The 62666-nt window shown below is 57.5% G+C and overlaps 1 protein-coding gene and 1 long non-coding RNA gene across 2 annotated transcripts; both read right to left on the reverse strand.

The window, feature by feature from the left end:
• Positions 1-9779: 9779 nt before the first annotated feature.
• Positions 9780-12770, reverse strand: LOC306637910. Its single transcript, XR_013757305.1, has 3 exons — positions 12724-12770; positions 10221-10320; positions 9780-10074 (listed from the first exon to the last, which is right to left on the reverse strand). It is a non-coding gene; the product is annotated as an uncharacterized lncRNA (long non-coding RNA).
• A 7497-nt stretch (positions 12771-20267) lies between these two features.
• Positions 20268-36035, reverse strand: COL6A1 (collagen type VI alpha 1 chain). Its single transcript, XM_079100718.1, has 35 exons — positions 35588-36035; positions 34833-34962; positions 33583-33783; positions 33251-33410; positions 32899-33027; positions 32791-32811; positions 32574-32594; positions 32440-32484; positions 31950-32003; positions 31732-31776; positions 31611-31637; positions 31207-31233; positions 31086-31130; positions 30735-30788; positions 30556-30618; positions 29850-29912; positions 29713-29766; positions 29602-29637; positions 29251-29313; positions 28036-28098; positions 26288-26350; positions 26049-26111; positions 25690-25740; positions 25456-25491; positions 25130-25192; positions 24971-25036; positions 24534-24569; positions 24164-24200; positions 23994-24002; positions 23484-23617; positions 23066-23175; positions 22577-22760; positions 22311-22491; positions 21730-21759; positions 20268-21590 (listed from the first exon to the last, which is right to left on the reverse strand). Exons 1-35 carry the CDS (start codon positions 35682-35684, stop codon positions 20968-20970), a joined length of 3084 nt encoding a protein of 1027 aa, XP_078956844.1. The 5' UTR covers positions 35685-36035; the 3' UTR covers positions 20268-20967.
• Between the last annotated feature and the right edge of the window lie 26631 nt (positions 36036-62666).

A 62666-nucleotide genomic window follows, 5' to 3' on the forward strand; every position in this document is an offset into this window, starting at 1 on the left:
TGTTATTTTTCCCTTCCCCCCACCCCTCCCACCCCTCTTTACCCTCTATACAGTCCTTCCTTCCTCCATACTTGCCCCCCTCCCTAACCCTAACTCTAACCCTAACACTAACCCTTCCCTCCCCCCCATTATGTGTCATCCTCCACTTATTAGCGATATCATTCGTCCTTTGGCTTTTTGAGATTGGCTTATCTCACTTAGCATGATATTCTCCCAGGCTATTATTAGATATATGATTTCTAAATATTTTATCTACCTCTTTGAGTTGTGCTTTAACTATTTTGACAGTGTTCTTTGAAGAATGGAATTTTAATTTGTGAGGAAGTCACGCGTATCTTTTTCTTTTGCTGCTTGTGATTTGGTGTCATGATATCCTGCTTAATAATATCATCAAGAATATTTCCTAGTTTTCTTCATGATTTTGTCCTTGATTCCTGTGTTATTGAGATGTGTATTGCTTAATTTCCAAATATGCAGGGGTTTCCCAGATATATATTTGTTATTGATTTCTAATCAATTCTATTGTGGCCAAATAATACATTCTTCTCTCAGCCCTATAAGCTTTATTGACGTGATTTTATGGCTCAGCCTGTAGTTGATTTTGGAATATCTTCAATGTGCACTTGAAAATAATGAGTGTTCTTGAATAAGTTGGTGCTGCGGTTGATGGTGGACTGTGTGGTGCTTCACACCTCAGTTAGGCAGAGTTCAGTAACAGTTTCTCATGCATTACGGAGTCTTGCGAGTATTTTTTTCTGGGAGAAGAGAGTAAAATCTTCGGTGATGTGGTGAGCCTGTCCCCTCTCAGGCGGCGTGTATCCAGACTTGGTATGTTTTGTGGTAAAATGATGCTTTCATCATTTTGAAATGTTCTTTTTCATTAGTAATGACTTCCTGTGTTAAAACACATTTCGTTTCTTTTGAACATGGCTGACATTTCTTTACAAATGTTTTCATGACTCATCTAAAGACTTCCTATTTGTACCCTTGCAACTTCTCTTACAAACAACAGATAATTGACTTTTACTGTTGAAATTCAGTTTGCCTATTTCTGTATTCTGTTTACAGAATTTAGGCTATTTTCATTTATTATAATTATTGATGAAATTAGGTTAAAACTTATTGCTTTTTTTATTTTCTGTTTATTTATTTTTTCCTCATTTCCCACATGAATAAAAAACCTAATCCAGTATATGTTCATATTCCACTCTTCTCCTCTACTGACTTCTAGCTATACTTTTTAGTGGTTGTTTTATGCAATTCACATACACACATGGATCAATCTACTTTGTTTGTTTCCTGTTTCATGGAAACTGAGAATACTATTTTTTTAATTTTTAATCTTAAAATTTTATTTATTCTAATTAGTTGTCTGGGACAGTAGAATGCATTCATGCATTGTGATAGGTCATACATAATGGAGTGTGATCGCTCACTTTTCTGATTGCACATATTGCAGGGTCACATCAGTCATGAGTCGTGCATGCACAGGAGGTGATGATGTCTGTTTCACTCGACTGTCATTCCTTCCCCCACACCCCTTCCCCTCCCTTCGCTCCCCTCTACGTGACGTAAAGTAACTCTGTTCTTCCCTATCCCTCCCTTATTGCGAATCAGCATCTGCAAGTCAGAGAAAACATTCAGACTTTGTTCTTTTGAGTTTGGTTTATTTCACTTAGCATGATATTCTCTAACTCCATCCAATTACCAGCAAATGCCAGAATTTCACCCTTATTTGAAACTGAATAATATTTCTTCATATATCTACATCTATCTATATATAGGTAGGTAGATAGATAGACAGACAGACAGACAGACAGACAGATAGATAGATAGACAGACAGACAGACAGACAGACAGACAGACAGATAGATAGATAGATAGATAGATAGATAGATAGATAGATAGACAGATAGATAGACAGATAGATAGATAGATAGATATGTACCACAGTTTCTTTATCCATTCATCTGTTGAAGGGCACCTAGGTTGCTTACATAGTTTAGCTATTGTGAACTGAGCTGCTATGAGCATTGATGTGGCTGTGTCACTGTAGTATGTTTAAGTCCTTTGGGTATAGACCTAGGAGTGGGATAACTGGATCAAATTCTAAGTTTTCTGAGGAATCTCCATAATGCTTTCCAGAGTGGTTGCACCAATTTGCAGACCCACCAGCAATGTATGAGTGTACTTTTTCCCACACATCCTTGTCAACACTTAATATTGCTTATATTTTTGATAATTTCCATTTTGATTAGAGTGAGATAAAAATCTTAGAGTAGTTGTGATTTGCATTTCTCTAATTGCTAGAGATGTTGGACGTTTTTTCATATATTTGTTGATTATATTTCCTCTTCTGTGAAGTGTCTGCTCAGTTCCTGAGCCCATTTATTGATTGGGTTATTTGTTTTTTTGGTGTTAAGTTTTTTGAGTTCTTTCTATATGCTAGAGATTAGTGTTCTATCTGAGGTGCATGGTGGTAAAGATTTTCTCCCGTTCTGTAGACTCTCTCTGCACATTATTGATTGTTTCTTTTGCTGAGAAGAAACTTTTTAGTTTGAGTTCATCCCATTTATTGATTCTTGATTTAACTTCTTGTACTTTAGGGGTCTTGTTAAGGAAGTCAGGTCCTGAGCTGACATGATGAAGATTTGGGCCTACTTTTTCTACTATTAGGCACAGGGTCTCTGTTCTAGTGCCTAAGTCTTTGATCCACAGTGAGTTGAGTTTCGTGCAGGGTGAGAGATAGGGGTTCAATTTCATTTTGTTACATATGGATTTCCAGTTTTCCCAGCAGCATTGTTGAATAGGCTGTCTTTTTTCCAATGAATGTTTTTGGCACCTTTGTCTAGTATGAGATACCGGTGTTTATGTGGGTTTGACTGTGTCTTCTCTTCCATGCCTTTGGTCTATGTGTCTGTTTTGGTGCCAATACCGTGCTGTTTTTGTTTCTATAGCTCTGTAGTGTAGTTTAAGGTCTGGTATTGTGATAACTCCTGCTTCACTCTTCTTGCTAAGGATTGCTTTGGCTATTCTGAGTCTCTTATTTTTCTAATTGAAGTTCGTGATTGCTTTTTATATTTCTATGAAGAATATCATTGGGATTTTAATAGGAATTGCATTAAATCTGTATAATACTTTTGGTAGTGTGGCCATTCTGACAATATTAATTCTGCCTATCCAGGAGCTTGGGAGGTCTTTCCATCTTCTAAGGTCGTCTTCAATTTGTTTCTTCAGTGTTCTGTAGTTTTCATTGTAGAAGTCTTTCACCACTTTTGTTAGAGTGATTCCCAAGTGTTTTTTTTTTGAGGTGATTGTGAATGGGGTAGTTTCCCTAATTTCTCTTGCAGTGATTTCCTCACTTACGTATCGGAATGTGTTTCATTTAAGGGTATTGATTTTATATTCTGCTATGCTGAATTAATTCATTAGTTCTAGAAGTTCTTTGGTGAAATTTTTCGATCTTCCAAATATAGAATCATATCAGTGGCAAATAGTGATAGTCTGAAACCTTCTTTACCTATTTGTATACCTTTAATTTCTTTCTTCTAATTGCTCTGGCTGGAGTTTCAAAGACAATGTTGAATAAAAGTAGTAAAAGAGGGCATCCCTGTCTTGTTCCAGTTTTTAGAGGTAATGCTTTCAGGTTTTCTCCATTTAGAACGATGTTGGCCGTGGGTTTAGCATACACGACTTTTATGATGTTGAGGTGTGTTCCTACTATCTCTAGTTTTACTGGTGCTTTGAACATGGGGTGCTGTATTTTGTCAAATGCTTTTTCTGCAACTATTGAGATGGCCATATGCTTCTTGTCTTTAAATCTATTGATGTGATGAATTACTTTTATTAATTTCCAAATGTTGAACCAACCCTACATCCCTTGGATGAACCCCACTTGATTGTGGTGCATTATCTTTTTAATATGTTTTTGTACATTAGTTGCCAGAATTTTATTGAGAATGTTTGCATCTGTGTTCATCAGGGATATTGGTCTGAAGTCTTCTTTCCTAATGTGTCTCTGTCTGATTTTGGTATCAGGGAGATAATTCACCTCATAGAATGAGTTTGGGAGGGTTCCCTCCTTTTCTATTTCATGGAATAATTTGAGGAGTATTGGTGTTAGTTCTTCTTTGAAGGTCTTGTAGAACTCGGCTGAGAATCCATCCAGTCCTGGGCTTTCCTTAATTGGTAGGCTTTTAATGGCATTTTCTATTTCATTACTTGAAATGGTTCTGTTTAAGTCATGTATGACCTCTTGATTCAGTTTAGGTCTCTAGAAATTTGTCAATGTCTTCAATAGTTCTCTTTTATTGGAGTATAAATTTTCAAAATAGTTTCTAATTAGCTTCTGCATTTCTGTTGCATCCGGTATGACATTTCCTTTTTCATCATGTATTTTAGTGATTTGGGTTTTCTCTTTGTCAGTGAGGCTAGGGGTTTATCAATTTTATTGATTTTTTTCAAAGAAACAACTTTTTGTTTTGTCAATTTTTTCAATTGTTTCTTTCATTCAATTTCACTGATTTCAACTCTGATTTTGATTATTTTCTGTCTTCTACTATTTTGGGTGTTGGTTTGTTCTTTTTTATAGGGCTTCTAGATGTACTGTTAGGTCATTTATTTGTTGACTTTTTATTCTTTTAATAAATGATTCAATGCAATGAACTTTCCTCTTAGTGCTGCCTTCATAGTATCCCAAAGATTTTGGTATGTTGTATTAATATTCTCATTTACCTCTATGTATTTTCTCATTTCATCCTTGATTTCTTCTACTACTCCATTCACCATTCAATAGTGTATTATTTACTGTCCATGTGTTAGAGTAGCTTCTATTTTTATTTTATCATTGATTTCTAATTTCAGTCCATTACAATCTGATAGAATGCAGGGATTAGCTCCATTTTTTTTAATTCACTAAGAGTTGCTTTCTGGCATAAGATATGGTCTATTTTAGAGAAGGATCCATGTACTGTCAAGAAAAAAGTGCATTTGCTCATTGATGGATGAAATATTCTATATGTGTCTGTTAAGTCTAAATTATTGATTGTATTATTTAGTTCTACACTTTCTTTATTTAGTTTTTGTTTGGAGGATCTGCCCAGCAGTGAGAGAGGTGTGTTCAAGTGACCCAGTATTATTGTGTTGTGGTCTATTCGATTCTTGAAATTGAGGAGGGTTTGTTTGATGTATGTAGATGCTCCATTGTTTGGAGCACAAATGTTTACAATCGCTATGTCTTGCTGCTGTGTAATTCCCTTCGGTAGAATGATGTGGCCTTCTTTGTCCCTTCTGACTAACTTTGGTTTGAAGTCCACTTCGTCTGATATGAGGATGGAAACCCCCGCTTGTTTACGCAGTCCATGTGAGTGACATGTTTCCCCGTCCTTCACCTTCAGTCTGTGCATGTCTTTGCCTGGGAGGTGAGTCTCTTGGAGACAGCTTGTTGTTGGGTCTTGTTTTTCAGTCCAATCTGCAAGTCGATGTCTTTTGATTGTGAATTTAGGCTACTAATATTTAAGTTTATTACTGAGATATGACTTGTATTCCCAGTCATTTTGGTTTATTTCTGGCTTTTAGTTTGATTTACTTTCTCTTTTGACTATTCCTTTAGTGTAGTTTTTCCCTTTACTGGTTTTCACTTTTTTTTTTTTCACTTTGTTCTCATGGAATATTTTGTTGAGAATGTTCTGTAGTGCGGGCTTGCTAATTGTGAATTCTCTTAACGTTTGTTTATCATGGAAGGATTTTATTTCATCTTCAAACCTGAAGCTTAATTGAGCTGGATCTAAGATTCTTGGTTGGCATCCATTTTCTTTCAGAGTTTGAAATATGTTGTTCCATCACCTCTGACTTTGAGGGTCTGGGTTGAGAAATCATTTGAGATCAGAATTGGTTTTCCCCTATAAGTAATTTGCCTTTTTTCTCTTGCAGACTTTAAGATTTTATCCTTATTCTATATTTTAGTCATTTTCATTATGTTTCTTGGTGTGGACCTGCTGTAGTTTTGTACATCTGGGGTCCTGTAAGCCTCCTGTATTTGACTTTCCATTTCATTCTTTAGGTCTGGGGAATTTTCTGATATTATGTCTAAATTGTTCTAATTGTTCTAATTGAAAAGATTGTGCAGTCCTTTGGTTTGTATCTCTGTTCCTTCTTCTATCCTGATAACTCTTAAGTTTAGTCTTTTCATGTTGTCCCATATTTCTTGGAAGTTCTGTCAATGAATTCTTACCATCTTCTCTGCATGATCGACTTTATTTTCAATATTAAATATTTTGTCTGCATTGCCTGAGGGTCTGCCTTCCAAATGGTCTAGTCTGTAAGTGATGCTTTCCATTGAATTAATAATTGGATTTATTGATTCCTTCATTTCAAGGATTTCTGCTTGTGTTTTTTTTTTTCAGAATCTCTTACTCTTTATTGAAGTGATCTTTCATTTCCTGTATTTTCTCTTGATTTCACTATTTATACCACCCTTTACTTCACAGATCAGATTAACTATGAACATTCTAAACTCCTTCTTGGACATTTCTTCTACTGTGTTGTCAGCGGCTTCTCTTATTGGGGCATCCTGTCTGTTTACGGCATTTTGTTCCCTTGTTTTCTCATGCTGCTTGTGTTTTCTCATGTAGTGTATGGATCTGAGGCAACACAGCTTCTACCCTGTGGACCTATATTGTCCCTGAAGATTTCCAGTATCCTCCCTTTAAGAGGGAGACCAATATCAACAACGCCCAGTGCAAACAATATACAGTCTCCCAGCGCAGTTTCCCCTGCCTCTCTATAGACAGCAACGACGAGTTCAATCACTGTCCACAAAAAAGCAGAACATTTGCCAAATGGATTTACAATCTCAAATAGTGGGCAAAGAAAGAGCAGAAACAGTGCAGGACATGGTGTTCATGAGGGAGAAAGAGAGAAGCCAGAAGCAAAAATCCATAGGAAGAGTGGGAGAGGAGCCAACATAGATTAGCTGTTAGGTGGAGAAAAGGTAGGAAGGGAATCCAGGAAGAGAGACAAGAGAGATGAAGAAGACTGTATAAGGAGGGGGAAAAGTAAGACTGTACAGCAGGACGGCAAACAACACGCGTATCACCGTCCTCAACAAACTGATGCACAAAACACACCCGGCCCCAAATATGGCGGACAGATACCAGAGAAGGAAAAAATAAAAATGAAATAAATCTCGGTGGAAATTTGAACAACTGTCCCTGCCGGCGTCCGGAAGCCTCTCCACCCTGTCTCTGACTTCCCACAAGACCGCCTGGCCCAGACAGGCCCCGCAGGCCCCGCGCTATCTCGCCCTCTGGGTCTCAGGTGCCCTGGTTTCAGCCACGTTGCAGCCCAAGATCTCATGGCACTGGAACTTGGAGAGGGCCCACCAGGGAGGAGCAGCCCTGAGAGACGGCAACCAGAGGGCGGTCGCCGCACTCCCAGGAGGCAGACCCCGGGGCAACCAGGCCCACGGCACCCTGACACTGAACCTCCAGGTCCTGGCCGGTGTCCCCAGACAGGGGTGGCCGCGCCCCAAGATGGCAGGGGCAGCAAGCCCACTGGCACCCCAAGCATCTGAAAATGGATGTGGCTGCCTGCAACCAAACTGGATCTCCCTGGCAGCGGGCTGGGCAGGGCGGAAGCAGCAGAGGCAGGAGTCGGCGGCAGCAGGCAGGGGTCAGCAGCAGCTGCAGGCGGAGGACTGCGGCAGCAGAGGTGGCCGCGGCGGTTGCTGCCGCAGTGGCAGCAGAGAGGAGGCCTCTGCGGCCTGCGGGTGTGGCAGCGGCTTTGGCGGCAGCGGGTTTGGCAGCAGCGGTGGCAGTGTAGAGGTCAGTTGTGTGACCGAGGCTCTGGAGGGCGCAGACCCCTGGACAACGGCGACGGCGCCAGCAGCAGCAGCGGCACCCAGAGGAAAGACCTCTGGCACCTGCAGCAGAGTGTCCGGGCAGCTGGGCCCCAGGGAGAGCCTGGCGATGGTGGTGGTGCCCAGGGAAGAGACCCCAGGCGTCCACGGCAGTGGCCCGGGCAGCTGTGCCCGCGCCTCAGAGCAGGCCTCCAGGGGTGGGGTGCCTGCAGTGGTGCATGGCAGCTGGGGTGCCCAGAGAGAGCCTGCACCACCCTCCTGTGAGGCCAGCTCATACCACTGGACCCACGCGATCCTGGCAAGAACGCCCTGTGTCTGCCTGGAACTGAGCTGGCACTGGGGAATGGAGATGTGGGAGGAGGTCCCGGACGTGGATGTGTGCAGGCGTGCAGGCGTGCAAGGGTGCAGGGGTACAGGTGTGCAGGCGTGCAGGCGTGCAGGTGTGCAGTCGCCGCCTGTGGCTCTTCCGTCCCCCTTGGACGCCACCCCCTGGACGCCCCTTGGTCGTCACAACTGGAGGGTGCCCTGGGTGTCTGTGAGCGGAGGCCAGAGGCCCTACAAGACACCACACGATGCAAGGACGACCCACAAAAGACGGGCCTGGTCCAGAGCACCAGCGGCAGCAGGGCGCGCCCGCGGCCCTCCCGAGTCTGCGACTCCACCGCTTCCACTCAGCCTTGAAAGCGGCCTTAGCCCTTCCCACGGTGACGTCCAGTGGCTGCGGAGCTCCACGGTGTCTCTGTGCTCTCCGGAACATCTCCACTTCGCCGTCCTCTTCGATGGGTGACTTTGCTGGCTGCAGACTGGTAGGCCAAGGTCTTCTCTCCCTCAGCATTTTAACCTTCTGCTCCTCTGTCTTCCATCTCCTTCTTCTTTCCAGTGAGAAAGCCGCCATTACCTAAAAAATCATGGTTCCAGCAAAGCGCGTTTCCTGTCTGACGACGGCTTCTACGGTTCTCTCTACAGTCAGCCTTGGGCAGTCTGGTTATATCAGCTCAGCTCTGGCTTTCTTTGTATTTATCTTTTTCAGATTCATTCATGCCTTGGATGTATGGGTCAATCAATCTCCACCAGACTGCGGTACTTTTGGCCATTGATTCTTGGAATGTGGCTTCTTCCATTTCCTCCTGTCTCTTTTCTTATTCTTGGACTCCAAATGCTTATATTTCAGATCACGCGATACGATCTCACGTTCTGTTTACCTCTTGATCTTTTCTCTCATATCCAGCTTGAATGATCTCATTGACCCTTCTTCAAGTTCACTGATCCCCGTCTTCTGCCTCCTGCGCTCTAAGCCCGTTCATGCTTCCCTTACGTGATCTGTTTTTCAGACCCTTTCCTTCTTTTCTTATTCCATGACTGAGTCATCTGATGGCTCCTAAGGGTGGTGATTCCTCTGCACGGTGAGCCGCATCCCCGCTTCCTTGAACGCGTGCGTGTCCGCGTAGCTGGCGCGTGCGTGCAGTCATGACGGAGAGGGTGTCGCCGCTGGTTCTCTCTGCTCGCTAGACATCGACCCCTTTTCTCCAAGCAGTCAGGTGAGGAACCAGTCGCGCAGCTTTCTCCTGCCGTCTGAGACAGAAGCTGCAGCTCGCCGGTTAACTGCTGTCAGCCCAGCCTCACTCCGGAGACCGTCCTTCTGATCTTGCCAGCGTTGGGCTGGTTGCGGTGTCCACTCAGGCAGGACTGGAATCCATTCACGAGAAACCATGGGTATATGGGTTTTTCCCTGTTTGGACACCCTCCTCCAAACTCGTGGGGCAGGAGGAGAGCCAGCGAGGCAGAGGACTCCCTCCTTGCCTTCGTGGCTTTCTAAAACATACCTTTATTTTATTTGTTTGCTTGTTTGTTTGTTTATGGATCAAACCCAGTGCCTCCTGTGCTAGGCAAGCGCTCACCACTGAGCCACCGCCCAGGTCCCACCAAGCGCAGATGGCAGCCTCCGTCCACACAGAACTCTCCTGTGCACTGCGGTCAGCCCTGTCCAGGCCTCCGGGGAAGAGGGTCGCTGTCTCCCAGCTAAGCTGCTTCTCTCTGGAGCTCAGCTCTCGGGCCCTCTGTCTTCTCTTCTTAGAGAAAGCATTCTTATTACCTCGCGTGGGTGTTTCCTGTTCCCACAGGAGCTTGGTCTTCCTCATCTTGATCTGAGGCAGAGCCTCTTGGGGGGGCACTTTGCTGGTTTCTTCCCTCCAGCAGCGTGTCTCGGACACCTTTCCCTGTGAACACAAAGTTCTGTCTTAAAACTCAGCCTTCAACAACTCTACTTGTAAGAAAAAAAGACAAAAGGTTTTCATTATATGCAACTTGGTAAAGTACTAAAAAATACAAAAATAAATAAAAAGTCAGGTGCAGTGGCACACACCTGTAATATCAGTGGCTCTGGAGGCTGAGGCAGGAGGATAATGAGTTCAAAGCCAGTCTCAGCAAAAGCCAGATGATAAGCAACTCAATGACACCTGTTTCTAAATAAAATACAAAATAGGGATGAGGATGTGGCCCAGTGGTCAGGTGCTCCTGCATTCAACCCCCAGTACCCCCTAAAAATAAATAAAAATAAGTACTCAATTGTTAACTTCTCTATCCTTCCTTTTTTATTCAGGAATGCTCTATATAGAAGAAGCCCAACTCTTTTTTTTTTTCTTTCTGTACCAGGGATTGAACCCAGGGGTGCTTAACCACCAAGCCAGATCCCCAGCCTTTTTTATTTTTATTTTGAGTCAGGGTCTCACCAACTTGCTCAAAGCCTCACTAAATTGCTGAGGCTGGCCTTGAACTTACAATCCTCCTGCCTTAGCCTCCTGAGTCACTGGGGTTAAAGGATATGCCATCCCTCCTGGCTCCAACTCTTAATTCTTCAGCTCTGTGACTTTTACACAACTCACATGAAGACATACAGCATTTCCATCAGGATCCTTCCCAATGCTGTCTCACGGGATAGCCATTATTTTGATTTCTAGCACCATGGTTGGCTTTTCTTATTCCTAGATTTCATGTCATTGGAAGCCTTCAATATGTTCTCTACTGTGTCTGGTTTCTTTTGCTCAAATGTGTGTGAGATTCAGCCACACCGTCATGCGTTGGTTGCCTATTCTTTTCCTGGCTGTGTAGTATTCCACTGTAGAATTATACCACAATTTATTTATGCATGACCAAGCTGGCAGACAACCGAGTTGCTCTGTTAGGCTTGTCAGGAAAAGCCATCGTGAACACCTGTTTTCCTGACTCTACTCAGGTGGAGTGGTTGTGTCGACTTTCCAGTAGTGAACGAGGGTCCCGGCCAGCACAGCCTCATGTGTGCCAGGATCGGTCTTCTCTGGTTTCTGCCCTTCCTGGGGTGTGCGGGAGAGCCCACAGAGTTCTTTTTTTTGGACATAATACGCTTACTTACTTATTTTTACGTGGTGCTGGGGATCGAACCCAGTGCCTCACACATGCGAGGCGAGCACTCCACCACGAGCCGCAGCCCGCGCAGCCCTAGCCTGTGCGACCTGGTGCTTTCCCGCGTCGTCGCGTGCTCCAAGGTGAGTCCACCCTGACTCGTGCAGACTCTCCCACCGACAGTCTCCTCCGTCCTTACCCGAGCGGCTCTTTAAAACACGCTTTCCCGCACACCCGAGCTCAGGCCTGTAAGCCCACAGGCCACTTCTGGCGCTGGCCCGGGGACACTGGACAATGAGGCGCGAAGCCGAGTACCGCATGGCAGGCAGAGCCCCTGGCGGCCGCCCAGCAGGACCCTCCTTGTCCCCACAGCCACCCTGAGAGGCGGCCAGGAGACTCCCAGCTGCCAGGGCCACGTGGTCACTGCCCTGCAGGCTCCTCTTTCCTGACATGCCCCTTCCTGGATTCCACTTTCCTTTGACAACAGCGTGGACACGTTGGACTGTCCTGTCTTCCTCTTTTTGCTGCCTCTTAAACAAGGCATTTTTTTAAAAAAACAAGTTCTGCTGCCTGTCATTTCCACAAAGCAGACTGTGGCAACAGAGGCCACCAAGGGCCGAGGACAGCAGAAAGCACTCTGCGGGGCACAGGGCCCTCGGCCCTTGCTGCCGTGTCCCCCCGCCACTGCCCAGCTTGTGCTGCTGAGGTGGGAGTCAGAAGCTTCCCTGGTGGGTTTCCTCTCCTCTGTTCAAATCAGGAAGGTCTTCATTTGGACCTGGGTGGGCGAGGCCCATTATAGCTTTGAGAGAGGCTTCTGGCTGGAGGCAAGGGCATCTGGTTTATTAAGAGGAGAAGCTCGAACTTGGCCCCAAAGAACTGTATCTTGCAAGGGTGGCTTCTCATAGTAGTTTATCAGTTTTCTGAAGGAGTACTTTTTTAGGATCAGGAGAGGTGCAAAAAATAAGGAGTTGGCAAATACTTTTATGAAGCTAGTATAAGCCTGATACCAAAACCAGACAAAGACTTATCAAGGAAAGAAAACTAGAGACCAATACCCTGAGGAACATAGATGCAAAAATCCTAAATGAAGTATTAGCGGTCTGCATTAAAAACGTAGAGAAGATACACTACGGTCGAGTGTGTCTACTGCAGGGGTGCAATGTTGGTTCAACATATGCAAATCAATAAATGCGACTCATCACTTAAAATCAAGAACAAAAATCACACGATCATCTCAATAGATGTAGAAAAGATCTTTGATAAGCCATTCATGTTACAAATGCTGGAGAAGCTAGAAATTGAAACCTATTCAACATCGTAAAGGCCGCTTATGACAAACCAAAGCCAACATCATACTAAATTCAGGAACAAGAGAAGGCCATCCACTCTCACCAGTCCTATGCCATATACTCCTTGAAACAAGAGCCAGAGCAATCGGACAAGATAAGGAAATCAAAGGGATACAAGTAAGAAAAGAAGTGACCTACCTCTGCCAACGATGAGCCTGCATCTAGAAGGCTCCCCAGAAGACCCCCAGAGCTGACAGAAGAATTCAGCAAAGTAGCAGGGTACAGACCCACACCCAAAGTCAATAGCTCTCTCTGTACTCCAACAACGATTCAGCTGAGGAAGGGAAACCATCGCATTCACAATAACCTAGAAAAAAATACGCGGGGCTTAATATAACCAAGGAGGTATGACGAAAATGATAGGACACTGAAGAAAGAAATTGAAAGACCTTAGAGATGGAAAGGCATCCCATGTTCCTGGACAGGCAGGATTAATATTGTCACAATGGCCGCACTACCAAAAGTGCTATGCAGATTCAATGCAATTCCAATTAAAATCCCAATGATATTCTTCATAGAATTAGGGGGAAAAAAAGCCCAATTCTTAAATTCATTTGGAAAAATAAGAGATCCAGAATAGCCAAAGCAACCCTAAGCAAGAAAAGTGGAGCAGAAGGCATCACTATACCTGGTCTGAAATCACACTGCAGAGCTGGACTACAAAACCGCATAGTATCGGCACCAAAATAGATATGACAACCAAGGGAACAGAAGACACAGAGCAAACCCATAAACCTACAGCCATCCAGTATTGGACAAAGGTTTCAAAAACGTATCTTGGAGAAAGAACAGTCTTTTAAACTAATGGTGCCATGAAAACTGGATAGCTATATATAGAAAAATGAAATTAGACCCCTTTCTTTCACTCTGCACAAAACTCAAACCAAAGTGGATCGAAGACTTAGGAATTAGACCAGAAACACTCCATCATATAGGTGCTGGCCCAGGCTTCCTTAAGAAGACGCCCAAAGAACAAGAAATACAACCATCCATACGTGGGGTACCACTGAACTAAAAGGCTCGTGCAGAGCTAAGGACATGAGAGCGTGAAGAGTCTGCCAAGCGGGAGTTTAACCGGGTACTAATATTCAGGTACACAAAGAACTCAGAAAACCTAGTATAAACAAAACCAAACCAAACACAAATAACCCAACCAATAAGTGGGCAAAAGAACTAAACAAACTTCTCAATAGAAGAGACACAAAAGACCAACAAATACATGAGAAAATGTTCAACATCTCTAGTAATCAGGGAACTGCAAATCGAAACTACCCTAAGATTCCATCTCACTCTAGTCGAATTGGCAATGATCAAAAATACGAAAAGTAAGTGCTGGTGAGGTTGAGGGGAGAAAGGAACTCTCGTGTTGATGGAGTGCAGACCAGCACAGTTTAGAGATCCCTCACCAGACCAGGGATGGGCCACCATATGACCCCACTATCCCACTCCTCGGTATGGATCCAAAAGATCTGAAATTGGATCCTAGAGCAACACAGCCCATCAGCGCTTACGGCACACGGTCCAGAGTAGCTGAGCCATGGAATCAACCAGATGCCCATCGAGAGATGAATGAATCAAGAAATTGTGGTGTATATATAAACACAGAGGAGTTCTTCTCCTCGCCATTGAAAAGAATGAAATTACTGCCTTCGCCAGCAAATGAATGGAAATGGAAAACATCACGTTAAGTGAAATTCACCGAACTTAGAAACTCAAAGGTTGAATTTTTTTCTCTTATGCAGAAGTCAGAGAGAAATGAAGGAAAGAAGGGAAGGATGAGATGACAAAAGAACCAAATGCACGTCAACAGGAAAAAAGAAGTCTGGTAGAGAGAGGAGACGGGGAGGACAGAGAGGCCGGAGGCCGGTGGGAAGAGGGACTGGGCCTCATCTCCATGCGCCTGAGTCTAGAGACAACCCAACTGCTGCACATGGCCACAGGGTCTAACAAGAGTGCAGGGCGGGGACCCCAGGGAGCCGCCCTCCTGCTGACCCACCTCCTCAGGTCCACAGCCTGCCTGGTCCCCTGGCTCAACGAGACTCCATGTATTCCTTGTCATCATTTTTATTTTCAAAACTTTTGAACTGGAGAGCAGAATAGTCCAGGGCATTGCTGACCCTCCCCAGCTGACCACTGCTTCTTCTCCAAGCTTGCTTTCATGCCTTCCAGACAATGGCAGTTCAGAGGAGTCACAGGCTCCATGACAAGGAGCACAGCTTGCTTCAGCCGTCTCTCCAGTGCAGGGCGAGGTGCACCCAGCTACCTCACACCTGCCTCAGGCCAGATGCCTGCTCCTGCCCAGGCACACCTGCTGCACACCGCCACAGTCGCTGCTGCAGTTAATCTTCCAACTTCAAGTAAAGTTCAAGAGCCTACAAGTCCTGGTCATGAGTCACCTTCACACAGTGCCTGCCACGAACCAGGCCTGAGCTCCAGGTTCACAGGGTCACAGTTTGCAGGACTGTGGTGACTGTGGAGCAGCACCTGGTCAGGAGCTCGGCCCTTGGGTCATGTCTACAAGAACAGAGTGACTGTGTAAAAGCACCTGGTCAGGAGCTCTGCCCTTCGGTCATGACTGCAGGACCACAGTGACTGTGGAGCAGCACCTGGTCAGGAGCTCTGCCCTTCGGTCATGACTGCAGGACCACAGTGACTGTGGAGCAGCACCTGGTCAGGAGCTCTGCCATTGGGTAATGTCTGCAGGACCACAGTGACTGTGGAGCAGCACCTGGTCAGGAGCTCTGCCCTTGGGTAATGTCTGCAGGACCACAGTGACTGTGGAGCAGCACCAGGTCAGGAGCTCTGCCCTTGGGTCACTGTCTACAGGACCACAGTGACTGTGGAGCAGCACCTGGTCAGGAGCTCTGCCCTTGGGGAATGTCTACAGGACCACAGTGACTGTGGAGCAGCACCTGGTCAGGAGCTCTGCCCTTGGGGAATGTCTACAGGACCACAGTGACTGTGGAGCAGCACCTGGTCAGGAGCTCTGACCTTGGGTCACTGTCTACAGGACCACAGTCACTGTGGAGCAGCACCTGGTCAGGAGCTCTGCCCTTGGGTCATGTCTGCAGGACCACAGTGACTGTGGAGCAACACCTGGTCAGGAGCTCTGCTCTAGGGTCATCTCTGCAGGACCACAGTGACTGTGGAGCAGCACCTGGTCAGGAGCTCTGCCCTTGAGTCACTGTCTACAGGACCACAGTGACTGTGGAGCAGCACCTGGTCAGGAGCTCTGCCCTTGGGGAATGTCTACAGGACCACAGTGACTGTGGAGCAGCACCTGGTCAGGAGCTCTGCCCTTGGGGAATGTCTACAGGACCACAGTGACTGTGGAGCAGCACCTGGTCAGGAACTCTGACCTTGGGTCACTGTCTACAGGACCACAGTGACTGTGGAGCAGCACCTGGTCAGGAGCTCTGTCCTTGAGTCAATGTCTACAGGCCACAGTGACTGTGGAGCAACACCTGGTCAGGAGATCTGCCCTAGGGTCATGTCTGCAGGACCACAGTGACTGTGGAGCAGCACCTGGTCAGGAGCTCTATCTTTGGGTCACTGTCTACAGGAACACAGTGACTGTGGAGCAGCATCTGGTCAGGAGCTCTGCCCTTGGGTCATGTCTGCAGGACCACAGTGACTGTGGAGCAGCATGTGGTCAGGAGCTCTGCCCTTGGGTCACTGTCTACAGGACCACAGTGACTGTGGAGCAGCACCTGGTCAGGAGCTCTGTCTGTAGTCACCGTCTACAGGACCACAGTGACTGTGGAGAAGCACCTGGTCAGGAGCTCTGTCCTTGAGTCAATGTCTACAGGCCACAGTGACTGTGGAGCAACACCTGGTCAGGAGATCTGCCCTAGGGTCATGTCTGCAGGACCACAGTGACTGTGGAGCAGCACCTGGTCAGGAGCTCTATCTTTGGGTCACTGTCTACAGGAACACAGTGACTGTGGAGCAGCATCTGGTCAGGAGCTCTGCCCTTGGGTCATGTCTGCAGGACCACAGTGACTGTGGAGCAGCACCAGGTCAGGAGCTCTGCCCTTGGGTCACTGTCTACAGGACCACAGTGACTGTGGAGCAGCACCTGGTCAAGAGCTCTGCCCTGGCTCACTGTCTACAGGACAACAGTGACTGTGGAGCAGCACCAGGTCAGGAGCTCTGCCCTTGGGTCACTTCTGCAGGACCACAGTCACTGTGGAGCACCACCTGGTCAGGAGCTCTGCCCTTGGGTCATGACTGCAGGACCACAGTGACTGTGGAGCAACACCTGGTCAGGAGATCTGCCCTAGGTTCATCTCTGCAGGACCACAGTGACTGTGGAGCAGCACCTGGTCCGGAGCTCTGCCCTTGGGTCACTGTCTGCAGGACCACAGTGACTGTGGAGCAGCACCTGGTCAGGAGCTCTGTCCATGGGTCACTGTCTACAGGACCACAGTGACTGTGGAGCCGCACCTGGTCAGGAGCTCTGCCCTTGGTTCACTGTCTATAGGACCACAGTCACTGTGGAACAGCACCTGGTCAGGAGCTCTGCCCTTGGGTCATGTCTGCAGGACCACAGTGACTGTGGAGCAGCACCTGGTCAGGAGCTCTGTCCTTGGGTCATGTCTACAGGACCACAGTGACTGTGGAGCAGCACCTGGTCAGGAGATCTGCCCTAGGGTCATGTCTGCAGGACCACAGTGACTGTGGAGCAGCACCTGGTCAGGAACTCTATCTTTGGGTCACTGTCTACAGGACCACAGTGACTGTGGAGCAGCACCTGGTCAGGAGCTCTGTCCATGGGTCACTGTCTACAGGACCACAGTGACTGTGGAGCAGCACCTGGTCAGGAGCTCTGCTCTTGGGTCACTGTCTACAGGACCACAGTGACTGTGGAGCAGCACCTGGTCAGGAGCTCTGCTCTTGGGTCACTGTCTACAGGACCACAGTGACTGTGGAGCAGCACCTGGTCAGGACCTCTGCCCTGGGTCACTGTCTACAGGACCACAGTGACTGTGGAGCAGCACCTGGTCAGGAGCTCTGCCCTTGGGGAATGTCTACAGGACCACAGTGTCTGTGGAGCACCACCTGGTCAGGAGCTCTTCCCTGGGTCACTGTCTACAGGAACAAAGTCACTGTGGAGCAGCACTTGGTCAGGAGCTCTGCCCTTGGGTCATATCTGCAGGACCACAGGGACTGTGGAGCAGCACCTGGTCAGGAGCTCTGCCCTTGGGTCACGTGTACAGGACCACAGTGACTGTGGAGCAGCACCTGGTCAGGAGCTCTGTCCTTGGATCATGTCTGCAGGACCACAGTGACTGTGGAGCACGAACTGGTCAGGAGCTCTGCCCTGGGTCACTGTCTGCAGGACCACAGTGACTGTGGAGCAGCACCTGGTCAGGAGCTCTGCCCTTCGGTCATGTCTACAGGACCACAGTGACTGTGGAGTAGCACCTGGTCAGGAGCTGTGCCCTTGGGTCACTGTCTACAGGACCACAGTGACTGTGGAGCAGCACCTGGTCAGGAGCTCTGCCCTTGGGTCATGTCTGCAGGACCACAGTGACTGTGGAGCAGCACCTGGTCAGGAGCTCTGCCCTTGGGTCATGTCTGCAGGACCACAGTGACTGTGGAGCAGCACCTGGTCAGGAGCTCTGCCCTTGGATCATGTCTGCAGGACTACAGTGACTGTGGAGCAGCACCTGGTCAGGAGATCTGCCCTGGGTCACTGTCTACAGAACCACAGTGACTGTGGAGCAGCACCTGGTCCGGAGCTCTGCCCAGGGTCACTGTCTGCAGGACCACTGGAGTGGCCTGTTTTAGCCCCTCTGCAGTCCGCGGCCTCTCTCACTTTCAGTGTAACTGCTCACACATGAGCTGACTCACAGAGTCCAGGGCTGAGGAGTGCCTGTGGGGACGCGCCGAGTGGCAGGGCTCTGCTCCCTCCGCAGCCTGCTGTGCCCTGCAGACGCTCATGTGCCTGGTGCCACCTGTCTACAGAGGGATTGTGTCTTCTGCTTCTCCAGCTATGGACTCAGCTGGGGATCATCGTGGGTCATCGCTTCTAACAGAACTGTGGTTTCCAGCCGCGTCTCACAGAGAGACGGTCCCCGTCCTCAAGGCTGCGGTTAAACCACGGGCATGCTGCACCCTGCTCTGCTCTGTTGCGGGGCAGACGGAGGGAGGCAGCCTGCTCCTTCTTTAGGCCACTGGCTGTGCCCTTGCTGAGGACTCAGGGTGCAAAGGGGTCTTCCCATCACCCCTAGGAAAATGAGCCACTGGGTCTTGATGAGGGAAAGAGGGAGGAAGAGAGGGAGAGAGGGAGAGGGAGAGGGAGAGGGAGAAGGAGTGGAGAAACAGGAGAGGGGAGAAGGTAAAAGAAAAAAGAGGAGGAAAGAAAATGAATATAACAAAATAATAATACGAGTATAGTACTGTACTACTGTACTTTGGGGGTATTTTTTGAGGTCATATGTGTATAGTCGTGCTTATAGGCACAAGCACATTTGTTTGGCATTTGCCGCTTTAAAATTTCTATGATGATAAATCTATAATGGCTTTTAATTCCAATAAACTGGTCTTTGTAACAAATAAAACAGTCCTATATTCTATGTTCAAAGTGGTATTTGGAATTGACTCAGCACAGATAGAGTAGCGGTATGTGCCTTCTGATGCCAAAACCATGCGAGTGTATTGTTAGTTTGCTTTCAGGGGAACAATGAATAGGAAAAGTTGAACTTCGTCACTTGGAAAGACAGAAAGAAGCTGAATTCCACAACCCGGGCTTGTAGTCAGCAGGGATGGGTGATGCTCTTGAACAGAGGCCACCTATGACATCAGCAGTTATTACTCAAGAAGGACCGGGACCAGTGACTGAATCTTTCCTGTCCAATGTCCCATTTTTCTGAAAGCAGCCTATAAAAGACAGTGATCGATCACGCTTCCTCACTTACACATGGTCATATTCCTTTTTGCATAGAACCACATACATTTTTAATTTGAAAATAAAATTAAACTGAATATATATGATTGAAAGAGATTTTCTTAATCCAGAAGAAATGTTTTATAACAAGACTCAAGTTTGCAATGCCTTTTCTATGACTCTACGCAGTCAAAGCAATTAAGTAATAGCACAATAATCTAAGACAGAGTCAACAAGAAAAATGCAACGGAGATGCTGGAACTTTGTATCCTCTGAAAAAGTAAGTCCTAAGCTCCAGGAAACTCTTTTTGGGTATGATGTGCAAAATCTGTAATGCAGCCACCAACCCAGGAGATCAGAAATCAACTTTATTCCATTTGCTTTCCTCAAGATGTCTTCCTCGGACGCAGGGCCAGGCCTGCCTTGCGTAGCCTCCCTTTGGTGCAGACACCCCAGGGCCGAGGCCAGCTGCTGGCAGCTGTGGCAGCCTGGCCCCACTGGAGGATCCGCCCTGCCTCTTCCCCCGACCCCAGACCCCGATCCCCTTCCAGACTCCTGCCTGCCGTTGGTCCCCCTGGGGTTGGACTGTTGATCTGGTTGCACCCAGCCCATGGAGACCCCGTCTGCTCCTGAGCCTGGTGCCCGGCCTCCCCCCACCTCCGCCTGCAGATGTGGCGAGGACACCGTCTCCCCAGGCATCATGCGCAGTGTCCATGGTGGTGTCCCACCAAGGGCAGCACCTTTGCAGCCCAGAGGCCTGTGAAGCACAGATGGACAGCAGGGAATCAGAGAGGAGTGGAGACCTTTATTAACAGAGATCATGGGCTTGGGCAGGGCTGAGGGCAACAGGGAGAGAGAATAAGGCCAACCTAGGGAGCTCAGGTAGCGTGGGAGCCACCACCGAGGAGGGAGGCTGGGCGGCCCTGGGACACCTCGGCTCAGCCGGGCTCTGCCTCAGCCGGGCCCTTGCGGATAGCACCTTTGTCCTCAGAACACGCACAGGCCAGTCCTCCCTCTGGCTGTCCTGAGCTTCAAGGCCTGAGGGCCAGAACCAAGTCTGCAAGGGTCAGATGGACCCCCAGTTAGGAGCCAACCCTCGAGTCTGTGCTGGAAAATCTCAACCTTGGTTTCCCGGAGAGAAGTCACAGTCCAACATCCCCCAGGAAGGAGGAGCAGGATTCCCTAGACCTGACGTGGGTGTGGCTGAAGGAAGACCTTCTGCAGGACTGGAAGACACCATCTGCCACCCAAAGAGGAAGGAGGCAAGCAGGACCGACAGCCAGGAGGGGAGACATCTGCCCCCGCAAGGCCGAAGGAGGGAGGGAGGGAGTGACCAGAGAGGAGCTCGGTGGAGCTGCGGAGGCCCAGGCGAAGCACTCGGCAGGCATGGTGGGGTCCCCTTCCCTGGTGGGGTGCTCAGGAAAACTCAGTCCTGGCTCTCCCTGCTGGCTCTGGGTGGCGGGCAGGGAGGCCTGCCAAGTGCCTGCGCCCTAGCCCTGCGCCACCTTCCTGGACACCGTCTGGTGGAAGACGCCCCGTAGCAGGGCCTGGTAGCTGGGCACGCGGAACAGGTGGCGCTCGCCAAAGGCCACGTCATACTCGGCAGTCTTGCCGGTGACCAGCACGCGGATGTGGGGCTCATTCACCTGGTGACCCACCACCACGACGAAGATCTCGATGCCCACCCGCTGGGCCTCCTGCACCGCCTTCTCGATGGCTGCCGCCGTGGCCCCCTGTGAGTTACCGTCGGAGAACAGCAGCACCTTCTTCTTGGCGGTTCCCGGCGAGGTCTCCCGGTAGAAGCGCGTGACGTAGCTCAGGGCGTCGTTGACGTCGGTGGCATCGTTGAAGTAGTCCATGTTGTCCACCACGTTGGCCAGCACTGTGTAGTTCTGCAGGAACTGCAGGGCACCCCGCCCAGGCCTCTGCTGGCCAGGGCCGCTGTACTGCACCACGGCCACCCGCACGTCCTGCGAAGGGTCCTCCCTGCCGGCGGACAGGAAGCGCTCGGCCAGTCGCTTGGCGAAGCGCTTGGTGGTGTCGAAGTTGTGGCTGCCCACACTGGCCGAGCCGTCCAACAGGATGGTGATGTCGGCAGCGGAGGAGAACGTGACTGTGGGGCAGAGGCAGGCGGCTGTAAGCACGAGGCCCTGGACACTGCAGTGGGCAGGCCAGGGGGTGCCAGTCTGCAGAGCCCAGGCTCTGCAGGGCCGCTAGGCACCCCACCCTCCCGCACCAGCCCTGACACTCACCTGGACAGGTGTAGTCTGGACACTTCTTGTCTGTAAAGAGAAGACCCCACACACGTGGACCTCCAACCCCACAACACACCCACTCAGGCTCAGCCCCTCCAGCAGGGCTGGACCCTTACTCAGGAGTAGCAGATGGTCCCCAGGCCACTGGTCCTCACATCCACCCACTGAGGGCCAGGGCAGAGCCTCAGCCCCTCCTGAGCATGACAGGAGGCTCAAAGGCCTGCAGTCAGGGGCTCCCTGCCATGCTGCTGACCAGGCACCCATGCAGGCGGGGTGAGTCCGGCGCAGGCGGCTATGTGCTGACCATGGCCTCCGCGGAGCCCCTGGCCTTCACTGTGTCCTGCGCAGCAGGTCTGAGCGGCCCTGCCCGCCTGGTCTGCGCGGCCCTGCCCGCCTGGTCTGCGCGGCCCTGCCCGCCTGGTCTGCGCGGCCCTGCCCGCCTGGTCTGCGCGGCCCTGCCCGCCTGGTCTGCGCGGCCCTGCCCGCCTGGTCTGCGCGGCCCTGCCCGCCTGGTCTGCGCGGCCCTGCCCGCCTGGTCTGCGCGGCCCTGCCCGCCTGGTCTGCGCGGCCCTGCCCACCTATGCATATCTGGGCCGTGATGTTTTTCAGGAAGGCGTCGTCCAGCAGCTCTGCGTAGTTTTCCTTCTCCAGGGAGATGCCCGGCCGCCCGGGGGACGCCAGGCCTTGGCAGGAAATGACGTTGAGCTGGTCGGAGCTCGCGACGAAGCCAAACACGTCCTTGATGCCCACGGAGACCACCTGAGGACAGAACAGCGCGGCACCATTCGGCTGCCTCCCTCCTTCCCAGGCAGAAGCGCGGCCGTGATCCTGGGCGGCTACCCACCTGGATGTCGGGGCCGCAGAGCACACTGAGCGGAGTGGTATCCCTCTGGGTGTCCGAGCGCCCGTCGGTGATGACCAGGGCGATGCGGTTGTTCTGGGTGGGCGGCAGCAGCCGGTCCCGGGTGTACTGGAGGGCCTCGCCTGTGAAGGTGCCGCCCGCCATCCACTGCAGCTTCTTGACCGCTCTACAGGGCGGAGGGCAGGCCCAGGGTCAGGCCCCGCTGGCCCGGCAGGTGGGCGGGGCTGGGTGGGGCCTGGGGACCCAGCCTCAGCTCTGGGTGTGGCTCAGCCCGGTAGGTGGGCGGGGCTGGGTGGGGTGGGGCGGGGCCTGGGGACCCAGCCTCAGCTCTGGGTGTGGCTCAGCCTGGCAGGTGGGCGGAGCGAGGCGGGGCTGGGCAGGGCGGGCCCGGGGCCAGGCCGGGCAGGTGGGCGGGGCCGGAGGGTCTGGCTTGGCCTAGCTCAGCCTGGCAGGGGCGACCCGGCCACTCACTCCTTGAACTCCTGGGCGTTGCGGATGTTGGGGCTGCGCAGGTCCACGTGCTCCTGCATCTGGTTGTGGCTGTACTGCACGACGCCGGCGTGCGACTGCCCGGGCTCGAACTGCGGGGGCGACACCGAAGCTGGACTTGCCCACGTGGCCTGTCCAGCACCCAGGCCCACGAAACCCTCACACAGCCCACACAGCCCTCCCGTAGCCTCCTTTGAGGGTGGGGCCTGGGAGCCCCAGGACTCAGGCCAGGCCCAGTGAGGCCACGTGCTGCTGGCTCCACAGCACCGGGAGGGCGTGATGGCGAGTGGCCTGATCATGGGGAGCCACAGCCTGGACAGGATGCAGCGTGCGCTTCCTGCACAGGGAGACCCGGGGTGCCGGGCCCTCCGCTTGCCGCAGTGGGGGCTCCGGGCCTCACCTTGACCAGCTCGTCCTTGCTCAGCCGGTCTATGACTTTGATAATGAAGTCCTTGGCAATCTCAAAGTTCTGCAGGCCAATGCTCTCCGAGCTGTCCAGCACGAAGAGGATGTCGATGGGGCCGCACTTGCACTCTAAGGGTGGGCAGGGGTCAGCCAGGGCCTTTCTGGAGACCGGGGTCCTGCTGGCCCTTCCTGTGGCTTCTTGGCACGGCCTCCCTCACCAGGCTGTTCCCTGCCTGGGCCCCCCACTCAACCCCAGAAGGCCCCGTGGGAGGATGGGCAGAGCGGCCAGGGGTTTGGTTCCTGACCCCGCCTGCCCAGGGTTGTTCAGGTTGTGTGGACGGCTGCACGCAGGAGGGCGAGGGCTGCCGCGGCCCTCAAAGAGACGGGGGTGGGGGGTGGGGGGTGGCCACAGCTTCGTGGCTGCAGACGCAGCTTGTTGGTCATCAGCAGGAGCCCTTGAGCTGCCCTAGTGAGACCCATCCTGGGGGCACGAGGTGGCACTCACCGCAGCAGGCTGGAAGAGGAGGTGGGGTTACAGGACAGGACACCAACCCCTGCCCAGGGCCCCCTGCCCCTCCAGCCCCTCCCTGGGCCAGAGTCCCTTGGGAGCACAGCAGTGGACACTGGACTGGTGGGAACATGTCCTCATTGGGACAGTCACTCTAAGGCACTCACAGCACATTTTCATGATGATGTCCAAAATCTCGCATTCCTGGGGGGAAGAGGGACAGTGGGCGGTTCTGCACTGGGGCTTCCTGGTCACCCCAAGACCACGGGGTGGGGGGGGACCTGGACTGGACAAGAGTTCTCACATCCCAGTACCTGCTCTGCATACTGGAACCTCACCACAAGGACATGGCACTGGACGTGGTCACCAACACATGACCACCTCACATCCCCCAGGCCATCACGAGTGCCCTGGTCACACTCCCTCATGGCCACCAAGCACCCCAAGCCCATCCGTGCACAGTGATCATAGTCACACAGACAGCCCACAGGGTGCATGCTGGTCAGTTTCAGAGGACAACTACAGCTCCCCACTTACGTCTGGCCCAGGCGGTCCTGTGCTTCCTGGAGGTCCCTGTCAGGGCAAGCAGAGACAGGGGCTGAAGTGGGGGTCCTGCCCGTGACTCCTGTGGGAGCCCGCTGCCCACTGCCACTGCCAGCCCCCACAAGCCCACCCGGGCCAGGCCCCAGCGGGGCTGCTCCTGCCCCAGTCCTGCCTCTCACCGGAGCTGCGGGCAGGGAATGCTTCCTGCAGGTCCAGAATGCACCTGGTCCCCAGCCCAGGTGCCCATGCCACTCTGGACGTGGCCTTCCTGCCCTGGGACGGTACCCTGATCCTGTGACCAGTCCCTCCCAGTGAGCCACTGGCTTGTGGAACTTCCCTGGGATCCTGTCGAGCCCCTGGGGATCCCACTTGCTCCCCAGACCCTGCCTGGCTCCCTGCCCCATTCCCTGCAGACCCCTGCCCTCACCCACCTGCGGGCCCTCTGGGCCTCGGTGCCCCTTTGCCCCTTTGACCCCGCGAGGTGCGATGTCATTGTTCTGGAGGGAGGGGTGTAGTCAGCCGAGGGCCAGCTGCATCCCCAGGGCACTTGGCCCATGGCAGCCGGACCCCCAAGGGCTCACCCCACTTACATCCTCTCCCGGGTCCCCAGCTTCACCCTCGTCCCCCTTGAGGCCTGGGTAGCCTTTTGTGCCCTGCAGGTGACAACACACGGGTCAGCAGGATCTTGGGGAGGGGACAGAGGGCGGGGTGAGCATGGCTGGATGGTGCCCTGGGCCACCACGTGTGCGTGTGGAAGCACACGAGTGCCACATGGGAGTGTCCGGGTGCATGTGGCATGTGAGCATGTGTGCATCATGCTGACTGTGCACACGTGTGGCGCGTGCACACGGCCCTGCAGCCTGTGCACGCGTGTGTGGGGCATGGTCACAGCCCTGCAGTCAGGTGGGGTACTCACATTCAGCCCGGGGGGGCCCCTGCTGCCTGGATAGCCCTGTGGAAAGGAGACCGTCACACTGGGTTCTCACACAGGAGGGAGGCCCGCCAGGTCGTCGCAGGGGGACGGGGACCAGGCCCAGCAGAGCCCAACCCAAACCCCCACCAGTGGGGGTCGAAGCCCAACCCACCAGCCCCAGGGCCAGGGGCTGGGGTGCGGAGCAGTCTGGGGGCTCCGGGGCGGCCTTGCACTTACCGGGAAGCCGGGAAAGCCCTCGGTGCCGTTGCCAGGGGGGCCGTCTTCACCCTGGGTAGAGCACCATCACTGTCCCCTGGCCAGCAGGGAAGCCCAGCAAGCCCAGAGGGCCCCTTCTGCCAGCCTGGGAGAGCCCGCTCCCCAGGAGGTCCATGGCCCTCTCCCAGGACTGGTCCTTGGACAGGAGGGGCCTGGCTGAGGCATCCTCACACTTGGTAGCCGACTGTGGATGCTTCCTGTCCATGAAGGACCCCCAGGGGCAAGCCCCTTCCCCAGAGACCAGCTCAGATGAGCGCTGGGGCTTCCAGGACCCCTGGCGCCTGGGCCACCACCCATGTGGCTGTGCTCCTGACACTCACCCTTTGGCCCATCAGCCCCGGGTCTCCTGGGGGCCCAGCGGGTCCTGGGGCTCCTCTGAGACCCTAAGGAGAGGGAGGGGTGAAGGCCAGGTCACACGCGACACCCGGGCACCACCCTCGGAGGAACCAGGGTTGGCAGGGCGAACCAGGAGAAGGTACTTCCAGCCAGGGTGTCCTCAGCTCCAGGGACTGGCCCTGGGTGGACACTGGGGCTGGGTCCTCTGGGGGGCAGTACTCACCTCGGACCCTGGTGGACCCTCGTCACCTCGGTATCCCTTGGGTCCGATGGGGCCAGCCTCACCCTAAGAGATGGAGACACCTGTGAGACCCCAGGTGTGTGCCCCAGGCCCAGCCCTCCGGCCTTCCCAGGAGAGCTGAGGGTCCAGGAGCATAAGGCGCCGTCCGCACACAGGGATCAGGGTCCAAAGTGCTTCTGTGGACACCCAGACCCTTGGGACCCCTCTGCAAGGGGGATTTTGGTGCTGACAGGGGTGTGGTCAGATCAGGCTGCCCACCAGGGTTTCCCCTGTCTCTGTTTAGTCACCCACATGGCCCTCCTCTGGGGCCCTGTAGGCCAGGGCAGTGGGTGGCTCCCTTGGGCTCTGCTGGCCACACCAGCTGTGCTGACCTGGGAGGGGTCCTGCACCCACTCAAGTTTCCAGCCCCTTGCTCTCGAGACCCAAACACAAGGCTGGGCTCAGCTCGGGCTCAGGCCTGCTGCAGGACCCCACCTGCCAGGTCCCTCATGGGACTTGCCAGCATCCCAAGGCCCCAGCACCAGCCTGGGGCAGGGTCTCCAGCCAGGCCAGAGGAAGCATGGAGCCGCCCGCCAGTCAGAGCCCTCTGCACTGGCCCACGTCAGGTGCCACCAAGGAGGTCATACTGCTCCTCCACCGCCTTTCCCACTAGCTGACCGCTGGCTGTGGAAGGCACTGGCCTTGACCGGTTCCCACCCTGACCATGCACGGCTGGGCTGACCGGCTGCCGTCCCCCGCACGGTGCCAGGGAGGCACTCTCAGCAGACTGCACCTCGCCTCTGGGAGGACCAGCAGCCCTGCAGCCTGGGGCACACAGTGGACAGTGTGGGCCAGAGGCCCTGCCTTGGGATGTGGGAGGGGACAGGCAAGAGGGTGCAGAGGAGGCCAGTGGGCAGCAGAAGGCTTGCTCTGGTGAGTGCCGCTGTCCCCAGGAGAAACGAGACTGTGGCTTCCTGGGAGCGGGTGGCTCACTGGTGGGTGCTTCTGGGGGCACCAGGGGCCCCGCCAGTCCTGGAGGGCAGCCCAGTGGAGCAGGGACCACACAGCATGGGCGGGGTCCAGGCAGGGCAGGCTGGGAGGCCAGGAGAGGTGAGGCTCCGCATCCCTGGCCTCCTCAGTTGCTTTTCTTGGGACATCTCCCCAGCGCCGTCCTCCTCTGGCCACACTCGAGCTCCGCGTTTGGAGCACAGGTGTGACCTCACGATGCCCCTCGCGTCTCCCCAGCCGGGCTCTGCTCTTGCTGGAATGGCCAGCCATCGAAAGAGCTGCCTGTTCAAATCTGACCTCGTTCCCTATGGATGGGGGGCGGGGGGCCCAGTGGGCTGCATGGTTCATCTGTCCATCAAGTGAACTGCAGTGGCCCAGATGCTCAGAGGCATGGCCACCTGGGCTGCCAAGCCACAGTGACCAGTCCTCAGAACTGCAAGAACTGGTCGTTCCTGCCGCTGCCAGGCCCCTGTGCCCCCTCTGCTCTCCTGGGCACCCATCCCACCAGCTTGGAGGTCAGTGCCCTGGGGGTCTTTGCTCAATCTGTGGTGGGCCCTGGGCCACACGCTCAGCCTTGGGGGCCACAGTAGCTGGGTCCCACCCTCGCCATCTGCACCCAGCTGGGCCAGGCTGCCACGCTGGCCCCTGCAGCTGACTGGGGTCAGGAATAGAGGAGGTACCCAGCTAGATCCACCCAGCTGGCGCCTGGGGAGTGTGGCTGGTGCTAACAGCTGGGTCCCTACCGGGTCTCCAGGGACGCCCACGGGGCCTTCTCTTCCTTGGTCGCCCTGGGGTCCAGCTTCGCCCTGGAAAGAATCAAGCCCTTGAGCCCTTGGCTGGGCCCTGTGGCTGCCCCCAGTGGTGGATGGCTGGCCTGCTGCCTGGGGTGAGGTGGTCATCAGGCGAGGGGTCTGGAGGGCTCAGCTGGGCAGCAAGAGCCCATGGTGGGCGTTGGGTTCCACTGTCCTTCTCAACACTGACCCTCCTGGCCTGCCAAGCCTTTGCCCAGAGGCATGGCCCGGGCTGTTGTCCCATTTCCTCTGGAGGCCAGGAGAGGAGGCCAGTGGCTTACCCAGAGCCCCCGGGGCTGCTTCCCCAATTCCCCTCTCCAAGGGCTTTGACACCCAGCCTGGGAGCCCGGAGCTGGCCCCCAGCCCTGCCCAGGCTCTGTTCAGGAGACTCTGTAGCCCGAGTGGCCACTGGGAGAGGGACCTGGGTGTCCTGCACTGGGACAAGGCAAGGGCACAGTGTCCGCAGGGGCAGCTGGGCACTGCCTCTGAGGCTTGGTGCTGTGCCTGACCCCTGGGCTGTCCCCCAGCTTTCCAGACAGATGCACAGGAGGCCCACCCTGCCCACCCTCTGTGTCCAGCAGCTGCCATGATGGCAGGCAGAGAGAGCCCGGCACTGCCTCCAGAGGACATGCTGGCCGTGGAGGCACACAGTGGTGGGCTAGCCCTCCCCAGCAGACCACCTTCAGGCCCGCCCTGTGGGGTCTTGATCCAACGGCCCCCTCGTGAAATTCTAACAGAGAAGCCTCCCAAGATCCCCAGGTCTGCCCACGCTTCCTGGCACGGTGGGGACACAGCCATTGAGAGAGACCCAGGGTGGGGGTGAGGGGCCGGCAGCTGAGCCGCTCGCAGGCCCTCAGTGGCTGCCAGGTGGGGCCCCAGGAGGAGCTGCTTGGTGAAGGCTGCTGAGGACGCCATGGCCAGTCCTGTCAGGAGTGCGTGGACAGGGCCAGAACCGGGGTCCTGGAGACCAACCGTCTAACCTGCCGATGTGGCCAGGAGGGGGCTGGTTCCTGTCAGCCTCCACAGTGACCTTTGCTCTTCTTGCCTCCCCAGGATGCTCAGCTGCCTCCACAGAGGTCTCTGGACCCTGGGGGTGACCAGCGGGGAGGCCTGTGGCCTGTCCTGTGGTCCTGATGCCCACAGAGCAGCCTCTGGACAGGGACTCACCGGGTCTCCTCTTGGTCCCCGCACACCTGGGGTCCCCCGAGGTCCTCTTTCTCCAGGGCCGCCCTGTGTGGAGGAGAAAAGCCGTGGCCAGGGACTTGCTGGGCAGGTGCGGCCCAAGGCTGGCTGGTGGTCTCCACCACGTTATCCCAGAGGCCAGGCCCCACCCCAGCTCCCACCCCCTCCAGAGAGCCCGAGGGACCCGAGGCCCAGAGCACAGTCCACAGGATGAAATCATGGCGGTGGCTTCTCTGTCCTCGCTGAGGCTCCTGGACAGCTCAGCCCCCCGGCTCCCACAGTGCTGTAGACCTGCCGGGCCGGACGGGCCTCTGCTGGCCTGGCAGGGAGACTTACCCTCTCTCCAGGGGGGCCGTCTGGTCCTGCGTTCCCCTGGGGTGGGGGACAGAGAGGTCAGTGTGGGTGCCCGTCTGTGCTCAGCCACGGTGGGGACGGGCTGTGGCTTACCTCATCGCCGGCCTCTCCCTTCTCTCCGGGGGGACCAGGCTCTCCCGGCTGGCCCTGCGGAGGACAAGGGTACATCACCTGCCCGGCTCCTTGGCCCGGGCCTAGCATCCGCCTCACCCTGGGCACACTGGTCTCACCTCGTCTCCGGGTGGTCCTGAGTTCCCAGGTCTCCCAGCTTCCCCATCAGCTCCAGCTGCACCCTGGGGAAGGTCAGAGGGGTCACAGACATTGCTGTGGGGTGCAACCTGAGCAGGCCACATCCGCTGTCCTGGGAGGAGTGGCCCGTGCCCACCCTCCTCACCCAAAGCTCAGGTTGCTCCCATCAAGACTCCCAGGGCCCTCCAGCTCCAGCACAGTTCAGGAAAACCTAGACCATCGTGGCCTTGCCCCTCGGGGTCCAACTCCACACCTGACCTGGCGGGGAAGGCACGCTGGCACGCTGCGGCCTGGGCCGAGAGGGTCCTGTGCAAACTCAAGGACGGGACCCCAGACCTTGTGTCCTGACACCAGGGGCAGAGTCACCCCTCAAACCTCCCAGCGCTCCTGCTTCACGGAGAAACCCCAGAAACCGCGCCACCGAGCTGAGCCCCAGGCCCCTCCACCCTGCTTCCTTCTGCGGGTGCTAGTCTGCACCTGCTCCTGGACTTGGATCTCACCACGAGGAGTGGCTAAGCTGTGGGTCTGCAGGGGCACCCCAGGCCCCGGGAGGGGCGGCTTGAGTGACAGACTGTCCCCATAACCCTGTCACCACCCGGCCTGCCAGCCCACGACCAGGGAGGCCAGAGCCCGGGAGTGGCACAGAACATGCGCCCAGGAGGACCTGGGTGGGCCGCGGTCACTCACCTTCTCTCCCTTCAGGCCGAAGGCGCCAGCATCTCCCTTGGGGCCAGGGGGCCCTTGAGCACCCTGTAACAAGTCAGCACAAGGCAGGTTACGGCCAGCAGAGTCCCCACGGAATCCCGCGCACCACAGGGGCAGCCAGCTCACCGAAGCCATGCAGGAGGATGAGGAGAGAGACTTACATCAAAGCCCGGGGAGCCCTTGCAGCCCGGCAGGCCTGGGTACCCCGTCTCCCCCTGGAAGGAGGGAAAGGGTAAGATGGAGACGGTCAGCTGGCAGCTGGGGCAAATCAACCGTGACAACTCTGGGTCCTGGCCCAACGAGGGCCTCTCAGGAAAGTCTCACCTACAACCCTCTGAGCTTAACTGGGCGGCCTGGGGTCCACTGGGACCTGGTGCTTGACAGGAAATACCCACAGGAAACACCTCCTGGCTTCACCCACCAGGTCTTCTGGGAGCATCAACACCTGAGATCCCCCACCCATCCGGGGGGACACCTGGCTTTGCCACCTAGTCCTCCTGCCCCGAGCTTACCTTCATGCCATCCACCCCGTCAATGCCTCGCTTGCCCTTCTCGCCCTAGGAGACCACAGGAGGGTGAGAGGAGGGCCAGACCACAGGAGGCAGGGACCCCCAGCACCTCCCATCCACTCACCTTGTAGCCCTTGGGTCCCCTGGAGCCCTGTGGGACAGGAAGGGAGGGTGAGAGGCGGGGCCCTGCCTGGGCCTGGCCCCTCGGTCCACCCAGCCATGTGGGTGATGCTGGGGAGCCTGGCAGGAGGCCCCGGCAAAGGCAGTCACCCCACCTGTGGGATCCAGGGACCAGGGGACAGGCAGAGAAGCCCACCGGGGGAGTAAGAGCGTTGGGCGCTGGTTGCTGGCCCTCGCTGGCCCAGGGCCAGGCCAGACCAGGGCCCAGTGCCGGGGTCCCCAGGTGCGTGGGGTGCTGGGGTAGGAAGGGTGTGCCTGCCCACGGCGTCCCCGACAGGACGTGCCCCGAGGCCCACGGTCCAGGAGGCAGGCGGCGCTCCAGGGGGACAGTCCTGAGGCCACACTCACCTTCTCCCCGCGGCTCCCTTTTTCTCCCTGCAGAGGAAGCAGTGGGGGAGGAGGGTCATGACCTTGCGGGCTCAGGCGCGGCTCCTGTCCCACCCAGCCCGGCTCGAGGAGGGGCACGCACCTTCATCCCCTGGTACCCGACTGGCCCGAGGTCACCGGGTCGTCCCTGGAACACAGGAGGGGGTCAGACGTTCCTGCAGGGCGCACGGGCCCCCTGCCCGCCTCACCCCTCACTCCGGCTGGTCCTGTGGCTGGTGCTCAGAAGCCAGCCGTCCTGCAAGTTTCTGCAGCCCACTCCCCAGCCTCCCATGTCCCCAGGCCCGCCAGGCTGGCACTCACGGGGTCTCCGGCTTCTCCCTTCTCTCCGGGTAGGCCTGGCTTGCCTCGTTCCCCCTGCAGGGCAGCGCACAGCAGGTGAGGGGCCGCAGGGGAAGGTCTGCCCAGATCCTGTCCCCACCCAGCGACCGCCGGCCTCAAGGCCCCTTCCCTGAGGCTCAGGCCTGCCCCTCAGGCAAGCCAGTGGTCCAGCAGAGAGGCCCACAGGGCGGGTGCTCCGCCAGGCGGCTAGAGGGCCCAGAGAGAAACCCTAGCCGGGCGTCTCCCCAGGTGTAATCCTGGCAGTGTCTTAGTTCAGGTTCCGCTGTGCAGCCGCACCTGGCTTCCGACCCTCCGACTCACCGGACCCCACCCAGTCCACACCGCGCCCGCGCTCCTCCCTGGACTCGGGCACGCACCAGCTGGGCCAGGGTGCCCAGGAGCGGGCGAGGGGCTGCGGCCGGTCCCCACCCGCCCTCCGCGCAGCAGGGCAGCTGCCGCACTCAGCACTCACCTCGTACCCAGGGTCGCCCCGGGGCCCTGGCGGTCCTCGGGCAGGCTGCAAAAGAGAGGGCCGTGAGCCCGGACCCATAGGGCGCGGGGCGGCGCGGGGCGGCGCGGGGCGGCGCGGGGCGGGGCCGCACTCACCTGGCACTCGAAGGAGCAGCACTGCGGGAAAAGGCACAGCAGACGGTCAGAAGCCGCCCGGCGGCGCAGGAGCCAGGCGCGCCGCGGCACGTGCGGGGAGCCGCGCTCGGGCGCCCGCGTGCACCTGGGCACGGCCGAGGCCGGCGGAGGCGCCGGGAGCGAGCAAGTGCCCGACGGGGTCTCGCGAGGGGCAGGGGCGGGGGCGGGGGGCGCTTACCACTTGCTCCACGTTGTTTTTCTGAAACGGAAATGGGGAAGCGGGTTACCCTGTGCCCAGGGCCCCGGCCGGCGAGGCGGGCGGGCGGGCGGGCGGGCGCGCGCTCACTATCATGTCCACGATGGTGTCGATGGTCTGGCTGATGGCCTCCTCCGCGCCGCGGCTCTGTCCCCAGTCTGCCGCGGTGAAGTTGCGCCGGTACGTGTGGTCCGTGGCGATGATGCTCAGACGCGGCTCCTGGGCAGTGGAGGGCAAGCGTGAGCCGGCCGTGCAGGGGCGCTCAGCGCCTCCGCCGGACCGGGGGTCCGTGGGCAGCGTCCCCACCCCGTGGCCACACCAGGGTCCTGGCAGGTGGACGGCCTTGACAGGGGCACCCCACTCCTGTGCCTGGGCAGGGGCAGGGCGAGGTACCCGTAGGCTGCCGGGTCGGGGTGCTGCACAGGAGAGGGGCGGTGCTCACCAGGTGGTCGGGTGTGATGGCCACGGAGAAGACCTTGATGCCCAGGTGCTTTGCCTCGTTCACGGCGTCCTCCAGGCCCCCGCACGGCTCCTTGTAGCCCTCCAGAGGGTGCCCGTCGGTCACCACGATCAGGTACTTGTTCTCCTTCAGGTGGGAGCCCCTAGGGCGGGCAGGGAGGCCCTTTAGAAGTCCCCAGCTCAGGGACCCTGGAACCGCAGAGGCTCCCAGAAGGCCGCTGCCTCCCAGGCCGGCAGGAGCCTCTCCGAGCGGCTGTGGATCGCTGAGGTGGAGGCGTCCTCTGGAAGCCTGGCTGCGGCCTGGGGGCCACTCACCCGATGAGCAGCTCCTCCAGCCCCTTCTTGATGGCGCAGTCGGTGTAGGTGCCCTTGCCGAAGTACTTGACGGCGTCCACGCTGGCCTTGAGCTCGTCGCGCCCGCTGGGCATGCGCGTGAGCCCGCGGATGATCTCCACCTCGTCGCTGTAGTGCAGGGCGCCCGCGTTCCACACCAGGTTGCGGTCACACCGGTAGTACCTGCAGACCACAGGCACCAGTCTCGGGCAAGCCCTGCCCTGGGAGGGCAGGCCGGTTCCAAAGGGCACCCAGAGTCCCCACGTGGATGAGAGGCCTTCTCCCCGCAACAGAGCGGTGCCAGGGGCTTCCAGGGGGTGGTTGGGGTCTAGGCTGACCCTGATGCCCTTTCACAGGTGGGGAAACTGAGGCAGGGGAGCCTGAGCAAAGGGTCCGAGGACACCCCAAGGGGGGGCCACTGAGCCACATGGCCACTGCAGCAGCCACTCCCCAGGGAGGGTCCACACCAGCCCTCCTTCCTCCACCTGCACATTGGCAGTTTCACTGTCCCCAAGGCTTCTGGTCCCACAGGCCTGGGGCTGGACAGCCATGGGGATGGACCTCTCTGGCCTGCAGACGCCCAAGCGGTGGCCCCTTCTGCTGAGCAGGAGGCTCTGGGCTCTGGTCAGCCGGGTTGGGTGGGGCCAGGGCGGAGGCCAGTGCTGGAGGAGCCGTGTGACCCCCACCAGGGCGCCCTGTTGCAGGTGGGTGGAGCTTTGCTCTTGGTCCCTCCCCAGGCCACACTTCTGTCCCCAGTGGGTCCATCGGTAGGGGAGGACAGCAGGGGATGGGTGTGCCCTACCCACACCCAGAGCCCCGCGGGGAACCCAGAGGCGGTGGTGGTGGGTGGCAGGAGCTGGGGACACAGGACCTCCAGCCCAGGCCCTGGGCAGGGGGTCTGCTGGCTCACATGGGCCAAGCAGTGGGTGGGCCCAGCTGGTTAAGGGGGCCTCTAGGAAGAAGGCAGAGCTCACACTAGGGCTGAGTCCGAGTCCCTAAACCCACTTGGTTTGCTCAAGGGTACTGCAGTTCCTCCTGGGTTTGGGGCTTGGGAACCCCACATCTCAGCCCGGTCCCCGCAGCCCCCCTGATGGCCAGGGCCGCCCAGGGCCGGCACTATCTCACCCTCAGGCTCCTGCCACCTTCTGGACCAGGACCCTGGGAGGGCTCAGCAGCCTCTCAGATGGAGTCTGGGGCCATAGACACCTGAACAGGCGCTGGTGCACCCATACCTGTCTCTCAGGTTGTCGATGAAGCGCTTGGTGAAGGCCTTCACCTTGTCCACCAGGGCCCCATAGGGCTTCAGCCGCAGGGCCACGCTCTCAGAGGTGTCCAGCACAAAGAACAGGTCCACAGGGCAGTCTGGGCCAGGAGGGGTCCATGAGCCAGGCCCATGCCCACTGCGACCAGGGCCAATGGCTCTGCCGCCCAGCGGGCAGGTGGGTTGGGCCTCGGCCCCCAGCCGCAATGAGGGAGAGGCCACACCCGCAAGGCGAGTGAGCAGAGACCAGGCCTCCCCTCCCGCCTGGGCCCAGGCTGAACAGGCGGATTCCTGCTAAGTTTTCAGGTTGGATTTGAAGCCACCGGCATGACTTCAAGCAAAGTTGATGCCCACAGGGGGCCTGTCCTTGGGCTGGCTGTCGGGTGGGTGGCCAAAGGGACCCCTAGCATTTGGCCCACCAAGACAGCCCTCCATGGGGCACAGAATGTTGTCGTGAAGCCATGGCCAGCGGCTCCTCTGGAGCGGGCCCCTCCTGAGTGTCCCAGCTGCGTGTTCCCCTGAGAATGCGCCGTGCCTAGAGCCCAGGGCCTTGCTGGGGGGCAGCAGGACACCCCAGCTGCCTGGAGCGGGGAGTGGGGCCTGGACCCTCAGGCCCCTGACAGGCCCGACGCTGCAGCTCTTGGCTCTCTCTCCGTCTGGACCCCATGTCCCTCCCGTCCTTCCAGATGCTGTAAGCTGGAGCCAGCATTGCAGCCGGACACTAACCTTGGAAGGCGATGGCCCTCGAGGCCTCCGGAACGTCCTGGGCGGCCACCCGGCAGGCCTGCAGCAGCAGGGTCAGCAGGGCGCCGGCCAACCTCATGTCTGCACCGGCCTGGGGCACCACTGAGCGAGGGCCACGATCAGCGTGGGCCTGGATGGTCAGCAGAGGAGGGCCGTCTCCCTCAGCAGCGGCAGGACCAGGACCGGGAGGGAGGAGGGAGGGGCGGGGGCGGGGCGGCCGTCTGAGTCATGGCTCCGCCTGGCTCCAGAGCCTGGGAAGGCGGCTGCCCAGCTGTGGGATTCCCGTCCCACCAGCTGTGGCCTTGCTTTCCTGCACAGTGGACCCTAGTCCAGGTCCAGTAGGACACAACAGGTTGCCTGAAGAGGGACACAAGACCCAGAGTGAATCTCCCCGAGGGCGTGGGCCGGGGCCGGGTTCCCTCGGCCTCCGACCTCTTCTTCCTGGTGCCCTCACCGCACACGCAGGCAGAGCATGTTCTGGGCCTCACCTCAGGAGGCGCAGCTGGGAGGTGGGAGGGGCTCCGGAAGAAGCAGGCCCTGCGGCCCAGAGAAGGTTCCAGAATGCTGGAGCTCTTGACCCTGGCCGAGGTCAGCCAGCGTTTGATAATGAAAGCACATGGAGGAGAGGCCTGAGACAACATCGCAGTTCCTGCTGAAGAAGCTTGAGAGGACAGCCTGAGGACCCAGGCTCAGTCCCGACTCCCACTCGCTCGCCCGGCCCACCACCCGGCGGCCTCAGATGCCGCCTCGCAGGCCACAGCCCCACCCTGACCCGCCTGACCTCAGTGCGCGTGGCCGCGGGCCTGGGTGCCCAGCCGCAGCCTGCGTTCCAGTTTGCGTGTGGGCACTCAGCGCTGCATCTGCAGCTCTCCTGTGCATGGGCTCGGGAAGGGTGGGGCCTGGCATGTAACCCAGGACGTGGAGTCCCCTGCCCATGGCCCACCAGACCCGACGGCCTGCCGAGCTGGTGCGCACTGCGGGGCGGGCTGGGCGGTGGAGAGTCAGCTGGAGCTGCCCTTGTCAGGGGACAGAGCGCTCTGGCCCACCGCCTGCCTGCCCTGCTGAAGAACATGCGGCCACAGCCCACAGAGGAGCGGGCAGTGGGGCTGGGGGTCCCCTCAGCCCACCCTGCCTCCCCTGCCTGGCCCTGGCAGCCTGCGGTCACCCCAGGAGGCCTCTGGGGAGGGAAGCCCGAGGAGGCAGGCCCAGGTGGGTGCCCACCGTCCCTTCAGGTCGTCTCTAGTGATGGCAGCAGCCACACAGCCCTGTGGGGACCCAGGCCCCTGGGAGGAGCCCAGCTGCACGCAGCCCAGTCCCTGCCGCCCTCTCTGCCTCCACACGTCCTCCATCCCTCGCCTCTGCCCCTCCCTGCCTGCCTCCCTCTCTGTCTCTCCCTCTCTGTCTCTCCCTCTCTGTCCCCCTCTCTCTCTGCCTCCCTCTCTGTCTCTCCCTCTCTGTCCCCCTCTCTCTCTGCCTTTCTCTCTGTCCCTCTGTCCCCCTCTCTGTCCCTCTGCCTCCCTCTCTGTCCCTCTGTCTCCCTCTCTGTCTCTCTCTCTCTCTGCCTCCCTCTCTGCCTCCCTTTTCTCTCTCTGTCTCCCTCTCTGTCCCCCCCCCTCTGTCTCCCATTTGCCCGGGGTGGTCCCCTGCCAAGTCCCCGCTGTCCTGGGCATCCTGGGCCTGGGTGCAGAGAGGCGCTGCCCCCAGAGTGGCCACCAGAGAACCCGAGGGGAGCGGCTGGTGAGTGGAGGCCCAGCAGCCCACCCGTGTGTGTGTGTGTCTGAGGGTAGAGGGGCGCAAGCCGCAGCCGACTACTGGCTTCTGTGGGCAGGGACTTGGGCCCAGGCAGGCTCTGGCCCCAGCTCCTGAGCCACCCTGGGGTCTTATCCCACTCTGCTTCTCGGCCCAGCACTGCCCACTGGGCCTGTCTTGGGTGGCGCCGGGAGACAGGCAGCTGCAGGTGAGAGGAGCTGGGCCCTGGAGGAGGTCAGCCTAAGGCTGTTTGGGGACCCGTGCTCTGGAGCCCCTGCCCAGGGCCTCTGAGGACCCCCGAACCAGGTCCCTGGACCCCGGGGGAGGCCTCAGTACCATCAGGGTCAGCAGGGCTTCCCGGGTTCCCGCAGTGGGTGCCAGAGAGAGGAAATGACCCCGCAGGGTGGCCAGGTCTCCTACGACCCTCAAGACGGTGGAGGCTAGGGGAAGCTGCCCTGGGCAGCGGGAGCGGGGCCTCCTGACCTCCGGCCCTCTGGCCCAGCCTGTGGAGAGCCTTCCTTCCAGCCCCTGAAGAGGAGGGTTCCTGCGGCAGGAGCAGGAGGAGATGCAGGCTCTGGCGGACTCAGACAAGCACCCAGTGTGTGCCTGCGCCTGGCATGGGCGTGGCCCCGTCCCATGGCAGTTAAGCTCTGTTTTCACCTCGGGAAACCCCATGGCCACGGAGCTCTGAGCAGCTGGAAGCTCTGAGCGGCACCCAGTGGGGGTCCTCCAGGGAGGGCACGGCCACAACCAAGGGACTTTATAAAGGGGCAGTGGTGGTCAGCAGGGCAGGAGGGGACGACCCCAGGACACGTGTGGGATCCCGACTGTCCCCGCTCTGGTCTCCAGCCAGGGTGCCCTGGCGTGCGACGCCCCCTGAGCCTCTGGGACCCCTGCCAGGCCTCAGTGTCTCCTCAGAGAGAATCAGGCTCAGGCAGTGACCCTGTGCCCAGCCCAGGTTTCCTCTATGTCCTGAGCCTCCCGGGGCCTGTCCACAAGCGTGGAGTGGACAGTGGGGGTCCGTGCCACACCTGTGACATGCTGAGGCCTGCGTCATAGCTGGCAGGACCGCTGCACACCACCCAGGCTGCCTGGCCCCGCACGCCACCCTTCCTGCCATGTGCTGGGCACTGACGGTCAGCAGCCTCCTAGATGCCCAGGCTGCCTCTTCCCGCCCTGGAGCTGGAGGAGCTGGGTCTGCTCTGGATGGGGAGTCGCCCTGCACCTCACAGGAGGCTGGGAGGTAAGAGGTCTGGCCTTCTTCCTGGGGAAGGCCATGTGACGTGGGGAGCCACCCCAGAGCCTCAGGTGGGCACAGGCCCGGAGCCAGAGCACGGGTGGTCAGGGTGCCTGGGCCCGGGGTGTGGTGCCACGCCGCTGTCTGGGCTGGGCCCCCGACCCCGGCCTCCGCGGCTCACCATGCCTACTTCTCACAGCCTCCACTGTGTGGTGAGCTTCCTCCTGACTTGGAAGATGACTCATAGGGAGGCGCTGTTTTCCACGGCCGCACACGGTTTCCATGGCGGCTCACTGCAGACCCCCCGTGGGCCCGCGGGGGATGCTGCCCAGGCCTCCAGTCCCCGTATCTCCTCCAAGCGGGCAGCGGTCCCCTGGGTGGCTCCCCACGAGGGGCCCTGCAGTCTGCCCGCCTCATTTGCTGGCTGCTGTGGACAGGTGGCTCCTGTCTTCAGCCACGGTGGCCGATGGCCAAGTGAGTCAGCAGGGCAGAGCAGCCGTGGGGGACGCATCCTGCTGCCGGGCGGCACTGGTGCATTGGCCCACCGTCCTGCAGGAGCCCCAGGTGCCCGCCCAGTGCCAGCTGACAGGGAGCCACCTCAGTCGCAGGGGCACCGGGAGAGGCAGCTGCTCAGGAAGTGGCGGCTGGGGCTGCTAGCAGCCTATGGGGACGATGTCAGGCCGCCTTCCACCTCAGGCCGCAGTGCAGGGCTGCTGACGCCTTTGTTGGCGAGGGTGCAGGATGCCTCGCCCCCGTGGGGGCACGTGAGGCCAACCTGGCAGAGCCTGACAGACGTGTGCACGCTGCGGGGACCATCCTGCAGACTCAGCACTCAGCAGAACGCGGCTGCTTCACAGCGGTTTCCAGGGAAAACTCTGGGCACACCCCGAAGGCTCCATAGCCCGGTGCTCGCTAAGTCCAGGCCTGTGCAACAGTCCTGGGGCCACAGCTGCTCTGCAGACGGCTGGCTGGCACCAGCCCAGGCACACCTCAAGGGGCTCCTGCAGAGCAGACTGGGTGGGTCTGGGTCTGTCTGGAAGGGTCCTGGGTCCCAGGAGACAGGCCCGCCCTCCCGGGCCCGTGCCTTGGCCTCTCTAAGTGCTCCCACATGCGGCACAGCTTCAGTGCGGAGCTGTCAGCATGCCCCGCCTCCTGCCAGCTCCAGGACGGGCGCAGAGTCGGGCTGGCCTGCTTCCCAGGGCCCGTGCTGTGGCTGGACTTATTTCTGTTCTGTTCCCTAACAGCTGAGACTCCTGTTTTCTGGTGAGAACCAGACATAGGGCCCTGGCTGTGCCCGTGGCTATTTCAGAGAGATGGCACAGAAAGAAAGTGGGCGTGTACAGGAGCAGGGGCTGACCTGGTGCCAGAGGCTGCCTGGAGGAGTCCCCTGCTGGCCACGGGGACCGGCGCAAGGCCTCGCATCCCAGAGCAGAGGTGCTGGGAGCTTGGTGGGCTGGAAACCAGAGCAGATCCACACCAGGCTCTCCTCTTCCCCAGGAAGGCAGGAGAACCTCCCCAGGGGGTGGGCCTGTCCCGCTCTGGCCACAGAGCCCCACATGTGCCCTGACCTGGGAGCGCAGCCCTGCAGGCTCCTGTGGACAAGCAGGTGGCCAGGCAGAGGCCAAGGCTGACGTCTGAGCCAGGAGCTCCTGCTCCTGGACGTGGTGAGGACCACGGCAGGAACCTCTGGGCTGCAGGCAGAGGTGCCCTCGGGAAGGGGCTCCTAGGCCAGGGGCTGGCCACCCCAACCTGGCCATCTCACTGCCCAGGACCTGGAGACTGCTTCCATCTGGTCCTCTCTGCAGAGTCAGGGAGCCCTGGGGCTCACGTGGCTGGTCGGGGCACCTGGGTGGAAGCCCAGCTCCTGGGTCATGGAGCTGGGCACATCTCATGCTCACCAAAGTCCCTAGAGTCCTGGCAGGAGAAAGCCCTCTTCCTGGTCCACAGTGGGCTGGGGGCGGGCCAGGTGCCCCGTGGAGGACAGAACTGGGTTGTGTCCAGGGGATTCTTGGGTGGGCAAGAAGCCTGGCTCGGGGGGGCTCTTGGCACAGAGGCCCTCCAGGGAAGCCTGTGAGCTGGGGTGGGGACCGGCTGTGTGCTGAGTGCAGGGCCGTCCACCAAGGGCCACTGCCCTGAGACTGGCTGCAGCTGGCCACAGTGCCCCAAGGACACTCAGGGACCTTGGGACAACCTCCTCTTCCCAAGTCTCCTCGGGGACCCTGCCTGGCACACCCTGGACCGCAGGGCTGTCCCGGGGCTGCGGGGCTGGACGGGTTAACCTTCTGCAGCGCCTCGCGGGGCCCAGTTCTGTGAAAACATCTGGCCTCTGAGCTGTAGGAGGGGCCTGCTCCCTGCTGGGGCCCAGCAGGACCCAGGCAGAGGGGGCCGCAGGAGGGGGCTTCCCAGGAAGCGCAGCGCAGCCTGGCTCGGGGGCTCCAGGGGTCTGGCCAGGGCGCCAGACATTCCTGGAACCAGAGTCACTTCCTGTCCTGCTGACCCTAGGGGGGGCAGCGAGGGGAGCCGTGGGGCCGCCCGGCACACTCAGGATCTGCTTGGGCTGCGCCCCAGCCGTCCTGGCCGCTGTGTGGCTCCTGCTCCACACCCTGCCTCCCCTGGGCCTGGGGCTCGCTGGGACCCGCCAGGGGTGTGGACCCTTCCCATTGGCCTCAAGCCCAGTTCCCAGCCCTCCCAGACACAGTGGGCTGCAGCCTCCAACCAGCCAGGTCCTGGCCCAGCGAGGTGGGCGTGCTGGAGGCGGGGGGGGGGGGGAGGCAGGCCCTCCCCGCTGGGCTCAGGCCAGGGCTTCCCTCCACCCCACCTGGTTCTCGCCTGGACAGACCTGCTCCTGCCCCTGTGGTGCTGGGCTGAAGGGCTGCCCTGGCCACACCCGACCCCGGGCCACCTCGCCGCTCAGGTCCAACAGGGCCCAGGCCACAGGGAGACCAGGCCAGGGCCCCACAGTCCAGAGCCCCTCACCTGCTGGACACTGGAGAGAAGGGGTGCCCTTCCCAGGCGGAGGACAAGCACGGGCAGGGCAGACAGGATCTCCACGCGGGACCACAGCGGCCCAGAGAAGCTGTGTGCCCTGCCTGCCCTGCCCGGGGTGAGGACACCAGGAGGCAGGGGTGGTGGGGTCTGGGCTGCCCAGCTCTGTCTCCTGCTAGCCAGTGGCCTCTGGTCAGGAAGCTGAAGTCTGCAAGCTGAGGCTCCCCAAGTTGGGACGAGGAGCCCCGGCAGAAGCTGGTGGTGGGATCACAGTCGCAGCCCCTGGGGCCAGGCCCACCCCTCCAGGGGCAGGGAGAGGCCGGGTGGAGACCAGGAGCTGCCAAGAGGACCCACCCTTGGCCTGCTGCCCTACATCTGGTTTCCATCCCCTGGGGGACGTGCTGGGGGCAGGGTCCGGGCTTCTCAGGAATGTCAGGCCTCCCATCAGACCCCAAGAGAGTGTGTGGTGGAACAGGGCCACTCGGTGGGACAGGGCCACTCCCTGGAACAGGGCCTGCTCCAGCCCACACCTTCCTGGGAGCCAGGGTCTGGCCCTGTGGGATCCCAGGCTACCGGGGCTCCCACCCCGTCCAGTGGGAGCCCTGGAGGAGGCTCCCTCAGAGGCCAGGGCCTGGATGCCCCTGCCCAGAGGCAGAGGCCTGGGGCTGCGCGGCCCCTCTCTGACGTGGGGCCAGCCGGGGCCCGCCGTGGTGCAGACCAGGGCAGCCTCTGAGGGGAGCCCGGGTCAGGAGCAGCTGGCCAGTTACCACAGGAGTCAATGGTCTCCCTACCAGGGTCCCAGCCTGGACTTTGCATCTCAGCTCAGAGGTGGGGCCTGAGGCCCGAGACCAGCCCGGCAGGACCCCAGTGGGGCTGTGCTGACCTTGTGTGGTAGGAAAGCCCTGGGCAGGCATGGTCACCAGCAAGACACAGCCCCTGTCCTGGGACCTGCAGTCCCTGAGGGCCCAGACAGCAGACAGGGGCCACTGTCCAGCTCAGGGGGGCCACGGGGACCATGGGCACCAAGCTGGTGGGGCCGGGAGGGTGCCTGGCTGCAGGGCCCCACTTCCTGTTTGCCTCAGAAGCAGTGGGCTCTGCTCCCAGCCTCTCTCCTCCCACCCTCTGCCCTGCTTGGGGTGGAGAAAGCACGGCAAGAGGTGTCCCTGGTCAGTGTGGGTAGGGCGCCCTCTGCTGCCCATCTGGCAATTATGCTGGATGCACAGGCAGAGGCAGGCACAGCCCTGCCTCCCTGACTCCCTTGGGCTGCCCACTGGCCTGGGCCCCTGTGGGGCCTGGCTCCAGTGCTGGGCTGCAGCACTCGGGAGGGATCTCCCACCGGCTGGCCTCTGTTACCTGCAAGGCCACCAGGCAGAGGTCAGCAGGCTCAGCCCAGGGACACAGAGCAGGTGGCAGCCTCTGTTTGGGGTCACCTGACCCAGCTGCCACCAGGGTCCCAGACCCACCGCATAAGCCTGCTGCCTGCTATGCAGGGGAAGCGGCCCTGGTGCCTCGCTGAGCGTCTGGGTCGCCACTGCACTGTCCCCAGGCCGGGCCCTGAGCCCATTTCCTCTGAGCCAGGTGGGCAGCCAGACCACAAGGGGCCCGTCTGAGCCCTGCCTGGGAAGCAGGGTCACCACCCAGGAAGGGTGGGCTTCTGTGAGCAGCGTGTTCCCAGCCTCAGGAGGGACTGGTATCACCAGGCCCCCAGCAGGTCAGCCCCAGCGTGTGAGGACAGGCCCCCTTCACGTACTCACTCTTCTTCCTCTGCAGCCAAGGGTCAGGCTGTCCAGAAGGCCAGTGATGCCCCAAGGACACAGGTTTGGGCTTGAGGTGGGCCAAGTCAGTCCCTCTGGGCCCTGCCTGGGCCTTGAGTCCCTGGAGAGCAGGGCCAGCAGGTGGATAGCAGTGGGCTGTGCTTCCAGGTATGGGGCCACGCACAGACATGGGCCTCCAGGAAGGCCAGGGCAGGTGCAGCTTCCCGCAGGCAGGTGGCTCTGGAGGGGAAGGAAGAAGGGGCTGGCGGGGGGCTGGTTTGTTTTTTGCAGTGGTTTTTCAGTTGATCCTTTGGGGTTCAGCTGTGTCCCCCATTCTTGTGCCTCTGTCTTCTCCTTCCATTTGCATTGGCAGGCTCTTCCTGCACCAGCTGGGGGGGGGGGTCAGTGGCCTCCCCACCTGCTCTGGCTCACACTGCACCCTGCTCTGGGGAGGCCCATCCCCCATGGAGTACCTGGCAGTGATGCGTCTCTCTGGCAGCCCACGGCGTGTGCCAGGGTCACAGAGGCACGGGCTCTGCTGGGTGGGGGAGCCCCTGGTGCCCGTGGATCGGGCTGAGTGCAGACATCTGTGTGTTTCCAAAGACAGGGGCACCTGCTTCCTGACCAGAGTGGGTTTAAGCCAGGAGCTCGATGTGGGCTGGACACAACTGCCCAGTCTGCAACACATGTCCAGATGTCATGTCCAGATGTCATGAGTGTATGCCCAAATGGGCATACACACAATACTAGTCAACGTCCCCCAGAAGCCCGTGTGCCAAAGGCTTGGTGGACAGTCTGTGGTGCTGCAGGCAGGTGGTGAGCCAGCAGGAGGGCTCAGGAGTGGAAGTTAGCTCCCTGGGGCTTCCCCCAAGGAGTCACCATCTAGGGGTGCTGGTCCCTCTCCACTCAGCAAGGAATGAAGAACAGGACGCAGAGAGAGCAGGCAGCGGGTGCATTGCAAGAGCAACAGCAGACTTCTCCAAAGAGAAGGGCCCGGGAGCCGGGAGTCTGGCGGGGTTTCAGCCTGAGCTTCTCAGGTTCCCTGGAGTTCCCTCCTCTCCTTCTCCCCTCCCCTGTCCTCACACTCCTCACCTTATTGACCAGTGGCCCCTCTGTCCATGTGTCTGTTCAGTTTTTCTGTTGGGTCCCCACTTAGGAGCGAGTTCGAAGTGTCTGTCAGACTGGGTCCCCCCTGTGTCCACCAGCACTTGGTCAGGCAGGAAGGTGACCTCAGCAAGAAGGCCCTCCCATCCCCTGTGCCTGCCCTGCCCGGCCCTCACTCGCCCTCCTGCCCCTCTGCGCCCCCTCAGAGGATACCCCGACTACTGCTGGGAGTTGGGGCGACGACCACTCCAGCTACTTCAGGGGTGTCATCAGAGTACCCAGGATAGCCTTCTGAGGAAGGTCGATGGTGAGTGGGCAGCAGCAGGCTGGTCCAGGGGCCAGCACTGATGACATCCATCAGTAGGTCTGTTGAGGGTTCCTGGTAGAGGTCTGGAGGGACGTCCACTGGTGCTCCATTTGTAGCACTGTCTGAACTTTTATTGTCTTGAACAAGAGTAAACAAAGCAAATAAGCAAACTGATAATGTAAGGACCAAAAAGAAGAAGGAACAGGGCCACGAGAGGCCCGAGGAGAGGAGAGAACCATGTGGCTTGGGTGATCTGTTGGACTGGCCTTCAGGGCTTCTCCTGGACATTTTCTGCATGAGGGAAAGCGTATTCCCAAGTGGGAGAGCTGAGAGGGAGACCTCAAACCTTCCACAGGAAACCCTGAGGAGACACCCGACTGATCCGTGATCCAGCTGGTGTCTTTGAGCTACAGCTGGGGGCCTCTTCCATGGAGCACTGGGGCGCTCACAGGACAGAAAAGAGCTTTCCCACAGGAGCACGGAACTGTGGGACCCTGCAGCTGCTACGTCTGCAGCCTAAGCTCCTTCAGCCATCGGGGCCTCTCCCTTCTGATGTCCAGGAACATGGATACCTGCTACCCTGGAGGGCAGGAGGAGGGCCTCAGGACTTGAGCCTCTGCCCAGCCTGCTCAACAGGAGCGCCGTACGGTGAGCAGTCCTTGCCCCTCCTGACCGCAGTGTGAGCGTGGAGTAGGACAAGGCACATTTAGAATCAGCATACGTAGTGACCCTCTAGAATTTAGAAAGCTCGAGAGTCCGGGTGAGGACCACTGTTCTGCCAGCTGGGCACTGGTGTTAGCAGGAAGTGGCCCCAATTCAAGAACACAACTCTGTCAATACTGTATACCCAGATCTCCCATCCCATCAATCACCAACCAACTTCCATCAGAGTGTAGAGCGAGACCAGGGTTATCCATAGGATGATCAGATAAATCTGGTCTCCCAGCTTATGATTCAATAAAACTTCTTCACATTAATGGAGAGGCTTTCCCACTCCCTCAGGTAAGAACAGCATGGACTGAAGTTATGGCGAGCCTTAAGGACATTCTAGGCCCCCCCAGAAAAGGGTCTGATATTTAAGAATATGGTAGAAGGTTCACCACAGACTGCCTTAGAGTCTGGATTCCTCCTTTGTCCTGGAGGTGAGGACAGTAGGGTCTTCCAGAGCAAGTTCCTGTGCCTAGGGACTAATCGTCTGTTCAGAGACTGCCTTAGAGTCTGGAATCCCCTTGTGTCCTGGAGGTGAGGACAGTAGGTATAAGGTCACCCCCCACTTAGGTGCCAACATGGCGCTGGCCGAGCTTCTCTTCCTGATTTTACTCCTCATAACTTCTTCCTGCCCCGGGAACTCGCACCCAATTGGTGCTTGATACCCTGCCCAGACCCCTAGTAACAAGGCTCACCCAGTCAACCATCGCCCCGCCCCCAGCAACAAGGCTCTCCCAGTCAACCATGGCCCCGCCCCCAGCAACAAGGCTCACCCAGTCAACCATCGCCCCGCCCCCAGTAACAAGGCTCACCCAGAAAACCATCGCCCCGCCCCCAGCAACAAGGCTCTCTCAGTCAACCATCGCCCCGCCCCCAGCAACAAGGCTCTCCCAGTCAACCATCGCCCCGCCCCCAGCAACAAGGCTCTCCCAGTCAACCATTGCCCCGCCTCCAGCAACAAGGCTCACCCGGTCAACCATCGCCCCGCCCCCAGCAACAAGGCTCTCCCGGTCAAACCATCGCCCCGCCCCCAGCAACAAGGCTCACCCAGTCAACCATCGCCCCGCCCCCAGCAACAAGGCTCTCCCAGTCAACCATCGCCCCCCCCCCCAGCAACAAGGCTCACCCAGTCAACCATCGCCCCGCCCCCAGCAACAAGGCTCTCCCAGTCAACCATCGCCCCGCCCCCAGCAACAAGGCTCACCCAGTCAACCATGGCCCCGCCCCCAGCAACAAGGCTCTCCCGGTCAACCATCGCCCCGCCCCCAGCAACAAGGCTCTCCCAGTCAACCATCGCCCCGCCCCCAGCAACAAGGCTCACCCAGTCAACCATCGCCCCGCCCCCAGCAACAAGGCTCACCCAGTCAACCATCGCCCCGCCCCCAGCAACAAGGCTCTCCCAGTCAACCATCGCCCCGCCCCCAGCAACAAGGCTCTCCCAGTCCACCATCGCCCCGCCCCCAGCAACAAGGCTCACCCAGTCAACCATCGCCCCGCCCCCAGCAACAAGGCTCACCCAGTCAACCATCGCCCCGCCCCCAGCAACAAGGCTCTCCCAGTCAACCATCGCCCCGCCCCCAGCAACAAGGCTCTCCCAGTCAACCATCGCCCCGCCCCCAGCAACAAGGCTCTCCCAGTCAACCATCGCCCCGCCCCCAGCAACAAGGCTCTCCCAGTCAACTCTCACCCTGTTTCATGCCCAGCCAATCAGCCTCTTCCCGGCCCTATGTAAGTGTGTGCATTTTAAAATAAAACGGGACTTCTCCGGGGATTTTCTTCGGACTGTAGCTCCGTGCACTTCTTTCACTGGTGCCGAAACCCGGGAGGGGAAACTCCTCAAATATCGAGGACCCCCTCCATCTCCCCCGTCAAAGCTTCTCGCCCTCGTCCACCTTCTTGAGCGCTGGCTACCCTGCAACCACCACCAGCCAATTTCTAGGTGAGTCACCCCTCGGGAGGCCGCCGCCCTTAACTTGACTATCGCAGGGTGTCTGGCCGTGATCGTCCAGCTGCCCCTGACGTCTGGTGATAGGGAGAGACCACACCCCACCTCGGCCTTCACGACCACGGGGGACTCCTAGGCGCCTCTTTCCTCCCTCAGTCGGGCGGGAGGGAACAACACACCCCTTCCTCTTTTCTCTTCTCTCCTCTCTCCTCTTCCACACCCACTGGAAAAGCCTAGCACTAGGTTCTCCACGGCCTCCGGCATTTCTGCCTGGCAAGGGAATCCTCAGGAGACGACCTGACTTTTCCCTCTGCCCCCGACCCTACTGGGTCCCATGAATGGTTTTTCTCCTTGGGGACGCCTAAGTGAGTCATCCATTCATGTTTCCAGCCCGGAGATCTCTTTCTCTCTCTCTTTCTCCCTTCTCTTTCTCTTTCTCTCTACTTTCAAAGGATGATGGGGGCCTCTTCTTCCCTCCCAAACGACTCCCCCTTAAAATGCCTACTCTCCAACTTAGCTTGTCTCTCACTCACTCCAGATATTAAACCTAAAACCCTCGTTAAATTCTGCACCCAAGATTGGCCTTCGTACCTGTTAGACAATCTTAGTCGGTGGCCTCCCGAAGGCTCCCTTGACCCCTAAATTTTCTGGGATCTTTTCAATTACTGCCAGCGCTCAAAAAAGTGGAAGGAGATCCCCTATGTTGAGGCCTTTGCCCTCCTCCGTTCTCACCCAATCTTGTTCTTCCTGCAGCCTCATCAGGTTCTCGCCTGCAAACCCTCCCCTACCGCCGAGCCTGCCACCTCCTCTTTCCATCCCGCGGACGAACCACCCCCCACCTCGCCCACCTCCCTCTGTCCCTTCCTCTCCTTCACCTTCCTCTCCTGAGTCCTCTTCACCATCACCCTCCCCTGCCCCTAACTCCTTCAGCCTCCAGCCACTAGGCCGCGCTCCCAAACCACCCATTCCCACGTCCTGGCACCCCTTTGAGAGGTCGCTGGGCCCGAAGGGGTTATTCGGGCTCATGTTCCATTTTCCATGACTGGTCTCACCCAGCTTGAGAAGAGATCGGGCTCTTTCACGACTGATCCCACTACGTATATTCGGGAATTCCAGTGGGTCCTCCAGGCTCACAGTCTCACCCACCATGACATCTACATGCTTCTGGCCAACACCCTTCTTCTTGAAGAACGTAGGCGGGTATGGGAATTAGCCCAAGCCCGTGCAGATGACACCCACCGTGTCAATCCTAACCATCCCACCGGCCCCCATGGTTCCTGAACAGGACCCAGAGTGGGGCTGTAACACCGCAGCCGGAGTGCAGCTGGGAAATGAGTGTGCTGCCTGCATCGTTGCTGGCCTTAAGAAGGCGGCCCGTGAGGCAGTTCATTTCCAAAAAACCCAGGAAATAATGCAGAAAAAAGATGAAACCCCTTCTGAATTTATAGATTGTCTCACTAAGTCTCTCCAACAATCAACTCAGGATCTCGGGATCAACTCAGATCCCGAGACCCCCAATGGTAGGCACGTCCTTATGACTTATTTTCTATCTCAAAGTTACCCTGACATTAAGGCTAAATTAAAAACACTTGAACAAGGGCCTGCAACAGCTCAGACCGAAATTCTGGCTATGGCTTTCAAGGTCTTCCATAACCGTGATGAGGAAGCTGAACACCGAAAATACCAGAGATACGGAAAGGCAGAGCCTAGTAAGTTTCAGATGCTTGCTCAGGTCCTGCAAGGGACCCCCCAAACATGGCGCCAACATCATCCACAAAGTAAAAATCCAGGTGCCTGCTTCAAATGTGGAAAAGAGGGCCACTGGGCGAGAGCATGTCCCACCCAAGGACCCCTATTACCCCTTGCCCAAAATGCCAACAAATGGGTCACTGGGGATCAGACTGTCCCACCTCCCAAAGGGGAGCTGCGGCCAGGAACCCTAACGCTGCTCCTGGCACACAATGATTGACGGGGCCTTGGGTCCTCCTCCCGGCCATCACTGTTGACAGGCAGGAACCCAGGGTGGAAATTCGTGTGGATGGGCACCATATTAACTTCCTCTTAGATACTGGAGCCACATTTTCGGTCTTGAGGGAGTTTTGGGGACCCACAATGCCATCATCCTCTCCTATTGTCGGGGTAGGAGGGAGATCTATACTTCCACAAAGACCCCTCCCCTTACATGTACCATAGAAAATTCCCATTCTCACATTCCTTCCTTGTCATGCCCCAGTGTCCAGTGCCACTTCTTGGTAGGGATATCCTCTCAATCCTCAAAACCACCATCTCAATACAGCCACCGTCTTCCCCCACTCCACACTTCCTAATGGCCCTCCTGACAGAAGATCCCACAATTCCCTTTTGCTCTGACTGGGCCGGGCCACTAGAGGGCCATCCACACACCCACTTTTCTGTCCCAACCCACCTCATCAATCCTATCATATGGGACACCCAAAGCCCCGCCACGGTCGATTGCCCTCCCGTCTGCATTCGCCGTAAAGATCCCAACCAGTTTGCTGGTCAATCCCAGTATTCCTTGTCCACCGCTGCCCTACTTGGCCTCCAGCCTATAATACATGATCTGATAACTAGAAAATACCTTCGGCCTACCCATTCTCCCTATAACACTCCCATATTAGCGGTTAAGAAACCTAACAGACACATAATGGGGGGAAGGAGGGGTTCGTGTTAGGGTTAGAGTTAGGGTTAGGGAGGGGGGCAAGAATGGAGGAAGGAAGGACTGTATAGAGGGAAAAGAGGGGTGGGAGGGGTGGGAGGGGTGGGGGGAAGGAAAAAATAACAGAATGAATCAAACAACATTACCCTATGTAAAAAGTATGATTACACAAATGGTATGCCTTTACGCCATGTACAAACGGAGAAACAGCATGTATCCCATTTGTTTACAAGAAAAAAGAAAAAAAGAAAAAAAAAAAAAAGAAACCTAACGGTACCTACCTGTTGGTACCAGACCTTCGCCTCATTAATTCCTGTTATTCCTATCCACCCCCTGGTCCCTAACCCGTACACTCTTCTTTCCCAGATCCCGGCCACCTCTACCCATTTCTCTGTTATCGATTTAAAGGATGCCTTTTTCTCTATTCCCCTTGCACCCGAATCCCAAGACATTTTTGCATTCACCTGGACTGACCCAAAAACCAGACATTCTCAATAACTCACATGGACTGTCCTTCCTCAGGGTTTTAGGGATAGTCCCCATATCTTTGGGCAGTTTTGGCAGCGGACCTGGAAGGTTCCACTCAGCCTGCCCCAACTCCACCCTCCTTCAGTGTGTAGACGATCTCCTCCTTTGTAGCTCTTCGGCTGAAATCTCCAACATTGACAGCATCAACTTACTCAATCACCTAGCCCAAAAGGGGTATTGGGCCCCCCCAAAGGCGCAAATCTCTACAGCCACAGTCATCTCCCTTGGGTTCCTCATTTCCCATGGAAAAATAGCTATTACCACTGACAGGAAACAACTCATTAACTCTCTCCCCACCCCAAAGACCAAGACGGAAATTTTATCTTTTTTAGGACTGGCAGGATACTTGAGGGCATGGATTCCAAATTTTTCCCTCCCAACTAGACCATTATATGATATGGCAAAGGGCCCCCAGAATGAGCCACTACTTTCAACCGCTGGACGGCCTTTTCAGACACTCAAACAAGCGCTCCTTCGAGCCCCGGCCCTTCACTTACCTAATTTATCCAAACCATTTCTCTTGTACGTTCATGAAAAGGGAGGCCAAGGTTTGGGGGTCTTAGGACAAGAGTACGGCCCCACTTTTGCCCCAGCAGCCTATCTTTCTAAACAGCTAGATCCCACCATTAGAGGGTGGGCACCTTGCCTGCGAGCGCTAGCTGCCAGCCAGGTCCTCCAGAAGGAAGCTCATAAGCTGACCTTTGGATCCCTCCTACCATTCTTTCGCCACACCACCTGAAGGATCTGCTAACCTACAAGGGACTCCAGTCACTCCCCCCTCCAGGGTGCTTTCCTTACTTGTGTCTCTTCTCCAGAATCTGGCGGTGTCCTTTAAACCTTGCTCTCCATTAAACCCTGCCTCTGCTCCCGACCTCCCCTCCCCCGGCTGATTTCCCCATACACAGTTGTACAGAAACCTTAGAAACCTTTTTACCCTGTCCCACTTCACTCTCCGAAGGCCCTTTGCCACATCCCGACCTTATGTGGCTTACGGATGGCAGTTCATTCATGCACGATGGCACGCGGAGAGCGGGCTATGCTGTCGTCTCCCACTCAACAACAATAGAAGCCAACCCTCTCCCACCAAACACTACTGACCAGCAGGCCGAACTTCTGGAAGCTATTCGAGCCTGTGAGTCAGCAGCAGGGAAAGTTCTATCCCTCTACACAGATTCTAAGTATGTTCTTCACACTTTGCTGTCCCATGCTGCCATACGAAAGGAAAGAGGACGGCTAACATCCAAGGGCACTTCTGTTACCAATTCCAAACTTATTTCTCACCTACTCAGGGCTGCACAGTGCCCTCCAGGCTTGCAGTCACTCATTGCAAGGCACATCAATCTGACTCTTCTCCCATCAGTCGGAAACTCTAGGGCTGACCAAGCGGCACAGGCAGCGGCCCTCAAAACCCTGGGCCCCTCCACTGTGCTCATGCTCACCCCCTCTGGTGATATGCACCTTTTCCACTTCCTTCATTCCCTGTCCCGCCCTAGCCCCCAAAGCCTGGCAGCCTTCCTCCAGTCTTTCTTCTCCCTCTCTGCAGACGACAAAGCCCTCTTGCAACACATATCCTCGGCATGTCGCATCTGCCAGCAAACCAACACCAACACTCCCTTGTGGCCCAAACCTTTTCCCTCTCACCAAGCCCGCGGGCACACCCCTGCGGCAGACTGGCAAATTGGCTTTACCAACATGCCCAGGGTTAAACACATAAAATATCTGCTGGTCCTAGTGGACACCTTCTCTAGCTGGGTCGAGGCCTTTTCCACCTCCAACAAAAGAGCCTCTACAGTAGCCTCCATTCTGAAGACCCAAATCATTCCTCGATTGGAATGCCCGCCTCGATCCAGTCCAACAGTGGCCCAGAGCCCACCTCCCAGGTCACCCAGTCTCCCACTCAGGCTCTGTCCTTTCCCTGGCATTTCCTTGTCCTTATCGCCCACAAGCATCAAGGAAAGTTGAAAGAACAACCGAACGCTCAAAGATATCCTCACAGAGCTCACCGTGGAGTTAAGTGTGGACTGGGTGAGGCTACTTCCTCTGGCCCTTCTCCGCCTGCGGGCTCTGCCAAAGAAGCCCTCACTCCTCTCCCGCTTTGAGATTATGTACGGCCGCCCCCTTCCTCCCCCTGGCATCTCACCAAAAGCCTGGCCCCTTCCCGAGAACGGAGCCCTACCCCTTCTCTTCCACCTCTGAACTGAAGTATGGAAGCACCAAGACTGGCTTCTCCCTGACCCGACCTCTCCCAGGACTCCCTCCCTCTAACACCTGGTCAGTTGTGTACTACTGTCCCCGGGGGAGAGAACCCTCAAACCAAAGTGGGAGGGCCCAACTTCGGTGACCTTGTGTGCTCCGACAGCTGCCAAGCTGGCCTCCCTAACAGTCGGCTTGCTCCATGGATTCACATTTCCAGGCTAACGCCAGTCTCCAGTTCCCCGGGCCCTGAAGAACTCACCTGGAGTCTTGGGCGACATCTTCCTGCGGACCTCGAACAAAATACTCTTGCTCTACCTCTCCTCGGAACCCCTTAAAGCTTCATTTTTCCCGCATCTCCCTTCTTGAGCCAGTTCCTGAACATGATCCATGCTAGTCCAGCCCTAACCCCTATCCTCCTACCCCTTCTCCTTATGCCCCTCTTAATAACCTGCACAGCTTTTGTGTGGAGGTTTAAGGTGAGGCAAACAGACACAGAAAAGAACACCAGGACCACCTCTCGGGCAGCAACAGCCGACTGTCCCCATGTCTCATTTCCCCTGACCGCCAAGCTATTTCAACAGGCTACCCGCCCCTGCCTTTGCTTTCTATACGATCAAACCCGAGATCACTGCAGACGGTGGCCTGACACCTACGGAGGCTGCCCGTGTTGGTCCTGCAGGGTTCATGGTGCCTTTTTGGGACAGCTGAACGTAGGCATCTTTTCCTACGTGAGCAGTGCCCCCACCTACAATCTCACCATCAAGGACCCATGGGATCCTCAGTGGCTTCGGGAGTAACTGCTTCCGCTTACTGTAACGGATATTCTCGCACTCCCTGGGGATCCCTCCACATAGCGAGAATATGTCTTCATAGGCACCCAGGTGTCTCAGGTATCCTCTGACGTCAGGCATTCAGAAAAAATCATCATGCAGGCCTTGCAAAATTCCTCCTCCTCCTCCAGCTCGTTTTACTCCTGGCTTCAGACACTAAAGATACCATTGGCCTCTTCAATCGCTCCTTTCCAACTATTAGCCCTGCCGATCGCTATCTTTGGCTTCTCCAAACCGACCTCTGCTAGCTGCGGTTCCCCTAAAAGCTACAAGCTACACATTCCCTTCTCAGGAGTCTTCCGTGAAACATTTTCCTCACATCCCCTTGTGGGAACCTGAGGACATCACCTCCCACTCACCTCCCCGAACCTGCATCTACGGAACCCAAACCCAAGCTGCTCCTTCCATGGCCTGTCCATTAACATCACTCCTATAATACTACTGATGCCCAACCCGGACATTTCTTTTGGTGTAACGGAAGCCTCACAAATGTCCTCTTTGAGCACTTAACCTCCCCTTGTGTCCTTGTTACAATTGTTCCACAGTTAACCCTTTGCAGCAGCTTGGGACTTTGGTTCCTTCTGTCCCCACCCCCACGTGCTAAGCGCGCAGCTTCCTACCCACACTGGTTGGTGTTTCATTGACCACGTCCCTTGCTGGGATGGGCCTACCAGGAGGTGCCTTGCCCACTCCTTATGGGCCGTGAGGATATCAACACCCGGCTGGAGAGCGCTCTCTCCTCCACTGCCTCCTCCCTCGCCTCTCTGCAAAAGCAGGTAACCTCCCTGGCCCAGGTGACTCTCCAGAATCGCCGGGCTCTAGACCTCCTTACGGCCAAAAAAGGGGGAACCTGTGTGTTCCTCAAGAAGAATGTTGCTATTATATTAATGAATCCGGCCTAGTGGAACAAAATATCATCAAATTACGTAATTTGGCAGCAGACCTACAAAGATCCCCCCAATTCCCCATCCTCCTTGTGGTGCCAGTCTCCCCTTCCAACATGGGTATGGCCCATTCTAGGACCACTATCCATCGTTTTTCTCGCCTGTCTCTTTCTTCCCTGTGTCATTAAGTTCCTTCAGAACCAAGTGGGTAAAATCTCTAACCAGGCTTTTAACCAGCTTCTCCTCAGGAATCGTCAGCTACTGGCAGCAGATGAGCCCAGCGCCTCCTCTGGGAACACCTCACTACCGTTGAGGGAGTTGTAACCAACCTATGGACCTCCTTCCTAGCAGCCCTCCCTCAGGACGCCTGGCTCATTCCACCCGAGGCCGCTACAAGGGACGTTCACCAACCTCACCCCCCAAGAAACCTTCCCTTTTTCGGCCTTCTTATGGGGCTTCTTTATCATGTTCCTCCCGATTTCCCGACACCGTCCCTGACTCCGCCCCCATTCGGCAGGGAGTAGCCGGACTGAATGATGCCCCCTTCCAATATAAAACAAGAAAGGGAGGAATATAAGGTCACCCCCCTCCTCAGGTGCCAACATGGCGCTGGCCGAGCTTCTCTTCCTGATTTTACTCCTCATAACTTCTTCCCACCGCGGGAACTCGCACCCAATCGGTGCTTGATACCCTGCCCAGACCCCCAGCAACAAGGCTCACCCAATCAACCATCGCCCCGCCCCCAGCAACAAGGCTCACCCAATCAACCATCGCCCCGCCCCCAGCAACAAGGCTCTCCCAGTCAACCATCGCCCCGCCCCCAGCAACAAGGCTCTCCCAGTCAACCATCGCCCCGCCCCCAGCAACAAGGCTCTCCCAGTCAACCATCGCCCAGACCCCTAGCAACAAGGCTCTCCCAGTCAACCATCGCCCAGACCCCTAGCAACAAGGCTTTCCCAGTCAACCATCGCCCCGCCCCCCAGCAACAAGGCTCACCCAATCAACCATCGCCCCGCCCCCAGCAACAAGGCTCTCCCAGTCAACCATCGCCCAGACCCCTAGCAACAAGGCTCTCCCAGTCAACCATCGCCCAGACCCCTAGCAACAAGGCTTTCCCAGTCAACCATCGCCCCGCCCCCCAGCAACAAGGCTCACCCAATCAACCATTGCCCCGCCCCCAGCAACAAGGCTCTCCCAGTCAACCATCGCCCTGCCCCCAGCAACAAGGCTCTCCCAGTCAACCATCGCCCAGACCCCCAGCAACAAGGCTCTCCCAGTCAACCATCGCCCCGCCCCCAGCAACAAGGCTCTCCCAGTCAACCATCACCCCGCCCCCAGCAACAAGGCTCTCCCAATCAACCATCGCCCCGCCCCCAGCAACAAGGCTCACCCAGTCAACCATCGCCCCGCCCCCAGCAACAAGGCTCTCCCAGTCAACCATCGCCCAGACCCCCAGCAACAAGGCTCTCCCAGTCAACCATCGCCCCGCCCCCAGCAACAAGGCTCTCCCAGTCAACCATCGCCCCGCCCCCAGCAACAAGGCTCTCCCAATCAACTCTCACCCCGTTGCATGCCCCACCCAATCAGCCTCTTCCTGGCCCTATGTGTGTGCATTTTTAAAATAAAACGGGACTTCTCCGGTGATTAGCTTTGGACTGTGGCTCTGTGCACTTCTTTCAGTAGAGTCTTCCCAGAGCAAACTCATGTGCCTGGGGACCACTGATCTGTTAACCAGAGACTGCCTTCGAGTCTGGATTCCTCCTGTGTCCTGGAGGTGAGCACAATAGGGCCTTCAAGGAGCAAGCTCATGTGCCTAGAACCAGTGCTCCATCCACAAGAGACTGCCTTGGAGACTGGATTCCTCCTGTGTCCTGGAGGTGAGGACAGTAGGCCCTTCCCAGAGCAAGCTGGTTTGTCTGGGGACCAGTGGTCCGTTCACCTGAGACTGCCTCAGTGTCTGGATTCCTCCTGTGTCCTGGAGGTGAGGACAGTAGGGCCTTCCCAGAGCAAGCTCACATTCCTAGGTACCAGTGGTTACCCCTCATCCACAGCTCCAAGACATCCAGTCCACCTCAGTCACCTGGTTTGTCTCTTTACGTAGGAATCCCGCTGGCTGGGAAGTGACCCCTGTGATTTAGTGACCACTCCTTTCCTTTCTTGTAACATTGAAAATTGGAGTGAGTGGCAGGCCCTGAGCAGGGGCCTGGGTAAGATGGGTCCTGGGTCTTTTTTTTTTTTTTGCGGTACTGGGGATTGAACTCAGGGCCTTCACTCTACCAGCTGAGCTATCTCCCCAGCCCAAGATGGGTCCTTACCGTATCAAAGGCTTTCCTGGCCTCTGGAATCCAATTGATAATGGCCGTGAATGTCCCTCTGCTTCCTTAATGTATCAGAGTTGTCTCGCCTTCTCCCCGTATGCAGGGTCCAGCCCTGAGTTGCTCTGCTGTCTGAGGAAGGGGACGTGAGGTACAGGTTGGAATCTTTCTGGGCCACGCTTTAGAGTTCCACCTTCCAGTGTCATGTCCAAGTAACCCAGGAGGCATAACTGAGCCTTCCCCCCGGAGACTGTTTTAGGCCATCCACCTTCTGAAGGAACATTCTGTCAGGGTATGACCAGCGCATGCAGCCTTGGGCCAGTGCTGCCCAACAGGTGGACCTTGTCTTTAAATCCCTGGGGGGACCGTCCAGGTAGCTTGTCCTGCCTTATAGTAGGAGCCTCAGAGGCAAACCCAGGTGGGCTCTTTGGATGTAAAGGAATTCAGAAAAGGGCCCCCTTCAAATCTAGGACAGTGAGGTAGGCAGTTCCCTTGGGGCTCCGGGTAAGGAGAGTGGGGTTTAGGTTGCAGGGACCACGCTTCATTGATAATGTGACGGTCCTGAACTAACCTCCTTTACAGGGCCCTCCGCGACCCCAATGCAGGGGCATTTCAGGGGCTAGAGCAGCCTACCAAAGCCCCTCTGGGTCAGACTCAGTGTCAGGCATCAGCCCCTTCCTAGCCTCAGGTGTCAGCGATCCTGCTCTGGCAGGAAGTAGAAGGAACGTAGGTGAATCTCAACAGGGGTGCCGCCTGTGCCCCCAGGTATTGTTATCTGGCCACTGTGGGGTCATGGCCCCCATGGTATTGTTATCTGACCACTGCGGAGTCCATGTCCACCCTGTATTGTCATCTGACCACTGCGGGGTCCGTGTCCACCCTGTATTGTTATCTGACCACTGTGGGGTCTGTGTCCACCTTGCATTGTCATCTGACCACTGCGGGGTCCACTCCACCTCTGGGGGCAGGCAGCTACGTACCCAGGCAGCAACGTCTACTTGGCCCTTCGCTGAGACCGTAGGTCTCCTAAGATCGGGTTGGGGTCCTGGTGTAATGAGAAAGGAGGCAGGAGTGGACATCACCCCAGGGGCAGGCAGGAGGCTAGTGGAACTGCTCAGGAGCCCGGCCCAGGCGGGGACAGGACAGCACTGAGAATCGCGTGCCCCTGTGGAGAAGGAAGTTTCTCTGGCGCCTGCCCATGACCAAGCCTACCCGGTGCCTCAGGTTGGACCAGTCCCGGGAGCCATCGAGGAAGCCCAGGACCGTCCCTGGGAGCTGGCAGGCGGTGGCCTTGGTCCCCTCAGGTTCGCAGGACATCCGCCTTCCAGTGGTTCCCCTGACACAGAGGACAGGTCCAGGAGGCATTGGGTCAGAATCTGTCTTTAGGAATGATCCTCCTGTGACCCTGGCTCAGTGCTAGCCTCCCAGCACCTCTGCAGAAAGGCCACCGGTGGCTCCTTCCCCATGGAATCGTGGTGGCCAGCTGGGCACAGTGAAAGCCTTACCTTGGGTCCCCTCGATCCTCCTGGCACACGGTGTACAAAGTGACGTCTGTCCCACCATCTCTATCTCTGGCCACCCCGTCCCGTCTCACCCCTCCACAGATCTGGACGGGCTGCTGACCTGCGAATCAGGTAGGCTGGGTTGGCCCAGACTTATCAGAGGGGACTGTGTCAGGCAGGGACTGGCCAGGTTGCCCACGGCCTGCGGTCCACGTCCCCGATATTCCTTGTTGTAACCCAGGCTCTGCAGCTCTCACCCCCAGAGAGCAGTGATTCCCACCTATTCCTGCCAACGGTGATGGCGCTCCGCTCCCTGGTGCCTGTCCCCCTGCTCTCCCCCGGAACGCTCTCCCACCGTGACATCCTGCCTCGCCTTGAGCCCAAGCAACAGAGCCAGCCTTCCGAGGACCGGGACCTCTGAGCTGAGCCCCAAATAAGCTTTTCCTCTAAAATCGTTGTGGTCAGGTCTGATCTCTCTTTTCACATCAGTGAAAAAGCCGCCTAAACACCTTCTAACAGTCACTGGCTCTAAAAAGAAATTAGGGCCTCCACGCTGGGCCCCTTAGAAAGGGACTGCTCAGGGAAGCCTTTGCACTAGCGCTCAGGGCAGAGCCAGCAGCGTGCACACCTGACGCTGCACCCCAGGAGAGCGAGGGCACGGAGCCAAGCGGGATGAGAAAGGGCGTTCAGAGCAGAGGAGGCGGATTCGTAAACCAGCCCAGTCTCTGAACAGAAAAACAGCACAGCTTACGAACCTCTAGCCCTGAACCTGTCAAAACAGACGACAAAGGGGCGAAGCAGGAGGAAGCTGCTGGCCTGCACGGGTGCCCAGCCGACCTCCCGCCTGCGCTGTGGGGGCTGTGGCCCCTTTCGGAATGAGCCAGGACGGGCCTCGCGTCCCTGGGCACCCTGAGGTGTGAGGCCTGGCCTCCTCCTGCCTCTCTTCTGGCCAGGTGCCTGGTTTGCCCCCATGGGCTCCCAGGACAGCGTGCTCCTCACCACAGGTCCAAGAGCGCCGCCCACTGGTCATCAACAGTGGCTCCCAAAACCCAGAACCAAGATCGATTTTCCTCTTTGCAGGTTGATCACCCTACGTGTTTGTCATGGTGACCGAAAGCCAACGGACAGTCATAAATAGCCAGCCCCGGGGGGAGCACGTCCAAACAAGCCAGCTTCCCTGGAGAAACTGGAAACTGGTTGAGGTGCCCTCTCCTCGGGGTGCCCCTCCCCAGAGAGACCTGTGCCCTCAGAGACTGGAGGAGCACTCTGTGCGTGGGACCCGGCCAGCAGGCGGGCGGCTGCAGGGGACAGGCTCCGCTGAGGCGGGGTCTCAGGCCTGGGAGAGGGCGCGGGCCGCTCTCGTCATTGCTAGCCCCCGCATGCTGACGCCGCGGCTTTTCTCAAGCAGAATGAATGTGAGGTGAATTGACAAGCGTCCAGCAGGCGAGGGAGACCCTGTTCACTCCACAGAAGCGCAGGGAGCAGGGCACTGCGGTGCCAGCGCACGGAGGGACTGACCGTGCGGAACACCCTGAGCTGTGACCTAAAAACGGCTAAGGCCACCCGACCCTGGGTATGTTTTACCACAAAAAGTCACTTTCAAGAGCCTTTTATTGAAAGTGGACTGAGCGCCAGGGTGGCCTGTGCAAAGTGCTGAGTCGGCTCCTTGGCGCAGCCCCGGGTCCCAGGCACTGTCAGGGGGCCGGCGCCCTGGAGTGGTGTGGTGGGCGCAGTGTGGGGAACAGCGCTGGCAGAGGGGTCGGTCCTTCTCCTGCCGGCTGAGGCTGCGGCATGGGCCTCCCCTGCCTTGGCCCGGACTCCACTCCGGGGCTCTCTGTCCTCGGGCCGTTGCCTTGGGCCCAGCTGACCCTGGCGCTTCTGGGTCCTTAGCCCCAGGACCATGGGGCTGACCCTCCATGCCCCACGCGCATCGCCAAGGCGGGCCTCACTGGCTAGGGCTGTGCTGCTGCCTGGATCCCGACACGGCCCCCACACCCGACTCGGAGCCTGCTCCTGTGACAGGCCTCCGCCTGACTCTCGTGGCCGTCACAGAGCTGACCACGCTTCCCGTGCCCAGGCCCCCAGCCCCGCACACTGACCCACAACTGGCCAGACGGAACACACGCCACTGGGGCAGGTCTGAAGCTGATTGGTGACATCAAGCTATTTCTGCACGCCACTCAGTCTGCCGTCTAAAGTGCTGCCCACCCAATGCTGCCCGGAGTCCCAAGAGCTGGGTCAGGTGTAGCCTGACTCGGGTATCATTCTTTGCTCCTAAATTTGTCTAAATGTTTTCCTTTAGCTGTTTGGCATCAGAAATGGAATCTGAAGTGGATCCCAGAAGCAGTGAGTGCCCAGTAAAGGGGCCCCCCAGGCCGGCCGAGTCCACTACTTTCCCCAGCAACCGGGGTCAGGGGTCAGCTCCTGCTCGAGTCTGAGCTTGCTGGGTGTGTTTGGAGCCCCCAGCTTCACTTGAGATGTTGCCATTGCTCTGAGTCCAGGATTCGACTGGCTCTGACAACAACGGGGTGGAGCCCTGTCCAAGGTCCCAGGCACACGCCTTCAGGTGGGTTCCTCCAGATCTAGGGCGTCGGGACACTCCACTCTGGGAAACCTGCTGATTTTACGTATAAAAATCAGGGGCCCAGAACCTGCGTACCTTTGGGAGAGCAGGCTGACTTCAATAAGGACCACCTTGGACAGCAGTGGCCCCTGTGGGCAGTCGCAGCCTATGTGACACTCTTCTCCTATGGGCTGTGCTGTTCAGGGGGGGCCCAGAGGCACAGGGCAGGGGATGTGCCCCTCAGTCAGCGCACAGGTGCCTGAGAGTTGGATGGACCCAAGCCTGCCTCTCTAAGATTCCTTACGGAAGGCAAACGGAAAGCTCAAGTCTTATTCTGGTATTTGCTGGTCAAAAACTTTGCCCATCTGCGCTAACCAGCTTTGCTCATGTGACAAAATACCTGAGAAAGTCAGCTTGGGGCAGGAAGATTTAAGCTGAGCTCAGGGTTTTAGCAGTTCCATCCCGCGGTCGGCTGGCTCCATAGCTCTGGGCTACATGGAAGAAGGGTGTGGCGGAGGAAAGGTCTCATCTCAGGCAGCCAGCAAGCAGAGGGAGAGGAAGGGGCCAGGAGGTCCGGTCCCCACACGCCCCCAAGGACCTCCCCCTTCTAAGAGGCCTCACCTCCTATGCCTGCGCCACCTCCCGGAGGGGTCAGGTGGTCCATCCAGCTGCGGATCCACCCTGGAATAACCCGCTGCCGAGGCCAGGGCCCCCCGATGCCATCACTTCCAAGGAGACCCCGCTGCACACTGCTGCCCTGGAGTCCAGGCCTCCAACACACCAGCCTTTGAGGACCTTCCGGTCCAAGCTTAGTGGCATCTAAGCGGAGATCTCGTTCTATGGCCAGAAAAGCAACGCGGATCCAGAGTGCTCCGACGGTGGCTGAGCCTGTCAGCGCGCCCGAGCTCCTCAGGACTGGACGGGACCTGCCCACTCTGCTGCTGTCTGCGTCGGGCAGCGCGTAGCAGGGGCGTGGCAGGAGTACGTGAAGATTTTCTGTCTCCTTGTATTACCAAATAAAATTGCAGGAGTTCTACTTCATCAGCTTTAAGAAAAATCAGGGCTGTAGAAATGGTATTTTCTCAGGGAGACGGGAGCTGACTCCAGGGCTTTCCAAGTGCATGTGACCCGGAATCTTGATAGCCGTCTGTGATCCCTGCAGGCTTTGGACTTTCCACAGGTCAGGCTGTAAGAGTCGCACATTCCGATTCCTCATTTAAACCCAACAGAAGGCAAAGCCCAGAGTGAGGGGTTTGTGGTCAAAGCAAGTTTGAAACGGAACGAGGAAACGCGCTAACCCAACAGCCTGTGGACAAGTCCGCCCTTGGTCTGTGGCCGCCAACCTTGAAAGGATCAGGCAGCAGGGCCTCGGGCAGGTGCTCTGGCTTCCTGCTGACTCTGCAGGAGACCATGGTGCCCCTCATGCCTCTGCCCAGGGGCGTGTGGTGGCCGCACAGCGAGGGAAGCCCAGCTCTCCAGGAGTGGAGAACCCGGGGCCAGAGGGGCCAGTGGGCCCGGGCTCCAGGAAGAGACGCTCTTCCCAGCCTGGCCAGACCGAGAGGAGGATCAGAGATGGACTGCAGGGTCTGTGCTCCCTGCTTAAGCTCTCCTGCTGCGCCGTCCAGCGCGTCTGGCCCCAGCCTAGCAAGGCAGGGCGCCGAGAACATAGCACTGGGAGGACCGCAAAGGTGTGTGGCAGACGACCCACACACAGGACCCAAGCAAGCCCACCTTCAGGAGAAGCCAGGCACCTGAGGGTGGGCCGCGGCAGGGCCAG

This window comes from Sciurus vulgaris, assembly GCF_902686455.1.
Source record: "Sciurus vulgaris genome assembly, chromosome: 10".
NCBI lineage: Eukaryota > Metazoa > Chordata > Mammalia > Rodentia > Sciuridae > Sciurus > Sciurus vulgaris.

Coding starts and splice junctions, on each gene's coding strand:
- COL6A1 (XM_079100718.1), bottom strand. CDS start 35,684: ATGAGGTTGGCCGGCGCCCTGCTGACCCTGCTGCTGCAGGCCTGCCGG. Junction 30,619..30,734: donor AGGGCTCCCCGGGCTTTGAT/GTAAGTCTCTCT, acceptor GACTTGTTACAG/GGTGCTCAAGGGCCCCCTGG. Junction 29,314..29,601: donor ACGGCCCCCCTGGAGAGAGG/GTAAGTCTCCCT, acceptor TCCTCCACACAG/GGCGGCCCTGGAGAAAGAGG.